This window comes from Vicia villosa, linkage group LG7 (assembly GCF_029867415.1).
Source record: "Vicia villosa cultivar HV-30 ecotype Madison, WI linkage group LG7, Vvil1.0, whole genome shotgun sequence".
Lineage (NCBI taxonomy): Eukaryota > Viridiplantae > Streptophyta > Magnoliopsida > Fabales > Fabaceae > Vicia > Vicia villosa.
The window spans coordinates 28,327,842-28,399,930 of NC_081186.1; the positions used below are offsets into that span (position 1 = coordinate 28,327,842).

At 36.1% G+C, this 72,089-nt stretch overlaps 3 protein-coding genes across 5 annotated transcripts; 1 reads left to right on the plus strand and 2 right to left on the minus strand.

Moving 5' to 3' along the window:
* Window positions 1–3,243: 3,243 nt before the first annotated feature.
* On the minus strand, window positions 3,244–3,684 carry LOC131618802 (uncharacterized). Its single transcript, XM_058889959.1, has one exon. It carries the CDS (start codon window positions 3,682–3,684, stop codon window positions 3,244–3,246), a length of 441 nt encoding a protein of 146 aa, XP_058745942.1.
* Window positions 3,685–5,032: 1,348 nt separating this feature from the next.
* On the plus strand, window positions 5,033–6,203 carry LOC131617068 (probable BOI-related E3 ubiquitin-protein ligase 2). Of its 2 annotated transcripts, none has more exons than XM_058888450.1 (3): window positions 5,033–5,187; window positions 5,276–5,555; window positions 5,640–6,203. In XM_058888450.1, exons 1-3 carry the CDS (start codon window positions 5,129–5,131, stop codon window positions 6,153–6,155), a joined length of 855 nt encoding a protein of 284 aa, XP_058744433.1. In that variant the 5' UTR covers window positions 5,033–5,128; the 3' UTR covers window positions 6,156–6,203. The 2 variants fall into 2 exon arrangements, with proteins under 2 accessions (XP_058744433.1, XP_058744432.1); XM_058888449.1 differs by having other exon boundaries at window positions 5,041–5,187; window positions 5,634–6,203.
* Window positions 6,204–36,196: 29,993 nt separating this feature from the next.
* Window positions 36,197–39,560, minus strand: LOC131617069 (uncharacterized). 2 transcript variants are annotated; one of them, XR_009288412.1, is made up of 10 exons: window positions 39,314–39,560; window positions 38,735–38,998; window positions 38,554–38,627; window positions 38,237–38,443; window positions 38,007–38,133; window positions 37,765–37,884; window positions 37,542–37,661; window positions 37,273–37,442; window positions 36,796–36,857; window positions 36,197–36,696 (listed from the first exon to the last, which is right to left on the minus strand). XR_009288412.1 is itself a non-coding variant. In XM_058888451.1 (2 exons), the coding sequence occupies exons 1-2, from the start codon at window positions 36,835–36,837 to the stop codon at window positions 36,436–36,438; spliced, it is 303 nt and encodes a 100-aa protein (XP_058744434.1). In that variant the 5' UTR covers window positions 36,838–37,262; the 3' UTR covers window positions 36,197–36,435. The 2 variants fall into 2 exon arrangements, 1 of the variants encoding a protein (XP_058744434.1); XM_058888451.1 differs by lacking the exons at window positions 37,273–37,442; window positions 37,542–37,661; window positions 37,765–37,884; ... (3 more) ...; window positions 38,735–38,998; window positions 39,314–39,560 and having other exon boundaries at window positions 36,796–37,262.
* Between the last annotated feature and the right edge of the window lie 32,529 nt (window positions 39,561–72,089).

Sequence of the window (72,089 nt, forward strand, 5' to 3'; positions counted from 1 at the left end):
CGGGTCCTGGGTTTGACCCTAGTCCATTACCCTGATCCGTACGTACCTGGCCCACTACCATTGGCACAGTTGGCCCAAACGCAACAAAAACAACAATAGACAAAAAACTTAATAACCCCAATTGTATTCACTTAATTAATTAATTAATCAATAAACTAATTAATTAATAAAATTCAAATAATTCTGATCATAATAATTAGTGATAAAATTCAAAACAATACTAATATTAACTAACATACTAATGATTAAGTTAAATAAATCATTATCAATACACTAATAATTCTAATATTAACAATAATGATAAAAAAAGAAAAAGATAATAAAAAAGGTTAAATGAAGTGAATGGGCCTAAGACCAATTGGATCTCAGATTTGCTATCCACACCTCATTTTTATTTTAAACCAATTTATACGGGAATTTTATAGGAGAGCGAGTTTAATAATAGGTATATTAAACCCTATGGCTCCTAATTTTTAACGCCCTTAATAAATTGACAGATGCAAATTAAATCGGGTAAATTTTGGGGTATGACACCTCCCACATGGGAACCGGTTCCCACGAACCCAATAGCTGAAAAACATGATTTTTAAGGCTTTTATGCATCCCAAACACATACCAACGCATACCATTACGAAATTGATCACCAATAACATCAAAATACTCCAAATACATGATTCTAATGCACAAACAACATACCATAACACCATGTAACAATACTACATCATCAATTGCAGTCAATTCATCAAATCATGCATGTCAGTGTTGGAATTTCACAAAACCTAACATCCTAAATAGAGATTCTAATTCCTTAATTCAATCCTATCATCGTCAAAATCATAATACCATATAATTAGAGTAATCACCCCTTACCTTAGCCAAAGATTTCTCGATTGGTCTTCTTCTTCTTTGTTCCTCTTCACGTATCAGCTTTCCAATCTCTCATCTCCCTGCTCTGCTTTTCACGTTCCTTTTTTCCTTTCTCCCAATTCCTCATTATTTTATAAAATAACCTTTAATTAGAATAGGGCCTTTACTAATATAACACCCCCCCTCATTCCTTAACACCACACGTGGCCCAACATCATAAACCATTCTTTTCCAATTAACTTCCACAAACCACCAACAATTCTAATTATTAATTGAATTCCCAATATTTCTCAATGTTCCTCATAAAATCAATTATTCCAATTAAATAATTTTCCTACTTAAATTAAATAATTAGAAATAATTTTCGGGGTGTTACAGTAACCGTTTCTATCACTGATCATGCCCATTCGTAAGGATCACTGAAGGAAAATTTTAATTTCCGCTGCATATTATATCGTGATTTTCTTTCAGTTTGTTATGGTACAATTGACTATAATACAATTATGTGATCTTATGAAAATGATACAATTGACTTTCTAATGTGATATGGTGAACAATAATACAAATTAAAAAAAATGGGATTAATTATAAAAGCAGGATAATATTTGTTGATTATGCAGAAAATTTAACAACGGTTATAGTCATAACCGTTATAATATCTCGCGCGCTGTTCAGAAAAAAAATAAATATCAAAATGGCGCATATGGGAATCGAACCCAGGACCATTAAATTTATCACAACGGTCTTTTGAAAAACCGTTGTGATAGAGAGCGCACTTTCTAGTTTATTACAACGGCTATTGAGCCATGATTGTAAGTGTCATATATTTAACGACACTCTACATAACAACGCCTGGGCCCGCATTGTTATATATCTTTCATAACCGTTGTTAATTGGGTTTTCCGTAGTAGTGACGGGTGTATGGGATATACAAATTTACGAGATCAACCATAAGAGAAAAAAACCCTCAATTAAATATTAAGTTAAGTTCTTTCCAAAATTTAGCACTCATCAAGACTAGTATCGAGTAATGTAGGTTTCGCCTAACGCAAGGTGCATGTTTCATATTAGTAAGGTGCGATGGGATAAATGTAATATCCAACTGCTAAAATTTTGGGTTTGACTTAACTAAACTAATTATAATAAGATTATATGTGTGTGTGTGTGTGTGTTTAGAAGTGAGAGTTGAGAACAATCCATATGATGGATTAGAATAAGGAGTTATTCACTCAACTAATGAAATTCGAGAGTTGTATTAGATACAATTGGAAAGAGTTCCTACCTAAATAACAGAGTTTTGTGTAATTCGCCTACGCGGACTTAAAACAAAGTGAAACATGGATTTCGACCTACTCAAAAATATTTCGACGGGATTTTCCAAATTAAATGTTGAGGGTCATTTGGTTTGAGTAAAAAATAGTGGAGCATTTTAATAAAATTCGTTATTAGAATGATTTAATTTGATACAATATTTTATCCGTCTTGTTAACCTCTCCAATACTCACTGGATTCTGCCAGATCTTCTTCACAAAGTCTCACACATTGTTGCCAGCAACTTCCCACAATCTTTGGTAAAACCCAGCCGGATAACCATCCGGACCATGTGCTTTCCAAGGTTTCATAGCAAAGAGAGCCCTTCTCACGTCCTCATCAGTATTATCATCATCAAGTTTTTGAACCTTAGCTTCATGCAGCTTAGGGAAGGATATCTCAGTATGTTTTTGCTCACGCCAGTCATAATTAAGAGCAAACAGATTTTTATAGAAGTTAGTCACAAGCAGCTTTAGTTGTTCCTTCTCCTCCACCCATTATCCATTATCATCTTTAAGCATAGTAATCTTGTTTCTTTTTCTTAACTCTTTTTTCTTTTTCTTCTTATTCTTATTCTTCTTCTTCTTTTTATAGCTTTGACGTGATAGTATTTGGTATTATGGTCGCTATCCGCAAGCCATTGAGTCATCGACCTCTCAAACCACATTAATTCCTCTTAAGGATATTTCTCACTTCTAACTGCAAGCTTCTCTCTAGATTTATCATCCCCGCAATATTGTAACGTCGTTGTAAACATCGCCGGATACCATTAAGTCTTGTCATGATCTTCCTTTTCATAAAAATGACCAGATAAAAGCTATGGATTTTCCACCGTTTAATCTCCTCTTTAACATTGCTCAGGTTCGTATTCATACTATAGCCATGTCTCAAAGTATTTTCTAACAACACTTTGTAGTTAGTATCATTCAGCCAGGCGCCCTCAAATCTAAATTCTCGAGGCACCTTGGCATGCACACATAATTTAGGGGTAATTAAGATGGGGTGATGATCAGAGAGTTCAACCCTAGTGAGCACTTTAGCTTGAGAATCCGGGAAATCCATTCTCTACTCCTCATTGCTTGGAACTCTATCTAGTTTCTCATAGATGCGTTGTCCCCCGTGGAACAAGGGGCCTCTCCATGTAAATTTCAGACCAACAGTCTCCATATGCAAAAGATTGCATTCGTTAATTCTATCTCGAAACAATTTGCATTTACTTGAAGAAGTGAGTGTTCCACCCTTTTTATCAATATTATAGGCTATATCATTAAAGTCCCTAGCAAGTAACCGAGGACCTTTCACATCCTCCGCTATTCTTCTAATATCCTCCAACATAATTTTCCTATTATCATTATTTGGGCTAGCATAGATGGCTGTAAAGAGCCACTCTTTGTCAGACTGATCCTTAATACGACTATGAATGAACTGATTCTCTTTACTAAGAAACTGAACATCCATCTCATCCTTCTTCCTTCCAGGCCACACCAATGCCTCCAAGGAAACCATTATTTTCCATCATAATGCTCCTATCAAACCCCAATCTCTCTCTGCATTGTTTTATGATGAATACAACTACCAATTTGCTAGTGTGGAACTGTCGGATAAGGTTTCAGTGACTTTGGAAAATGGTAACTTTGATAACTTTAGTTATCAATTTATTATCTCACATCAATATAATTTAAATTAATTATTTTTTCATTCATTTTTTAAACTAAAGTTACAAAGTTATGGTAATAGTAAAGTTACTGAAGCCATTCCCGGAACTGTCGTGGTGCAACTAGTAAAGCTTTCTTCTGATATATGGATCTCTACAAACCTGACATGTTTATTGTGCTAGAAACTAGAAGTGACCCTATCAACCTCTTAAATTTTAACTTTTAAAAAAAAAAAAAGTTAACATTTCCATATTTTTGAATTTAATTAGATAGAATGTCCTCAATCAATTTAACACAATAATTTAGTATCACGTCATTTTTTATATTATTTTATTTTATAATTAATAAAAAGTTTAATATAATTTATATTAAATGTACCAGTATCTAACTTATATTCACGAGTATTAAAAAATTTACCAAAAAAAACTTAATCAAGTTAGCTTCCATTTGTTTTTACGTTTCTTATATAAAATGTACAATCAATATGAAGCTCCAAATCCTCAAATATTAATATCAAGATAACCACTTAAAAAAACATTAAAACGTGATATTTATGTTCTATCGCGTATACAAACATTCTATCAGTAATTAATCTGATTTGATTTTCAAGTTATTGATTTGATTCTTAAACCTTTAACTATTTTAAACCGTTTGACATGGTTTTACAATATCAAATTTAATCATATAAAATACGAAAAAAAAAACAAATATTTAATTGTTAAATTAATCACCGACTTAAAAATAGACTTGATGAGAAAATCCACTAATAAAATATACCATTATTAATGTGTTTATAAATGAGAAATTGTTACAGTATCAAAATCTTCTTTGATAAAGTTATTGCATACCGTAACAACTAAGATGGTTACAAAAAGTACTGAACATAAATGCCATCAATCTTGCCACCATATTATTTTAACTTTTCAAACATGGTTGTATTACTATTAATTAAAGATTTCAATTTTCAAAAAAGTACTCCCCTACGTGTTACGGAAAATACGGCTGAAAACACACTACTAGTCTAGTATTATGACCGATAGTAGTACGAATTTGGAAGGAAGGATTGAAACTTATCAATCCATTAATAGATAAAATCTTACTACTACAATAAAAGTAGACAGTACGTACAAAAATCTCAGTCACTCCACCCACAGAATATTTAAAATAATTAATGCTAATTGGAAAAACAACCAAACTTTAAATAATAAACCCCACCATATAACCTCAACATAAGTTTGCCTCTTCTCTACCACTTTTTCTCTTCCAAAACCTTCCTCACTGCATAAAAACTAAACATGACTGTTGAAGCTCACCATCTCAACATTTTACCTTCTCAACAACGCCTTCTCAATCGGTACAAATTACGATCTTCATTTTTCTTTGATTTTTTAACTGTGTCTTTTCCATTTATATATTCATTGTTGTTCTTATATATGCCGCAGGAACATGAACACAAACTCCACCGACACAAATTTAATGAACATTTACAACCACTCGTCAGAGAATCTTATTCCAACTCCCACTCCGTCATACAACAACCTCTTCTTAGAAGATAACCGCCATCAAAATATCACCGACAGTGACAGTAACAGCAACAGTAACATTGTCTCGTTGTACCCAAGAGACTGGATCAATAACTATCATTTCGCATCTTACAAGAATAGTCTAAATGTACACCACCAAAACACCGACACCGACATCGACAACCTCATATCTCAACAGGTAACTTTATTCTCAACCTCAGAATAAGTATGGTTTTTATTTAATTTCAAATAAAGAAACTAATTTGTGTTTGTTTAGATGCAGAAGTTTAGAGTGGAACTGGAAGAAAAAAGAAAGAGAGAAATAAAGATGATAATTGAAGCTATAGAAATTGAAATGACGAAGAAAATGAAAGCTAAAGAACAAGAGATAGAAAAACTCGAAAGAATGAACATGATCCTGGAAGAAAGAGTGAAAACACTTGTCATGGAGAATCAAATATGGCGAGAATTAGCACAAAACAACGAAGCCACAGTTAATGCCCTCCGGAACAATCTGGAACAAATACTTAGGGAGATGAAGAACGAGGGAGCGGCGGAGCAGGATGGAGAGTCGTGTTGCGAAAATGGGTGGCGCACGCTAGTGTTATGTGCGCAGGATAAAGAAGATGGTGAAAGTGAAAAGAAGAGATGGTGCAGGAATTGTGGAGAAAGAGTATCGTGCGTGCTCATCTTGCCTTGCAGACACCTCTGTCTGTGTGATTTATGTGTGGCTACAGTTCATATTTGTCCTATCTGTCAATCTTTCAAAAACAGTACTCTAAATATTAATTTGAGTTAATTATCCACCCACAAGAAATAGAAGATGCTAGTTTGTGTTTTTTGGTTATATAGTGGTAGTTCAGTTCTTGCTTTTTTTGTAAAATTAGTATGAGACTTGATAGTTCGCACAGGACAAGCAAATTCGATAAAAATAATATTTAAAAATTATATAATTATAGTTAAAAAATGTATATAAAAATATGTACGAATTAATATAAAAAATATTTAAAATGATGATTTTAAATATAATAAATAATGTCTTTTTAAATAGTAAATAAATATAGTAAAGTAATAGCTAAGAAATATATATATAAAAGATATACAAATAAATATTATAATAGTAAAAAAAATAATAAAAAATAATTAAGTAATCATTTATCAGGGTCGCACATTATGAATAGTAAATAAATATATATAATATAGTAATTGTTAAATATATAATTAAGTAATCTTGGCTCTCTGTTAGTAGGGCATGTCTATTTTAAGTAGTCTTGGCCCGTAAAAAAATATAAAATAAATACTTATAACAATTTTTAATATAAATATATCTTTTTATGTGTAATTTCAATGTGTATATTTTTAATCGTAAATTTGAATATAACATAAATATTACTATGTATTTTGGTTATAAACTAAAACTCGTTTTAATATGAATCTAAGATTGATTATAAAACAAAATTAAATTGTTTATTTTTATAATAAGAATAACAATAATAATAATATGTAATAATATCTATTTTATGTAATAAAATTATATTATCTCATTCACTAAAACAAAAATAAAATTATATTATTGTCAAACTACATTAGCCTTTAAAATTATTTAAAACCACAATTAATAAATAACTCTTATGATATTTGAAAATTAAAAATTGAATGATATTGAAATATATCAAATTAATTGATTGATCTTTATTAAGTATGGTAAAAGAATAGAAATTGTCCAAATTTTACCATATCAAAATTTATAGTAACAAATATGTGTATTAATCAAATATTTTTAGAATTTTTTAGAATAAATATTAACTTGGAATTAACGTAAAGCTGGATAAATGCAAGAGATACTCAAGTCGTCAAGGAAACTTCTGATACTGCACCAAACCGCTGCGAATACACTTACAATAGAAGTTGAAATACAAAGCTGAATAGAAGATCACAAAAGAATACACTTACAACAAAAGTTGAAATACTAAGCTGAATAGAAGATCACGAAAGAATATATCTACAATAGAAGCTGAAATACACAGCTAATCAGAAGATCACGAAGACTGATTTAAAATAAAGCCGTTAAAAACATAATAATTAGTAAAACGGCTGCAACACTCCAAAAGTGCAAGTCCCAATGCTGATTGAAGAAGCTATCCACACGCAAATCCTTGGAAGAAAACAAAAGCTGAGACAAACACGCAAACTATTTAATGTTGCAAAAAGGAGTTGAAGTTAACGGGCAAAAATCCGGAGTCTATATATACTCATGATCTCTTGAATCAAAAACAACAACCACACACGAGAACATTACTATTCTGAAAATCATCAAGTGTGAAGAAAAACTCTCTGAAGCAAATTTTCATATTCATTCTCAGAGTTCATTACCTTGTGCTTAATCTTAGTGAAATATCACAGTTGTGATTACAGCTTTCTAGAAGCAATACTATACACTATTAATAGAAGTTACATGGTAACTGAGTCCTTGAGAGACCAGTTGGGTCAGGAGTCTCGAGAAGTCTAGGACTAGTTGAGTCTTAGAAGTTGGTTAGTCACAAACAATTGGTTTATGCAGGTTTGTTAGTCACCAGCAAGTTTGACTCGTGCATTGTATTGTAAGTCACGGCAGTTGGTTGTACAAGTGTAATCAGGTTCTGATTATAGTGGATTAAGACCTTTGTTGAGAGGCAAATCACCTTGTGAGGGTGGACTGGAGGTAGCCTTATTGAGAAGGTGAACCATGATAAAAATAATTGTGTTCTGTCTATCTTTCCTTCATCAAGTTCTTAAAAGAACCACTTATTCATCCCCCTTCCAAGTGTTTTGTAAACCTTCAATTGGCATCAGAGCACCTGGTTCTGGGTGCAAACACTTAACCGTGTCAGAAAAAAGATCCAAAAGGAAAACACTATGCGAATGAATTAAACAACAATGGCTACACAAAACCTCCTGTGTTCGATGGAGAGAATTTTGAATATTGGAAAGATAGGATAGAAAGTTTCTTTCTAGGACAAGATCCTGATCTATGGGATATTGTGGTATATGGTTACAATCATCCAGAAGACGCAGGTGCAAAGATAGCAAGGAAGAACATGACTGATAAACAAAAGAAGGAATTCAAGAGTCATCACAAAGGCATAACTATCTTGCTAAGTGCTATCTCGCAGGCAGAATATGAGAAAATCACCAACAGAGATACAACACATGATATATTTGAGTCATTCAAGATGACTCATGAAGGCAATGCTCAAGTCAAAGAAACGAAAGCTCTGGCCTTAATCCAGAAGTATGAAGCCTTCAAGATGGAAGAGGATGAGACTATTGAAGCCATGTTCTCAAGATTTCAAACCTTGACTGCGGTTCTAAGAGTTCTAAACAAAGGGTACACCAAATCTGATCATGTATAGAAAATAATCAGAAGTCTACCAAGAAGATGGGGCCAATGGTTACAGCGTTCAAAGTCGCAAAGAATCTTGACGAAGTATCCCTTGAATAACTCATCAGTGCGTTAAGAAGTCATGAGATTGAGCTCGATGCAAATGAGCCTCAAAAGAAAGGTAAGACTATAGCTCTTAAATCTGTTAAAAAATCTGAAACTAATGCTTTGCAGGCTAAGGAAGAATGCTCAACGGAGTCCAGATCAGAGGAAGAAGACGAGCTGTCTCTTCTATCTAGAAGAGTAAATCAACTCTGGAGAAGCAAGCAAAGGAAGTTCAGAAACTTCAGAAGACCAAAATATAAAGGAGAAACCTCTGAATACAGAAGGATAAGCAGAAGAAGCAATGTGTGCTATGAATGCAATGAACCAGGACACTTCAAAAGTGAATGTCCTAAACTGCAAAAAGAAAGGCCTAATAAAAGATTTTAAAGGAAGAAAAGTTTGATGGCTACTTGGGATGACTCTGAACCATCTGAAGATGAATTCAACTCAGAAGATGAACATGCCAACATAGCATACATGGCCACCACAGAAAATGACTCAGACTCAGAAGCTGAAACAAATGAGGTATTTTCTGAACTCACTAGAAAAGAGCTTAAAGAAAGTTTATCAGAACTCTTAGAAAGACACAATAGATTAAGAACAAGATTTAAAAGGCTAAAGATTGAACTGTTAACTGAAACAAAGAAACTTAACCAAGAAAATACTGAACTTAAAGATAACAATACACAACTCATAGAGGAAAGGGAAACAAAAACCCTTAATTCAGACAACAGTTTAAAATCTGATATTCTGAAATAATATGATGATAATTTTCAAAAATTTCTTGTTAAAAGCATGAACAGAAGCAAAATAGCCTCAATGATTTATGGTGTTAGTAGAAGCAATCGAACTGGAATTGGCTACAGAACACTTCAGGGTAAGGAACCATATCTACCTAAACGGTTGATGATATGGAGATAAAATACAAACCTCTGCACACACATTTTAACTATGGTCACACTCATGACATCAAATATGCATCCTACTCTGAAAATTTTTGTGCTAAACCTAAGCTAAAACAAAGCTTCAGGCACACTGACATGAAAAGACCCAAAAGGATATGGGTACCTAAGAAGAAAATGATCTATGTTGTATATGTCCTTAGCAGTGAAGTCAAAACACCAGTCATGGTACCTGGACTCTGGATGCTCGCGTCACATGACGGGAAGAAGGTCTATGTTCCAAAGCTTGGAACTTAAATCTGGCGGAGACGTTAGTTTTGGAGAGAACCAAAAGGGAAAGATCATTGGATCAAGAACTATTGGTAATGGTAGCTCTCCCTTTATAACTAATTTGTTGTCTATTAGTCAATTAAGTGATAATGGTTATGATACAGTCTTTAATCAAAAGTCTTGCAAGGCTGTAAGTCAGAAAGACGGATCAATCCTTTTTACTGGTAAGAGAAAGAATAACATTTATAAGATTGATCTTTCTGATCTAAAATCTCAGAAAGTAACTTGTCTTCTGTCTGTAAATGATGAGCAATGGGTTTGGCACAGAAGATTGGGACATGTTAGCTTGAGGAGGTTATCTCAACTAAACAAACTCAATTTGGTAAGAGGACTCCCCAATCTAAAGTTCAACTCAAATGCTCTTTGTGAAGCATGTCAGAAGGGAAAGTTCTCAAAATCTTCTTTCAAAGCTAAAAATGTTATTTCTTCTTCTAGACCTTTAGAACTTCTACATATTGATTTATTTGGTCCAGTAAAAACTGCATCAATAAAGAGGTAAGAAATATGGATTGGTCATCGTAGATGACTACAGCAGGTGGACATGAGTAAAATTTTTAAAACATAAAGATGAAACACATACTGGAATTTTTTATTTTTGTAATCAAGTACAAAATGAAAAGGAATCTAAAATCATTAAGGTTAGGAGTGATCATGGAGGAGAATTTGAGAATCATATCTTTGAGAATTTTTTCAAAGAAAATGGAATCTCTCACAATTTCTCCTGCCCTAGGACACCTCAACAGAATGGGGTTGTAGAACGTAAAAATAGAACATTACAAGAAATGGCTAGAACAATGATTAATGAAGCTAATATTTATTGCTAAGCATTTTTGGGCAGAAGCAGTGAACACCGCATGCTATATTCAAAAAAGAGTGTCCATAAGACCTATTCTTGAAAAGACTCCTTATGAATTATGGAAAAATAGGAAACCTAACATTTTATATTTTCATCCATTTGGTTGTACTTGCTTTATTCTTAAAACTAAAGAACATCTGAACAAGTTTGATTCTAAGGCTAAAAAATATTTGATGCTAGGATATTCTGAACGGGTTATTGATTGTGCCGAGAATCTGAAGGTGAGATATGGTACTCACATGTTGGCTGAGGAGGATAATGACAGGTGGGTTGCTACTAAAGCTGAACTAGATGCCGATGGTGGAGCAATTACTTGGGATGTATTCAAAAGGGAATTTATAAGGAGATACTTTCCTGAAGATGTTCGGGGAAGGAAGGAGATCAATTTTTTGGAGCTAAGGCAGGGTAATAGGACTGTTCCTGAGTATGCTTCTAAGTTTGTGGAATTGGCTAAGTACTACACCCACTACAACAATGATGAGGCAACTGAATTCTCGAAGTGTATCAAATTTGAAAATGGTCTACGGGATGAGATTAAGCAAGGTATTGGATATTAGAGGATTCGTAGATTTGCAGACATGGTGGATTGCAGTAGAATCTTCGAAGAGGATAACATTAAGGTGAAGTCAGCTCACTGTCGCGAGTTGGTTGACGAGAGAGGTAAAAAGCCTATGGATAGAGGTAAGCCATATGGTAAGGGAAATCCTAAAGCTGGTGATTGGAAAAGGCCTAGTGGGGGAGACTTGTGCTTCTGTTAGGTGCTATAACTGTGGTGAAACTGGACATCGTAGGAATGAGTGCAAGAGAGGAGAGAAGAAGTGCTTCAAGTGTGGTAAGGAGAGTCATATTGATGCCGAGTGTAGAATGAAGATTGTGACTTGCTACAATTACGGTGAAGAAGGTCATATCAGTCCACAGTGCACTAAGCCAAGGAAGAATCAAGCTGGTGGTAAAGTGTTTGCATTGTCTGTGTCAGAGACTACTCTTGAGGATCGATTGATTAAAGGTACGTGTATTATCCATGACACACCTTTAATTGCAATTATAGATACTGGAGCGAATCATTCGTTTATTTCATTGGATAGTGCTAAAAGATTGAATTTGGAAATATCTTATATAAATGGAAGAGTTGTTATTGATACTCCTGCGTCGGGTTCAGTAACTACCTTGTTTGCTTGTTTGAATTCTCTGATTGACATTTTTGGTAAGGAGTTCAGAATGGACTTAGTGTGCCTTCCGTTGGAACAACTTGATACTATCCTGGGAATCAACAGGTTGGAATTCAACCAGGTTCATATCAATTGTTTTACGATGACAGTTATTTTTCCTGAAGCCGTTGGTGTTGAGGACTTGGCGATAACTACTAGACAAGTGGACGAGGCGGTTAAAGACGGGGCTACTGTGTTTATGTTGTTTGCGTCAATGGAAGTGAAAAAAATGCGGTGAGTAGTGAATTCTGGTAGTACGTGACTTTCCGGAAGTTTTCCCAGAAGATGTTAGAGAGTTGCCACTTTAGAGAGAAGTAGAGTTTGCTATTGAGTTGATTCTTGGAACTGGTCCTGTGTCGATGGCGCCTTATCGTATGTCAGTATCTGAGTTGGCTGAATTAAGTAGTCAATTAGAAGAGTTGCTTAAAAAGGAATTTATTCGCCAGAGTGTTTCGCCATGGGGTGCGCCGGTGTTGTTAGTAAAGAATAAGGAGGGCTCCATGAGATTATGTATGGATTATAGACAGCTGAAAAATGTTACTATCAAGAATCGATATTCGTTTCCGAGGATTGATGATTTGATGGATCAACTAGTTAGAGCAAGTGTATTTAGTAAAATTGATTTAAGGTATCATCAGATTCGTGTGAAAGCGGACGATATTTAGAAGACTGCGTTTAGAACAAGGTATGGTCATTACGAGTATACAGTGATGCCATTTGGAGTGACTAATGCACCTAGTGTTTTCATGAAGTATATGAATAGGATCTTTCATCCTTATCTTAATAAATTCGTTGTGGTGTTTATCGACGACATTATGATATATTCCAAGAGTGAAGAAGATCATGCGAAACATCTAAGAGTTGTATTAGAATTGTTGAAAAAGAAGAAGCTTTATGCTAAGTTGTCGAAGTGTGAGTTTTGGTTAAGTGAGGTAAGCTTTCTTGGTCATTTAATTTCCAAGAACGGTATTTCCATTGATCCCACGAAGGTAGAAGCGGTATCTCAGTGGGAAACTCCGAAGTCAGTTTCAGATATTCGTAGTTTTCTTGGTCTTGCAGGTTACTACATAAAGTTTATAGAGGAATTTTCAAGGTTAGCCTTGCCGTTAACTAAGTTGACTAGGAAGGGTCAAGCATTCATTTGGGATTCGAATTGCGAAGAAGGATTCCAAGATTTAAATTGGGTATGCTGAAGCTGACAAGTGGTATTCTTGATGAGATTAGAGCAGGTGACAAAGTTGATGTTGAGTTGGTTGATAGATTGATTTTGATTAATCAAGGTAAAGGAGGTGATTTCTGAATTGAGGAAGAGTACTCTTGAAGAAGGATGCCGTAGTGGATTGAGTATTCATCCTGGTGCTACCAAGATGTGTCATGATTTGAAAAAGTTGTTTTGGTGGTCTGGAATGAGGAAAGAAATTGCTGAGTTTGTTTATTCTTGTTTGACTTTCCAGAAGTCAAAAGTTGAGCATCAGAAGCCGTATGGAGTTATGCAACCTTTGTTTATTCCGGAATGGAAGTGGGACAACATATCGATGGATTTTTTTTGTTTACCGAGGAAAATCAAGAATTGTGAAGCTATTTGGGTTATCGTGGATATATTGATGAAGTCTGCTCACTTTATACCGATGAGAATGGATTATCAGATGGAGAAGTTAGCTCAGTTGTATATTGAGAAGATCATTAGTCTACATGGTATTCCTTCGAGTATTGTGTCTAATAGAGATCCAAGATTCACATATAAGTTCTGGGAAGGTTTGCAGAACGCTTTGGGTACTAAGTTGAGATTGAGTCCTGCTTACCATCCGCAGACTGATGGTCAGACAGAGAGAACGATTCAATCGTTAGAAGATTTGTTGTGTGCTTGTGTGTTAGAGAGAGGTGGTGCTTGAGATATTTATCTACCTTTGATTGAGTTTACCTACAACAATAGTTTTCATTCGAGTATTGGTATGACCCCGTTTGAGGCTTTGTATGGTAGTAGGTGTAGGACGTCATTATGTTGGTATGAGTCTGGTGAAAGTGCTGTGATTGGACCAGAAATTGTTCAATAGACTACAGAAAAGATCAAGATGATTCAGGAGAAGATGAAAGCTTCTTAGAGTCGTCAGAAGAGCTATTATGATAAGAGGCGGAGAACTCTTGAATTCCAAGAGGGAGATCATGTATTTTTGAGAGTTACTCCTATGACTGGTGTTGGTTGAGCGCTGAAGTCAAGGAAATTGACGCCATATTTTATTGGTCTATTTTAGATTACGGAAAGCGTGGGAGAAGTGGCTTATTGTATTGCTTTACCGCCGATGCTTGCGAACTTGCACGATGTGTTTCATGTGTCGCAGTTGAGGAAATACATTGCGGATCCTTCTCATGTGATCCAAGTGGATGATGTACAGGTGAAAGACAATCTGACCCTTGAGGCATTGCCTATGAGAATTGAAGAACGAAATCGAAACAGTTACGTGGTAAAGAGATAGCTTTGGTCAGAGTAGCTTGGGGAGGACCAGCAGGTGCTAACGTTACCTGGGAGCTGGAGAGTCAGATGAATGAATCCTATCCTGAACTCTTTACTTGAGGTACGTTTTTGAGAAAGAAAACTCTTTTAGTGGGGAGAGTTGTAACACACCATATTTTCCATTATTTAATTTAATTAGATTTGAAATTAATTATTTGAATTATTTGGTATTTTATTGGATTAAGGGAGAAATTGTGAAAATAATGCTGCTGGGCCAGTGTCGTGATTAGTAGAGGGGAGGTGCTAAGTGTTAGGCCTTACTAAAGTTGGATTTTATTATATTTTAATAAAACAAGGAAATAAGGGGAAATAAGAAATTAGAAAGCAAAAGAGGAGAATAGTAAAAGAACGTGAAAGAACCAAAAGAAGAGGAGAAGAACATCCAAGGGCATTTGGCTAAGATAAGGGGTGACAATCCATTTAGCCTATATTATTAGTTTAGATATGATAGAACTTATTTATGTGTATTGTTCATGTGGATTGAATGTTTAGATTTTGGGATTTTTGGAGTTTTGAAAGTTTAGGTTGTTTGGAGTGATTTGATGAAATTAATGGAATGATGAATGTGTTTGGTATTAAATGAACCCTAAAAAGTGTTGGAATTGTGTTAGGATATGTTATTTGGTGATGTTTTTGTATGGGAATCGTTTTAGTGCGATTAGGTTGGAATTGGGAGAAGAGGGTTGCCAAAATCGCACAGCAGAAATTTTGGTTCTGGTGCGGAGCACCGGGCGGACGAAACGGAGCGACGGGCGAGCGTGCGTCCACACGTCTCAGTCGGGCGAGCATAGCGGGAAAAGGGATGTCACGCTACTGCCTCAGAGCGTCGGGCGAGCCAATTTAGGCGCTGGGCGAAAGAGCCCAGTTTTGCAACTTTTATTTTTCGTATCTTTTGAACCGTAGGTCCAATTCAAGTGCCATTTTGGGCATTGTTGTTGCACCCCATTTTTTACCACTAAGATCTCACCATATCCCTGGTAATAGGTTCACCACCATTATCATTATCATCATGCATATATCACCATTATCATTATCATTATGCACATATCATTTGCTAACCAAAAAATACAAAAATTGTTGTTTGTTGCTTGTGTTCTAGGACAGGAGACTGATCAAGAGAAGACTAAGCAAATTATGGTTCTGAGGCCCACAAGAAAGTTCAACATTCTCCTATGATTCAAGGGGTTCTCTCACCAATATCTAAGTCCAAGGATAGCCCAATGCAAGATCAATCACCTTCAAGATCACCTAAAACTCCAAATTAGGGTTTTGATCTAATTCCATTGGAAAGTTGACTTTTAATCAGGACATGCCTCCAAGGCTCAAACCATGATTAAAGGGCATCCAAATCAACATTATTTTCCATTCACATCATTCATTTGAAGAGGAGAGCTTGATTCATATGGAAATCATAAAACTGCAATTCATTTAGAAAAAGTCAATTGTGTGGGTCAACCATTGACTTTTGAGAAAAATGCTCAATTATGAAATTTTGAGGATTCAAATCATCATCATATGATTATTGAAGACATTTGGCCAAAGAAAATCAAGGAAATTCATCAAGATTAAAAAGTCAAAATTAGGGTTTTTAAGTGAATTTGACCTAATTTTGGGAACTCCAAATTTTGCCTACAAACTCAAAAATCTCCAAACATAAAAGTTGTAGATCTTGATCAAACAAACAACTTATCACAATGAACATTTCTTCAAAAAATGATTATTTTGAGAGATTTGGAATGTTGAAGATTATGTTCCAGAAAACTTAGAAATTTTTTAAGTGATTTCACTTAGATTTTTCTTAACTTTATGGCCATTTTTCTCCATGATCCCAAAGGAGTTTGAGGAAACTTTTAACAAGGGACTTGAAGTATGTACCAAGGGCTTTCCAAAGAGACCAATAGCATGAAAATCCATGGCTTAAGCTAGGAGATATGATTTTATGAAGAAGGCTCCATGAACACTTGAAAAATGAAGATGAACATGAAGAACAAGTTTGAATTTTGTTCAAATCTGCAAGAATCTTCAAAGTACAGACCCTATAACTTATTTAAGAGGACATAATCAGAATATTACACACTCTTTAGGGCTATGATCCAAGTGCTTAAGCCATTAACCATTGAATCATTCTATTTCAAGCATAAAGTTCACACTTCCATTTTGAAAGAAGCTTTAATCCAGCCACTCTTGCATTGAGCCTCTAGACATGTTTCTTCTGCACCAAAAGCACTACAAACACCACAAGCAAGCTCCCAATATTCAGAATAAATTCATGGAAGCATGCTTGATCCTTGTACTTCTCCATTGAAACCATAACTTTCTCATTTTTCACAAACAAGCAATGTGGTACAAGTATCACATGTGAACTCAAACTTCTGAGTTTTTTCCCTCCACAAACCCTAAATTATTCCTATAAATATAGGCCCTTGCCTCTTGGATCAAACACACCAGAATTCTCCAAGTCACCTATTGTTAGAACAAGATTGAGAATCTATGTTCAGAATCTGGTTTTGATGATAATGAACATATAATTTGTGAGTAACAATTTTATTACTAATGGTTTCATTTAGTGTGAAGATATTATGTTATAAATCCTATACAGGATTCATTAGGATAAGAGTACAATAAATACATCTGAAACATCCAGAAGACTGACAAAGCTAAACATCATTCATCAGATGTTCTAATTAAGAGCATATCAAGTAAAGCCAAAGACCACAGATCAGAATTAAGAGAAGCTGTAACACCCCTCTAATAACCCGCGGCAATTAAACAATTATTAATCAGAGTAAACATGTAGAGAGGCATCACAATTACATAAATTAATAAATAATACACACGTTCGGCACCTGTCATGCATTTACTGAAAAACACCTGAGATCATAACTCATTAATCAATTTCATGTTTTACACAGCGGAAATACTTCATCAAGTCAAACATCCATCATCAATGTATAAGACTTAAAATAACAAAACAAATAGAGTTATAATCAAACTCCAAAACAAACGTGTTCCCAGTGTTACATCTACCAGAGCATGACACCGACACTATAACTAAAAACCGACTTATGAGCTAATCCTCACCAAGTCGCGCCGCTATCCTCAATCTGAAAATGACAACAAGTAAGGGTGAGTCTCATCACAGTTAACCAATGTTATTGCATCATAAATAATAACATATCATAGTGATATCATTCACCAACTGTTTCATATTCAGACAAATCATCATTCACACATCCACAGATAAACAGGCAAGTCATCTTAAAACATACACCATCATGTTATAAACAAATCATGCACATGTATGAAACTGACACTATGCATGTGGTACCAAACATCACCAGTGGACATCATCCACCGACCGATCTATCATCATCCAGATACGGCCCTGCCAGCACAGATTCCACACAATGGGAATCTTGCCCTTCACTGCATCCTCTCATCTTTAGGATACAGCCCTCAACTATGATTATGAATGCATGCAACACATATATATATATAACATACCAACATCATCATCTCACTATGAGTAGCATCATCTTTACTCATACAACATCATACATCATCATCATCAAGTATGCCCAAATATATGTACAATTGCATCATTCAAATAAAATCATATATCAATCAATCATACGATTTATCTCATCTTAATCGTCATAAATTAGATCTCATTTCAACAGATCAGCATTTCAAGAGTTACTCATCACTGAATTCTTAAAAATCACAAAACAGCAAAACTCTGCATGTCACGCTGGCCATACGCGTACCATACGCGTACCAGCAGAGTCAGAATTTCACAAAACACACACACCATACGCGTATCATACGCGTACGGGCAGAAGCACAATTTCAGACAAAACATACACACCATACGCGTATCATACGCGTATGGACAGAACTCTATTTCCACACAAAACAACATCATACGCGTATCATACGCGTACCAACAGAAGGGCACATTCTGATGCACCATGGGGAGCGTACCATACGCGTACCACACCCCCCATACGCGTACCGTACGCGTATCATACGCAAATGGGCAGCAGTTCACAGAAACCTGCAACTTACCCATTCGTCTTCCTCGCGAATCCACCTGCACAGTCTGCGATTTGGGTCTAAAAACCAGAAAATTCATCTCATAACAGCATACGAATTCACCCAGAAACTACAGTATATGATCCAATAATCAATTTCGTTCATTATACTCTAGATCTACTCAGTTATTAGGGATTTATCAGTCCAAAATTTCAATCCAAAAGATGAACACAACACAGAACATGGAAACCATTGATCAAAACAATACTACCAATCTATACTATTACCTATAACACGATAATAGAGATTAAATGGAGAGTCTCCCCTTACCTTAGACAATTGTTCTTGATCCTTGGTCTCTCCCTCTACAGTTCTCCTTCTCGTTCTTCGTGTTCTCAACCCTCTGTTCTTTCACGTTCTTCCTTTCTTCTAAAAATCCAATTGTTTTATGAAAAATAATAATAATTTAGTAAAAGGATTATAAAATCACCCTCCCCCTTTTACTATTTACTCATATGGCCCAAATACCATAAACCATTATTTATTCATTATTTTCACAAAATCTTTATAATTCTAATTATTAATTTAATATTCCAATTAAATTAATATTAAAATTATACGGGTGTTACAACTCTCCCCCACTAAAAGAGTTTTCGTCCTCGAAAACATACCTCAGGTAAAAAGTTCTGGATAAGAGTCCTTCATCTGACTCTCTAACTCCCAGGTAACATTGCCTTCAGCTGGTCCTCCCCAAGCCACTCTGACCAAAGCTATTTCCTTGCCTCGCAATTGCTTCAGTCTTCTATCTTCAATCCTCACAGGTAAAGTCTCAACCGTCAAGTTATCTTTCACCTGTACATCATCTACTTGGATCACATGGGACGGATCCGAAATGTATTTCCTCAACTGAGACACATGAAATACATCATGTAAATTTGCAAGCATTGGCGGTAGAGCGATACGATAAGCCACTTCTCCCACTCTTTCAGAAATTTGGAATGGTCCAATAAAACGCGGAGTCAACTTCTTTGACATCAATGCTCGCCCAATTCCCGTCATAGGAGTAACTCTCATAAACACATGATCTCCCTCTTGAAACTCAAGTGTTTTCCTCCTTTTGTCGTGATAACTCTTCTGACGACTCTGAGAAGCCTTCATCTTCTCCTGAATCATTTTAATCTTCTCTGTAGTCTGTTGTACAATTTCTGGACCAATCACAGCACTCTCACCAGATTCGTACCAACACAACGGCGTCCTACACCTCCTACCATACAAAGCCTCAAACGGAGCCATACCGATACTCGAATGATAACTATTGTTGTAGGTAAACTCGATCAAAGGCAGATAACTATCCCAAGTACCTCCTTTTTCCAACACACAAGCCCGCAACAAATCTTCTAATGACTGAATTGTCCTCTCAGTCTGTCCATCAGTCTGCGGATGATAAGCAGAACTCAATCTTAGCTTAGTACCCAAAGCTTTCTGCAAACCTTCCCAGAACTTAGACGTAAACCGCGGATCTCTGTCTGACACGATACTTGAAGGAATACCATGCAGACTCACTATCTTCTCAATATACAATTGAGCCAGCTTCTCCATCGGATAATCCATTCTCACCGGTATAAAATGTGCAGACTTCGTCAACCTGTCTACCACGACCCAGATAGCTTCACAATTTCTGACAGTTCTTGGCAAACCCGACACAAAATCCATTGAGATGCTATCCCACTTCCACTCAGGAATAAACATCGGTTGCATCAACCCAGACGGTTTCTGATGCTCAATCTTTGACTTCTGGCAAGTCAAACAAGAATACACAAACTCAGCAATTTCCTTCTTCATTCCCGGCCACCAAAACAACTTCCTCAAATCATGGTACATCTTGGTAGCACCAGGATGAATGCTCAATCCACTACGGTGTCCTTCTTCCAAAATACGCTTTCGGAGTTCAATAATATCAGGAACACAAACTCGGTCACCAAACCTCAATATACCATTCCCGTCGACTCTAAATTCACTACTCTTGCCTTGATTAACCAAAGTCAATTTATCAATCAATTCCACATCAACTTTTTGACCTTCTCTAATTTCTTCAAGAATGCCACTAGTCAGCTTCAGCATACCCAATTTGACACTAATAGGAGTACCTTCACACACTAAACTCAAGTCTCTGAATTGCTCAATCAAATCCAATTCCTTCACCATTAGCATAGACATATGCAAGGTCTTCCTACTCAAAGCATCAGCAACCACGTTTGCCTTACCCGGATGGTAATTCAAACCAAAATCATAATCCTTCAGAAATTCTAACCACCTTCTCTGCCTCATGTTCAACTCTTTCTGATCAAAGAGATACTTCAGGCTCTTATGATCACTGAACACCTCAAATCTCGAACCATACAAATAGTGTCGCCACAACTTCAACACAAAAACCACAGCTGCTAACTCCAAATCATGAGTCGGATAATTCCTTTCATGCACTTTGAGTTGTCTTGACGCATAAGCGACCACCTGTTGATTCTGCATCAATACACCACCTAAACCCATTAGTGATGCGTCACAATAAACCACAAATGATTCTGTCGGATTCGGAAAAATCAAAATAGGAGCACTAGTCAACCTCCTCTTCAGCTCTTGGAATCCTTCCTCACACTTTGCATCCCAAATAAAAGCTTGTCCCTTCCTGGTTAGTTTAGTTAACGGTAATGCTAACTTTGAAAACCCTTCAATGAATTTTCTGTAGTAACCTGCAAGACCAAGAAAACTACGAATCTCTGACACTGACTTCGGAGCTTCCCATTGAGACACAGCTTCTATCTTTGTAGGATCAACAGCAATACCATTCCTAGAAATCACATGTCCAAGAAAACTGACTTCTTCCAACCAGAATTCACACTTCGACAGTTTGGCAAAAAGTTGCTTCTCTTTCAACAGCTCCAACACAGTTCTGAGATGTTCCGCATGTTCTTTCTCACTCTTAGAATATATCAGGATATCATCTATAAATACCACCACAAACTTATCGAGATACGGATGAAAAATCCTGTTCATGTATTCCATAAAAACACCAGGTGCATTAGTAACTCCAAACGGCATTACAGAATACTCATAATGTCCATACCTCGTTCTAAAGGCAGTCTTCTGAATATCGTCGTCTTTCACACGAATCTGATGATACCCAGACCTCAGATCAATTTTACTAAATACACATGCCCCAACCAACTGATCCATCAAATCATCAATCCTCGGCAATGGATACCGATTCTTGATAGTAACCTTGTTCAATTGTCTGTAATCTACACACAGCCTCATCGAACCCTCTTTCTTCTTTACCAACAACACAGGCGCACCCCACGGCGAAACACTAGGACGAATAAATTTCTTCTCAAGTAATTCCTCTAACTGCTTCTTCAGTTCAGCCAATTCAGACGGCGACATACGATACGGCGCCATCGACACTGGACTAGTTCCCGGAACCAAATCAATAGAAAACTCCACTTCTCTTTCCGGTGGCAATTCATTCACCTCTTCTGGAAAAACTTCTGGGAACTCGCACACAACAGGCAATTCGCTACTCGCCACTTTCTCCTTCACATTCATCAATGCAAACAACATAAACACTGTTGCACCATCTCCGATAGCCTCATTCACCTGTCTAGCTGTCATTTCCCGACCATCAGAACTAACCTCTTCAGGAAAAATCACCGTCTTCGCAAAACAGTTGATATAAACACGGTTGAATTCCAACCAGTTCATTCCCAGGATTACATCGAGTTGTTTCAACGGAAGGCACACTAAGTCCATCCCGAATTCTCTACCAAAAATATCAACCGGACAATTCAAGCATGCAGACGAAGTAGTTACTGAACCCGACACAGGAGTGTCAATAACCATACTTCCATTTATGTCAGATATCTCAAGATTTAACCTCATAGCACAATCCAAAGAAATAAAAGAGTGAGTTGCTCCAGTATCAATAATTGCAACCAAAGGTGTGCCATGAATGAAACACGTACCTTTAATCAACCTGTCCTCTGGAGTAGTCTCTGACCCGGTCAAAGCAAAAACCTTTCCTCCCGATTGGTTCTTCTTTGGCTTAGGACAATTAGGACTGATGTGACCCTCTTCACCACAGTTGTAACAAGTCACAACCCTCTTCTTGCAGTCAGCAGCAATATGACCCACTTGGTCGCACTTGTAACACTTCTTCTGATCAAGCTTGCACTCATTCCTACGATGTCCCATCTCACCACAATTGTAACATCTGATACGAGCACTAGAATCTCCCCCACTGGGTTTCTTCCAATCAGCAGGTTTACCTCTACCATATGGCTTACCTCTATCCATATGTTTCTTCCCTTTTCTGTCAACCAACTCGCGAGAGTGGGATGACCTCAGCTTGATGTTATCTTCCTCAAAAATCCTGCTACAATCTACCAGATCAACAAACCTCCGGATTCTCTGGTACCTGATACCCTGCTTGATCTCATCACGAAGACCATTCTCAAATTTGACACATTTCGAGAACTCACTTGCTTCATCATCATTGTAGTGCACATAGTACCTTGCCAGTTCCACAAACTTGGCCGCATACTCCGGTACTGACATATTGCCTTGCACCAGTGCCAGAAATTCAACTTCCTTTCTTCCCCTGACATCTTCAGGAAAGTACCTCCTCAAAAATTCCCTCCTGAATACAGTCCAGGTAATTGCTGTACCACCAGCATCTAGCTCAGCTCTGGTTGACATCCACCAGTCATCAGCCTCCTCAGATAACATATGAGTACCATACCTCACCTTGAGATCCTCAGCACAGTCAATGACTCTGAAAATCCTCTCGATCACCTTAAGCCATTTCTGAGCACCTTCAGGATTATGCGTGCCCTTGAACAATGGAGGATTGTTCCTCTGAAAACTGTTCAGTTGTCTGTCAGCACCAATCGCAGCTCCATTGGCATTCCCTCCCAACACACCAGCAATCATGCCCAGAGCCTCAGCGATAGCATCATCGTTTCTTCCTCCTCTTCCAGCCATTGTTCTGCTTAACACAAACAATCCAGTCAGGACAAAAGTATCGACAAATAATTCGTATTAGTCGCATACACGGAAAGACTGACACTGACACTAAGACTCTGGTCACAACGACCGACTATGCTCTGATACCACTATTGTAACACCCCTCTAATAACCCGCGGCAATTAAACAATTATTAATCAGAGTAAACATGTAGAGAGGCATCACAATTACATAAATTAATAAATAATACACACGTTCGGCACCTGTCATGCATTTACTGAAAAACACCTGAGATCATAACTCATTAATCAATTTCATGTTTTACACAGCGGAAATACTTCATCAAGTCAAACATCCATCATCAATGTATAAGACTTAAAATAACAAAACAAATAGAGTTATAATCAAACTCCAAAACAAACGTGTTCCCAGTGTTACATCTACCAGAGCATGACACCGACACTATAACTAAAAACCGACTTATGAGCTAATCCTCACCAAGTCGCGCCGCTATCCTCAATCTGAAAATGACAACAAGTAAGGGTGAGTCTCATCACAGTTAACCAATGTTATTGCATCATAAATAATAACATATCATAGTGATATCATTCACCAACTGTTTCATATTCAGACAAATCATCATTCACACATCCACAGATAAACAGGCAAGTCATCTTAAAACATACACCATCATGTTATAAACAAATCATGCACATGTATGAAACTGACACTATGCATGTGGTACCAAACATCACCAGTGGACATCATCCACCGACCGATCTATCATCATCCAGATACGGCCCTGCCAGCACAGATTCCACACAATGGGAATCTTGCCCTTCACTGCATCCTCTCATCTTTAGGATACAACCCTCAACTATGATTATGAATGCATGCAACACATATATATATAACATACCAACATCATCATCTCACTATGAGTAGCATCATCTTTACTCATACAACATCATACATCATCATCATCAAGTATGCCCAAATATACGTACAATTGCATCATTCAAATAAAATCATATATCAATCAATCATACGATTTATCTCATCTTAATCGTCATAAATTAGATCTCATTTCAACAGATCAGCATTTCAAGAGTTACTCATCACTGAATTCTTAAAAATCACAAAACAGCAAAACTCTGCAAGTCACGCTGGCCATACGCGTACCATACGCGTACCAGCAGAGTCAGAATTTCACAAAACACACACACCATACGCGTATCATACGCGTACGGGCAGAAGCACAATTTCAGACAAAACATACACACCATACGCGTATCATACGCGTATGGACAGAACTCTATTTCCACACAAAACAACATCATACGCGTATCATACGCGTACCAACAGAAGGGCACATTCTGATGCACCATGGGGAGCGTACCATACGCGTACCACACCCCCCCATACGCGTATCATACGCAAACGGGCAGCAGTTCACAGAAACCTGCAACTTACCCATTCGTCTTCCTCGCGAATCCACCTTCACAGTCTGCGATTTGGGTCTAAAAACCAGAAAATTCATCTCATAACAGCATACGAATTCACCCAGAAACTACAGTATATGATCCAATAATCAATTTCGTTCATTATACTCTAGATCTACTCAGTTATTAGGGATTTATCAGTCCAAAATTTCAATCCAAAAGATGAACACAACACAGAACATGGAAACCATTGATCAAAACAATACTACCAATCTATACTATTACTTATAACACGATAATAGAGATTAAATGGAGAGTCTCCCCTTACCTTAGACAATTGTTCTTGATCCTTGGTCTCTCCCTCTACAGTTCTCCTTCTCGTTCTTCGTGTTCTCAACCCTCTGTTCTTTCACGTTCTTCCTTTCTTCTAAAAATCCAATTGTTTTATGAAAAATAATAATAATTTAGTAAAAGGATTATAAAATCACCCTCCCCCTTTTACTATTTACTCATATGGCCCAAATACCATAAACCATTATTTATTCATTATTTTCACAAAATCTTTATAATTCTAATTATTAATTTAATATTCCAATTAAATTAATATTAAAATTATACGGGTGTTACAGAAGCAATAATGAGGAACAAGATCATTCAGAAGAACAAGCAATATCAAGGCCTACATACAATAGTTTCAATCAGAAAGTACATCAGAAGCTGCAAGAAGATGAGCAAGAAAGATCATTACAAGAAGCTGTGCAAACAATGAAGATCATGCAAGTATAGAGATCAGAAGTTCCGAAGCTACAAGTTCTGAAGACTACGATACAGTGACATATAACATACAAACATTAGTAGAAGTCACGACCAATGAAGAATCTACAGCTCATAATATAAATTAAGTAAAATATAAAGAGCTTAGAATATAAGGGAGAGCCGTTAGAAACATCATCATAAGTAAAACGGTTGTAACATTAAATGGATCAACTCCCAAGGACAAAAGAAGAAGCAAGCCACATGCAGTGCGTTAGAAAAATAAGCTTAACCAAAGAAGCACGCCATCAACTGAAATCATCATGTTGAGGATAAGATTCTGCCAAGAACAACACTTGTCATTAAAGGATCATACGAGACAGAGCTTTCAAAGCGACATTCAAACAAGTCTTAACGGCTAGATTCCAACTGTAACATACCAAGCTCTATAAATAGACCAAAGCTTCAGACTTGAATTTATGCGTTCTAATATGTATCTGAGTATGCATCTAGAATGAGCATCAGAGTATGTATCCAGGATACATCTACAGAGTGAAGATCAAGAAGTAATTCAGAAGATAATCCAATAGATGAGAATCTAATCATGAAGATATGAAAGAAGAAATCTTGAAGACATGTATCAGAAGTTACGCAAGAGGCAACATACATAAAATGTATGATGGAACAAAACATTATTAACACCAGCCTCCCAGAAGAAGAGCTCTAGAGAAGACAGACAGTTCCTGCTAAATGAGCAGTATGCGTCACAAGAGAACTGAGCAGTACACTTACTAAAGATGCATCAAAAGTTGATGATGAAGACAGAATCAAAGGATATAAGAGCTACTGCTCCTTATGTGATTCTGAGAAAAGAAGATGAAGATATTTCTGAAGAAGCCATTAATTCCTCGTGCAAATGCTCAACATATGCTTAATCAAAATTAAAGGAGATGGTCTTACAAGAAGGAGTGATTGCTCCAAAACTTCAACCTCCATATTTAAGGAAAGAATTAAAGAAGCATATTTACATAAGAGTTTTTGCTCTTAAACTGATTAAAGAAGAACGAAGATGAAGATCAGATTGAAGAAGCAATCATAAGAAAGGAGCAAATATTCTAATTCTGCTTATCAATCAGTAAAACGAATATCTCATCTAGAAGCTGAAGACAAGAAGACTGCAAAACATATGTTTCTGTAATCAAAATGTAACACATAGAGTTGTTGCTCGTAGTGTGTTATATCTTAAATTATGAACTTAGAATAGGAGACAATCTGCTTAACTAAGAAGCACAAATGTAATCTCCAGAAGATAAATGAACTTTATATCCTGCTAGGATCACTGAACGGGTCATTGTCCAGATGGTTAGTCACAACAGTTGGTTGTGCAGGTTGTGAGTCACGACGGAGGATCGTGCAGGTGTAATCATGATTTGGTTATAATGGATTAAGACCTCTATTGAGAGGCAAATCACCTGAAGAAGGTGGAATGGAGGTAGCCTTAGTTAGAAGGTGAACCACGATAAAAATGAATGTGTCTTTTACTTTCTGCACATATCATTTTAACTTAGAACATTCACTCAAAAGCTCCTCAGAACTGTATTGAGAAAGTCAGAAGTTCTGATGACAAACAGAAGTTGAAATGAACATCTAATTGGTTATGCAGTTCTACTTCTTCATGCTTCTGCAACACCATAGCATAATCCAATAGATGATTAAGTGAAAGAAAAGACGTTAAGGAAAAGAAAGGGAATTTTAATTGATAAAGAACACAATTCAATCCCCCCTTTCTTGTGTTTTTCTCCACCTTCACCTATCACTTGAAATTCTCATTTTTCCAATCTTTGCATTTTTCTAGTGATTTTGAGTTCCACAAGTTCTGGGTGTCAACCAAGGTTTCAAACAACTTCTAAGTACCATTTACAAGCTATCTACCATCTCAATATCCTCCCAAAACCCCTCTAATTAAAAATCACCATTTTCACTCCATTAAAGGTCCATTTTAGGTTTCAACTTGCCAAAATCCAAACCAAACACAAACCTACCAAATGAATCTTTCAAACAGCTTCTAGTTATGATATAGAAGCTATACAAAACCCCCAAAGACTTACCAAACTCCCCAAACAGAAAATCACTCTTCAACCTCCATTAAAGAGTGACCTTGAACCAAAAGTTTGAATTTTACATTTTGCTCGTGCATTTTGAGGCTTTTCATTTTAGATACATTCTATATCACATATAGAAGCTATCTAGACATTTAATCCATATCTGTAACACCTAGAACATTGAGTTTTAAGCATAAATTTTATTGTTTGTAGGTGAAATCGAGTTGGAGGAACCAGAGGTGGTCAATCCATTCTAAGTGCCCAAAAAGCTTCCTTGGAGGTCATTGAAGCTATTCAGATCAAGAGAGCCCTTCTGTAACACCTCCAGGCACGAATTGGAACCCCATTTTCATAGGTAAGAACTCAAACTCGAGCTTCTTTATTCAAGCATCAATTGTTGCAGTTCTTGTTATCATTCAATTCGGAATCATGTAAGGAATGATAACCCTAAGGTTTTAAGGATTAATTGCTTGATTACAGAGTTTAATTTTAAATTTAATTTTTAGGGTACATAATGATTTTCCAGAAATTCATAAGTTTGAGTCTAATTTAATCATTGTTAATTATGTGGTTGCATTCGTGTTGAAAAATGGATCAAGATGCACTTTCGTTTTGTTAAAAATGATTTAGATTTGATGATGTTTGAAAATCAGCCATGGTTGAGTTGTTGTTGTTCTTCACGAAGAAGATGAAGTGGGTTGGAGGGAAATTTGAATTTTTGGTGTTTGTTTAAAATATAATGAATTGAATTTGTTTTAGTAACGACTACATCGTTACAGCATAATAGGTTACCAGCGCGCCCTTAGTTCCCTCATGCCAATGGTCTGGGGTTCGAATCCCCGTCGCCCCAGACCTTTTGCCTTTTATTTTTTAACACATTTAACACTTGTTTTGTGTTATAGTGAAATGGAATCATGTTAAAGTCACACCGCGCGCGTTGGTTGAGTGGTGAGGTCAGTGGCGTGGGTTCAAGTCCTATGGCTAATAAAATCTTAATTTTTTTTATCACTTGTTTATTACTTTCCATTAAACTTCAAAAAATCCAAACAAATTGAAAAATTAATCTTTTTAGCTTGTTATTTTGTGTGTGTTTTATTTATGTTGCCTATTTTAATGTCATCAATTAAAAACCCAAAAATATTTATTATTTTGTCATTTAAAAATTAATGAAAAACATGTCTTTTTATATAAAAAAATCAACTAAAAAATCAACTTCTTTTGAATATTTTATTCAAAGAGACTTAGTATATTTTTGTATATATATGTTTAGGGTTAGGAATTAATTTCATTGACTTTCCCATGTAACCTTGGACCAATCCTCTTTTAGGATTTGGTATTTAATCATTAAAATTAATTAGGTTTAGGTGTTTCTTTCAAAACCCTAATTTCAACCCTAATTCAAAAAACCCTAGTTTTAAAACCCTAACCCAAAAACATGTTGATCTTTGTTATCCATGAACTTGTTATCTTGTACATACTTGTTGATTTTAATCCCTGCTTTTGTACTTATATGTTTATCTTAACCATTATATTTTATACATATACTTGTTGATTTTCTATCCATGTGTTTTGTACTTGTTATTATCATACATTGTTTATCTAACCATTGTGCATAAGTTAAACATTCATCATTCATCATTCATTCACATATGAATCAATCCAAAGGTATAAACTTCTTTGTTTATCATAACTGATTTTTACTTGTTTGTCTTTTGTGACACATGTTATCACACACACACTTAAGGTATCCATTGATTACTTAAAGTTGTTTTTGTTGAAAAATCTAAAGGAATGGGAATGGTATTGACTAAAATTGTCAAGGTACTGAAACTCCTTTCCAAAACTCTTTATCTTTGTGTCAAGTATTGTTAAAGCTTTTCCCTTATCTTTATGGTTTTGTATTGTTAAAGCTCAACCAAACCCTTTTGTTTTTTAAACCTTGGTGCTAAGAGGAGAATTATTCCCGGTGAAACTACTTTTAGTCCATTGACCTTTGTATTTTTAAAGCTAGGTCTCTTTGTTTTAAAACCTTGGTGTTAAGAGAAGAATTATTCCCGGTGAAACTTCTCCTAACCCATTGACCTTGTATTGTTAAAGTTTAGTCCCTTTTTATTTTAAAATTGTTAAGTATTGTTAAAGCTTAACCCTTTTAAAACTTGTTAAGTATTTTAAAGTTTAACACTCTTTTAAAAACCTGTAAGTATTTTAAAGCTCACACACAAAAAGATTTTGGCCACTTTTCCCCTTTTATATTTCTTTTAAGAGGAACTACAAAAGCTCTGACTTCCCTTTTCTTTAAAAGGGGTATGTAGGCCTAAGATGCGATGTCTTATCGAGCTCACTTTCAAAAACTTCTTTTCCCATCCCCTCCCTCGATTTTAAAACATTTTCACATATGCTTTTCAAAAATGTAAAAACCAAAAACAATAACATTTTCAAAGAGGTTCCCATGGAGTACCATGGATATGAGGGGTGCTTAAAACCTTCCCCTTGTATAACAAACCCCCTCACCCAAATCTCTGATAAGTTTATTAGTTTTGGTGAGTTATAAATTGTTTTAGTGAGTTATACATTGTGTGCATGTATTATTAAATGTTACAATGTAATAATATGGTGATGATATGTTGTGATATTGATGTGGAATTGATATGATGTTAAGTGTGATTACGTATATTTGATTGTTGAATAATGCTGAACATGAACATACTAAATTCAGTGATGTGGTGTTGAGATGATTTGTTCATCGTAATCGGTGATGATGGTAAGTATGTTAGATGTTTTTTCATGCATTCATAATCATTTGGTGACTGAATTCAGTGATGTTTTGGATCAGTGGATGGCATAATTCCCATTGTGCGGAATTAGTGCTGGCAGGGCCGTATCTCGGTGATATTTAGATCGGTCTGATGGGTTAATCCCATGACGAATTGATACCCAAATGCATAGTGTCAGTGCATTGCAATTATATTGTTATAACATGATTGGAAGATTTCCAATGTTATTTCATGGTGATGTAGTTGATTGTATTTTATGTCGATTGGTGATTTTTTTTTAATATCTAACTACATTGCAATTGGGTGAATAATGTGCTGATGATGTTTTGTAGTTATGAACTTATAATATAGTTTAGATGTGAAATGTCTCACCCTTATTGTTGACATTTATCAGATTGAGGAGTAGCGGTTTTTGGCTTTGGTGAGGATTGCTTATAGGCTAGTCCGTCTAGTTGTATCGTCGATGTCATGCTCTGATTTGTAACACTGGGGAACGCTTGTTTTTAGAGTTGATGGTTATACTTTCAGTTTAATTGGTTTTGTTGGATTATGTTTATTTGGTTTATGAACCGGTGATTGGTGTTTCTAATTGATAATCATGCTATTCAGTTTTTAAATTAATTCCGCTATGTTGAACATGGATTATTAAAAATGGCATTTCGTTCCTTGTGACGCATGACAATCGATACGATATGTGGTTTATTTTAATTGTGACATCCTTGTTCCATGTTTACTCTGAATTATTTAATATATTCCACGGGGTTTTAGAAGGGTGTTACATTTCACACTTACTTTAGTCAAAGGCTGACCTGCCTCAGATCTCTCCCCTACTTTTGGTTTCATGAACATCTGCAAACTGTTTTTATCAAATGATGCCCTAGGGTTACTTGTTTCATTAGTTTCCTTTTCCTTGAATCCCTGTTTTAAACACCGAGCAGTGATCAAACAGGGGAAGTACAACATTCCATATTTCCTTTTAGCACAACCTTGAATCTCTGGCACAATGATTTTGCCTACATTCACATCACAGCCAGCAGTGATGCAATGCAAAAGGGCGAACCTTTGCTTGTTCACAGTTTCATTATGCGTAGTTGGCTTGAGTGAATGTTTGATGAACTGATATCAAGCCTTGGCGTCTGGTATCAAATCCATCCTCTTGACAGACTTTTCTCCACCATTATCTACCCAAGTAGTGTCCTTGTTTCACAATGACTGCATGTAAACCTCATACTCCAAGTCATTAGCTTTCATCAAAATCTCTTCATATTGGTCATCACCCTTCTTCAATCCATACATCATGTTAACCGTCCCTTCAGAGTAAGACACACAAACTCCTCTCACCATGACTCCTGCTTTCTTACTGCTAGTGTAACACCTTTCTAAATCCCGCGGAAAATATAACATAAATAAGAGTAAGATCATGCTTATTAATTCAAGGGTGTCCCACATAATTCAGAAAACATAAACATATGCCGTGCTCAATAACACTTTAAATATAATTCATGTTTCCATAACTCCAACACATACACTTTCGCAGTGGATTCATATTCTATCAAACAAAACATATTATTGTCTCATAATAATTTCACTTAATTAAAAACTTAGGCATAATGGCCAAGCATCACATAATTTTATTAAAATAACAGAATAGAAATAAATACAAGGTATCCTTCAAAACATCAATCAATAACGTTCCCCAGTGTTACATAATTAGAGCACGACTCAAAACCCAAAAATACTAAACTAATAAATTAAGGAATAACTCTCCTACTAATCCTTGTGAGAAGCACTGCTACCTTCAGTACTTGAGCGATACCGTATAAAACATCATTCCAACAAAAGGGTGAGAATTCACATCATTATAGAAATATATAATAATAAGTAACGTGTTACAAACATTTACCAATCGAATTCATCACACTTCACATATTCGTGTGTTCAACATATTTCAATACACCTCATACATCCACATATACCACATTGCTCAAGGATTCAAAATACCAAAGATAATCAATCACAATTATCACAATGTAGCAATCAATTCAATTATCACATTTTGCACACCAAAGAAACTCACTTCCTTCAACCAAAACTCACACTTAGAAGGTTTCGCATACAACTCACGTCTCCGAACCATTCAAGAAGTCTCATTTCTTTCCTAGTCACTCCTCCATTAGGTTCATGAGAAATGGTGAGCGACTATCCTCAAGATATAATGTCGAACACTTTACACACCATCAAGCTGGCAAGACAAGTCTATCCCGTCCAATACGATCCTGTCTACTATCAACAAGGGATTAAGGGTGATCAGTTCCTCAATTTGTCAATAGGTAGTCAAAAATCGTGATGGGGTATAAACCATCATTATCAAGCTATCATAGCGTCCCTTTAGAACTTTTACTCAAATTCACCTAAAGCACCATAGTCTAACAATCTCATTTCAATCACAATCTCGGTAATACCATTTTTCCATCGGGTTGGTGATAGAAACTCTCCAAGTTCTCCCTGAAACATGTCAATACCTTGACATCACAAACATGATTCCAACAACATAATTTAAAGCAACTCATCACTCTATCTCTACTTAAGACGTTAACATCACACACAATGGTAACTCAACACTGGCAAATTCACGATTAGCATACATTGATGAAAACATCACCACCATCTGAGCTTCATCTTCTAAGAGTTATCCTACTTGCTTAGCAAATATCCTCAGAAAACATCAGGAATTGCACACCACTTGTATATCACTAGCAGTCACATTGCTCTTTATCCTCTAAAAAGCAACCTTTAACAATACTTGACCGCTATGCAAAATCTTGAATCCGTACTTTATTAGAAATCCTATAACAACGCATCCTTACTAACATTTACACTCATGTAAATCACGACAAATTGCACCAACTGTTCACACCTGAACCATCACAAAGAAGCACAAGCTTCTCCCCTACTTACTTTAATCTCACTCATGCCAACAAGTGATTAGAAAAGCAAGAAAGCACAAACATTGTTTCACACACAAGCCGTGTACTAAGGAACAACACATCGAGAGTATTCAACTATCATTCCACACTAAATCAATAAGTTGGCCGGACGGACCGACTTGCTCTGATACTACTAATGTAACACCCTTATAAACCCCTCTGAATGAAAATCCTTGGTTCTTATTATCATCATCCTACGCCTTCTAGCCATTGCTGCAGTATAATAAATAATTGCAATGAATCAATGTAAAAATAATTAAATCTTATATTCGAAAAAAATATTATTAGGAAATGTCAGCTGTTAAATTTTATATTGTAAACAGGGGCACGACTAACCTGCATCAGATATAATGTCAGTTGTTGGTGAAGTTGCGTGAGAAGGATTATTACGTTTATTGCACAAAATTCCAGAATAGTGATCAAAAGACTGTACGCCTACTGGTTCAGCAATGGATTATTAGGAAAACGATGAACAAAGAAAATGAAAAATCAAAATGAACAATGGAATGAATTTTCACCATTTGTTAACAAAGACAAAGGAGTTCTAGGAAATTGATTTTGTCTACTGGTTGAAGCTCCATGGTTATGTCTAACCAGTGTTAAATTTTCGCCTAACAAAAAATAAGTACGATTAACGTAATTGCGACGACATATAAAATTAAATATTTCAATGCTAAAGTAAACAACATAACACAATATCGAGTTCATGAGCAATCATAAAAAGTTTTGCTTTTAGTGCTTCATGGGAAAATATTGGTGAATGTACTCCTTTTCCGCGACGATTTGTCTTTCATTAACATTTCCCTCCTTGATCCAACATTAGATGAACCATTTTCATCCATAGTAATACACTTACAACCAATGCAGCACCGCTAAGCACCTATTAAAAATACAGCATATAAATTATGTGATGAAAAGGCATAAATGAAACCATTTATACGGTGATATATGAAGTAGATTTAAAATACAGTGGTTATGAAATTGTGTGTCATAGACAACCATGTTGTGCTTATAAAACATTAAGCGAGAGACAAACAGAAGAATACCTTACATGAGAATGGTTTTGTTGTGGATGTCTGTCATATAGAGATTGCAAGAATAATGTTAGTATAGTATAGTAATAATGCAAGAATAATGTGTGTCAACTCAATCATATGGTATAGAAAAAGGTTAGCATATATTTAATGGTTTTTTTATACAATGTATAAACTACAGACTATTTCGAAGAATAATGTATTGCCCAAGGTAATTAGTTAATCTAACATTGGAATTCGAAAAACAATATTTATTTATCATATCGTATGCTTTATGCTATTCATCAATAACATAATATAACATATTATTTATTATTTATATAATCATGAAACAAATAAGCTTTTTGTACTAAATGAAACAATTATATTAATGTATAGTCATTTTGATGTAATAATATAATAATAACAAATATAAAAATGACTATTTTAAATACATGACAGGTAAGTATATATAAAATACTATTATTAAAAAAATTATAATAAAAATATTTTTAATTGAAAAATACATTTCTTTGAATATAAAATTAGTTGTATACAATTGTAGTTGGTTTAGTGACAATTATCACTGTACAATAAGTTGTATATAAAATTAGTCATATATAATCACAGATGCAATCGGAAAAAGACTGAAACTACTTTATGACAACAAAAATATATTACTACAAATACGTTTAGAGTATTATTTAGAGTATTACATCAAATTTCAAATAGCATGCTATTGCAAATATTATATTTTATGGTTACTCTGACATCTCACAAACAAAAAGAGAGATATAATTCATATACCCGTTACTGTATATTTTTTTTTCAAAAAATTACTATCTATTTATTCAATATTAATGAATATATAACTGAGGGTTAAATAATTTATAACACATGATTAGAATTCTAACAATTGCAAATTTTTCATTTTTATTTCTTAAAAAAATATGACTTTCTTTCATTTAAGATTTTGGTAATTATTAAATATACCATTCAAATACTTGCGCAAAATTTAAATTTAAATGGTACATATTCATGAAGTATGGATTATATATATGGGAAGTGAGTAAGTCATATGAAGAAATAAACTAAATGTATAATAAAGATTACCTAAATGAGTTTGGTTCTTAAATGGCAAATCATTAAAAAATTCATAGTCATATCATATCTGATGTACATTCAAACTACACAACAACAGTTATACATAATCCTAACGACTTATTCTTCGTGTATGAATAATCTTGAAATTTATGAGGTATGGTCTTGTTATGGAAACTTCATACAATATACCTTTACTGCCGCATCACATTATAATCTGCCACAATATTTAAAAAATATTAGAAACATAAACTTAGTAATTCTTTAGTTAGAAAATACAAAAAAGAGGGTATGCATACCTTTAAGGCCATATAAAGAGGTAATCTTGCTCCTGACTATAAGGGACTGTTGCATAGCTTATAAGGTTTCAAATGAAAAAACATTTTACAATATGATGGCTGCATTCAAAAGAAATAATAGTAGAAATGTAAACATAATTCAAAGCGAAGTACCTAATTATGGGCTAAACAAATCCCACAAAAAGCCAAATCCAAGAAAAACTAAACAACTCAAAGTGCATCAAAGTTTAACAAAACAAAAAATAACAACAATTCAAAAACTATAGTGAATGAACCAAGTCGACTAATCCTTCTCAATCTTTATGCTTTTCCTAATCCTAGTGTCGCCTCCATCGATTACTCCAGCAACTTCTCCAATTCCTCTCTTAACAGTAGTGCAATCTGCAGGATCAACTTCATTATGTGCTGAAATAGAACCGTTGTCTTCACAAATCTCCTCAGCGCCATCATTTTCAAATTTTGAACTCAAATCCCGAGCTACCCTAGCAACCAACTCATTCTGAACATGAGAACCAATGGTAATTTCTTCAACACCAGTATTTTTCTAAACGATTTACAATATTAAAGTTAATGATATGAACACGCATCAAAGACTACTAACAAAAAAACAAAAAAAGCAGAACTGGTTGAAAAGTATAGCAACCTTCACAATGGAATTCAGATCCTGAATTGCACCAGCAAACATTTCACTTTGAACCACACCAACTGTCAAATCATCATCAATAGATTTCTAAAACAGATAATAATTGCACTTTTAATCAATTAGGGTTAATAGCCATCTACCCCCTACCATATATGCGAGTTTTGATTTACCCCCTTTAAAAAAAGTTTTGGATCACCCCCTTATAATTTTTGGGCACCCCCCTAAGCATGTAAAAACCTGGGGGGTAAATAAAAAAATATTTTACAGGGGGGTAATTTTTCCTCTTAGGAGGCAAAAGGCTTAGAATTTTAAAATTATAGGGGGGTAATCCAAAACTTTTTTTAAAAGGGGGGTATATAAAAACTCGCCTATATGGTAGGGGGTAAATGCCTATTAACCCAATCAGTTATATGAACAAACATGAAAGGGACATGTTACACAAAAAAATAAACTAACATGAAAGAGAGTATTATCGACCTTTGCAACAGATTTGAACTTTGAAATTATATCTTTGTCAGCACAAACTTTTTTCACGCGAAAAGACTTTTCATGTCTAGAGCTCACATCATTTTTACATCTATCTTAAACAAAAATGTTTGATCAACAAAACCACCAATCACTTTAGGCAAAATTGTTGGCTCTTCTTCCTAAAAAACATATTTTGAAGTATTGTTACTATCAAATAATATTTTGATTATAATGACAGTTGATAATATGTAAAAATTGTTTTCTTTATAAATACTCACCGGTCCATTTCAGCAATCAAATCATAACATGTCATTTTGGTCAGAAAATAACAATCGCGATCCAAAAGCACAAAAGTAGAAGAATCAGTTTCATCAATTACTCTGAGTTTGACACGGAACCTACATATTTACCAAAGTGGGAAAATTAAATATTAAATATTTGTTAAACAAAGAAATTAGCCATGAATATTTGAAACAATTGAAAAAATTTACAATTAAACACCTTGGGACAATTGGCCAAATATGCTTGTTACACTTTGGGCAGAACAACCTTTTGGAATCCACAACAACACCCTTGTTGCACACACATGTAGCATGCCACCAATACCATGTTTGATCGTGCCTAACACAACACAAACCATATTTTGTAGACATGATAAACCAAATAACAATGTCAAATAAACCTATAATATAATAAGCATGTAACGAAGCATATGAATGAAATAAAAGTAAAATGCAAATTACATCTTGACAGTCTTTTAGTTCTTCTATTGTTTTGCATTGAATCAGATTTAAAAAATCTTCTTCTAAACTCATCTCAGAAGCATCCTTCATATAACTAACTGGTTGAGTAGGCGATCCAATGTTATCGCTGATAATAAAGAAAAAAGTAGTAATCAATTATCAGCATTCAGAAAATTCAGAAGACTTAATTATACAAATTGAATAGATATGTGAATCTAAAAAGTATTTACTTCAGTTTTAAATAATCTGCCTCGGGTGTTTTTGGGTTGAACAATAGTTTGCTACAGTTCATTGCATTCTGCATCTGGATTTTTCCATTATACAATTTGACTTTCGGATACTGAGCAAGAACAACAATAGTGTCGGTGTTACCAAATTTGAGGTATGCATCAAGTTCATCAACATATGGTCCAAACAGTGTACAGTCAAGCTTCATCCTACACAAAACCAATTAATTCAAAAGTTATTGGACTGTAACTCTAACTGCATATAAAAGTATATAAGTTTTTTATCATATAACTTAACCATCGGATAGTAACTCAATAACCTTAAACTTAGTAGTTACACCATTCCTTTCATAGACCCTTTCACGTCCAACAGCAGACAAAATGGCCACAACATCTATTACATAAATTAGACATATTAGATTACGATATAATTGAATAAGAACGAAAATTTAAAATAATACAAAAAAATAGAATTTTTTTTGAAGTAAATAAAAGTTTTACCAATAAGTAGTCCATATCAATTTTCCCAACTATTTCTTGGAAGGACACAAATGAGTAAGGGGATACTATTATAAGATCATCACCAATTTCTGTAACCACAGTAGAACTGTGCAAATTCAACTTGAATTGGATTTTCGTGGTCCTATACCCTCCAGTATTAGCGGCAACCCCAAAATATTGAAAATTATAAACAATACCCTCATGAATCTTATTCTCAAATCGAGACAGCAGAGCCTTATGAACAGAAGCTTGTATCTTGAAACCCTATAATAATATGCAAAGAAAAAAATATAAATCAAACAACAACAACAACCTTCTCATCCATTAGAACCATCTCCATCGCATAATACTTTTGTTTCGAATTCATGTCTAGCACAAACCACATTGAATAACTCGAACAAAAACATCTCATGATTCTTTTGCTGGTGTGATTTCAGAAACAAAATCGCGTCTTGCGGTGGCCATCGTAAAATAACGGAAAATCGTAAGGGTTCAAAAGGGATGATGAATTGGAGATGAGATATGTCATATTTATACATGTAGAATAAGCAAGTAATACAAAAAGTTGAAAGAATAAACCTTCAAATTAACATTGATGATGCGCTGATTAGATTTTGGGAGATGAGAAACCAGCATTCAAGTAATTGCATCGTGAATGCAATTGAAGATCAACCGTCGCACAATTAGGATTGATTAAAATTTTTGAGAAAACTAATTTGAAATTGGTTAAGGATAGGGAAAGATTCTTGAAAGTGTAATAAATTTGGACTACTATTGTGTGTGAAAATTGAAAAAATTGGGAAAGGAGAAATGTATATGAAACGACATGTGCATTGAAACTGAACAAAATAGGGAAAGGGGTAATGTATCCTAATTTACGTTTACATTGAAGATTTATGGGATGTTACGTGGAAATAAAATAATAAATAAAAACCAAAATTAAGTAATTAATACAAAAATAGAAAAATTTCTTAAAATAGAAACTTTGAAAATAGCATGGCACCTAGAATAATGACACTTGGCAAAGTTATCAAAGTTCTCATCTTGCTATTTTCTATTGTATGATTCAAACACAAACAAAAACAAAAAATCTAAGCAGGGAAACAATGAGCATACCATGGTAATTCAAATCAAACAAAGAGGATGGTTATAACAACCATGAAGAAGAGATTCAGAAAAGAAAATGAACCGACTCCGAAAGTTCTCATAGGTGTCGAATGTAACACCCTTCTAAACCCCCGCGAAATATAAAATAATTTCATAGTAAAACATGTAAAAAGGATGATACAAATCCTTAAATAAAATAAAATATATATTTGTCATCCTTTTTCCGAGGAACATTATCACATATTTCAACCAAACATGTTTAACACAGCGGAATAAAATCTCATAATTGGATAATGTAAACATCTATCATCATCACTAAAAATCATCATCTCAATCAAATAAAATTATCCAAACCAATAAAATAAGAGTTTACAAAAATAACTCTAAAAAACGTTCCCCAGTGTTACGAGACCAGAGCATGATACCGACACGACTGAACTAAAATGGATTAACTCTACGAGCTATCCTCACCAAGTATAATTGCTGCTACTCCTCAATATGAAAAAATGGTCAATAGTAAGGGGGAGACATATCACAATTAAACTATATTATTAGTTCATAACGACAAAATATCATAAGCAGATTATTCACCCAACTGCAACATATTTAGATTTTTAGATTATTCATCAATAGTTACGAAAATATAACCAAATACATCACCACGAAATAACACTGGAAATCTTCCAATCATGTTATAACAACACATATGCAAATGCACTGACACTATGCACGTGGTACCAATCATGGGATTAACCCATCTCACCGATCCCCTACCAACAGGATACGGCTACTCTCACTCACTAATTCCACACAATGGGAATTAGCTACTGCTGATCCAACCCCACCAGGATACAACCACAAATATGATTATGAATGCATGCACCACCTTAACAATAATAATCATCAACACCAATTAATATGAATAATCATTATCATATTTCATCTCATCGAAGCAACACTAAATAATGCATTCATATTTCAACATCGTTCAACCAATCATATTATGCATAAATAGCAAATAACACAACATCAGCAGAGCAAATACATTGCTACAACACCACCGCATTATCACATTCATCAATAGCATTTATCAATTACCAATGACATATTGCATACAAGACAATCAATGTCATTCTCAACAACCACCAAAGACAACATATACATTTGATAAATTTAAGCAGCATGTATACACACAATTACCACAACATATGCAAATAAGAATTATCCATATAATCTTAACATTTAAGCATATCACCATAATTCAACATATCAAAATATCCACCACTTGTACAACATACATTCATCATATAAAAATCACAACAATACATAAAATTAGCATTCATCAATTCCATGCATCACAACTAGCACATAGTACACAATACCAATACATGTTATACTCAAATAACCTTAATACATGGCATACACATATACAATTACATGGCATTTCCACAAACACATAATTATTAAATAATATAATTTTAATCAATTTATTTTCATCATAAAGAGCATTTCGTTAGCTTTCCAACGCTTTGAATGGGGACCCAAATGGAGTTACGGTTCAAAAGTTATGAACATTTGAAGTTCAGCAAAAACTGTTAGGCCCAGCCGTAACTGGGTACGGCATGGCTGGTAACCGGTTACGCCGTGTTAAAAAGTCCAGAAACACCATTTTTCGAGTGGTAATCGCGTACATATATACCGTAATTGGTTACCACTGTAACAGAACCAAAAAAATCCCCTTTTTGACAGCATTTAATCTTCCCAACTCAACCCAAAACATACCCAAACATTTATATCATCAAAACACTGCCAAATTCGACATTCTAACACATTCCTAACATGCTTGGAGTTTATCTAACATCAAGTATGTTCCATAATCAACAATTTCATCACAATCCTCCAAATTACCCTATAGGTTTCAAAACCCCAAAATCTAACATACAATCAATTGAGATAAATAATATACTAAATCAATTTTATCATTCCCAAAATGATAATATAGGCTAAAAGGATTAGTCACCCCTTAACTTAGCCAAGAACCTTGAGAGCTTCCTCTTCCTCTTCCTCTGATTTCACGTACCTTGAGTTCTCCTCTTTTTCTCCTCTTTGGCTTTCTATTTCCTTTCTTTCCCAAATTCCTTATTTTATGAAAATAACAATTAACTTAGTAAAAAGGCCTACTCAATAACACCTCCCCTTTACTAATCACCATCTTGGCCCATTCACTCTTTTTTTCATAATATTTCCCAATAATTCACCAAAATGCCAAATAATCCAAATAAATAACTTAAATTCCAATTAAATTAAATAATGAAAATTATGGGGTGTTACATCGAATCCACAGTAATCCCGATCCCTTTTCTACTTCTGGAATTTGGTTCTTCTTCTTCTATCTGCATGGCTTTGTTGTGCGAGTGTCGGCGTCGCTGAGTTTTGATGTAGGCTGTTTAATATGCGTCGATTGCATATGGCGATTAAAATATGTCATCGTGCAATTTGCGTGACGTTGTTAGTGCGTTCTCTGGAGATGTACCGAAGGAACGACTTGTTGCAGATCCGCTTCCAGAGATTGTAGCTAGTTTCGATGCAGTTATTCTGCAGAGGTATGCATAATGTTTTTCGTGTGTGATGTGAAGATTGTTACGATGCTGAAATTTGTTGACACTTTGTTTGCAGGTTCGAAGGAAAATCAAGATCGGTGTTGCAATGTTTATTAACATTGAAATTATTTGGTGGTAATATTTTGTGAGGTTTTGATATGTAGATGTGAAGGTTTGATCAAGTTGCGGAGGAGAAATCTTCAGGTTTCAAATAGGCAACATAACAATATCATTTTCTCCCCCTTTTTCTTTTGTACTGAGGCACATTATTTATAGACATGAGGATGAAACTTTTGATGAAAAAGTAGGAGGGAAAATCAGTTAGGATGTGAAGAAGTTTTTTTTATTTTATGAAAATTTGAAAATTTTGGAGAATCAGATCTTGATCCGTGTGAAGCCATTTGAACAAATTAGGACCATTGATTATGTTAAATAGATGGTGAGATTGAAAACTTTGGATGAAGTTTGGAATTTTGAATTTTTATTGAAGCCGTATTGAAATGTGTACTGAAATCGTGTGAGTGAGCTGTAGAAATCGTGAACACCCTTCAAAGTGGGGTCCTTGCATACCCTTTTCCACCTTATATATTTGGTAACGAAAAAAAGGAAAAGAAAAAGTATAATAATAATAGGAGTGAAGATCCATTTTGGTCCCTCACAAATATTACACGAGTCAAATTAGTCATTCACAATAAAATTGACCCAATTTAATCCCTTACAAAATTTAACCGGATCATATAAGTCCTTCTGTTAATATTTTTTCAAACTAGTTTTTTCCTAGTTTTAAACCGTGACTGGATTGCCACGTTGGATTTTATTTTATTTTCATTTTTAAAATTTTTATTTTTAATTTCATTTTTAAACAATAGTCACTTTGTTTTATTTTCTAGTTGTAAATGATAGTCACTTTATTAACGATAGAAATTGATTTGTCTAGTGGTAAAGTGAAAATTATTTAACTTGAAGGGACTTGGATTTGAGACCTCATAGATAAAAATTTATGTATAAAATTTGTAGAAATCATGAAAATTACTTATTTAAAAATTACTTTATAAGAAATAATTTTGGTTTTTTTGATATTATTCATTGATAACTGTTTAAAAATGAAATTAAATATAAAAATTAATTTAGTATTTAAAAAATATAAAAAATCCAACGTGTCAGTCCAGTCAGGGTTTAAAAGTATGAAAAGAACCGGTTTAGAAGTAGGAAAAAACCGATTTGAGAAAAATATTAGCAGAAGGACTAATATGATCCGGTTAAATTTTGTAAGGGATTAAGTTGGGTCAATTTTTTTGTGAGGGACTAATTTGACTCGTGTAATATTTGTGAGGGACCAAAATGGGTCTTCACTCTAATAATAGAAGAACAAAGAAAAAGGGTTAGTAATAAACTAAAAATGTAAAAAAAGAATAATAAAAGAATAAAAAAGGAAAGATTTTATATTAAAAATTAATTAAAATTTAATAATAATTCAAATTAAAAAGATATCTCAAATTTGAATTAAAATTAAGTTAAAACTAAAAATTAATATAAAATCATGGTATATATATTTTTTAGATTTTTTGAATAAGGAATAAGAGTACGAAATTAAAACAAATATAATGTAACCTTAATCCTCAAATCGGAATGGACTTGAAATGTTGACTTTTGGATCAAATTGCTTCGAATGATCTCGCACATCTTGATATTCTCGATCCAGTCCTGTCTTACAAAAAAACAAAAGAGAAACAAGACATATTTTTGCACTTTTGATTTAGGGGTTGGTAAACATAAAGCATAACCTCATGAAATACAATAATGCGAATAAAATGTTAGGGAAAAAATCAGGGTGCAATAGTTTCCCCTATTTAAGTTTCTTCTATCAGGAGATAAGAAAGTTGAAAACTTCATCTCAACAAGATAGGAGGTAATTAAATACAAACAAACCTGATTTTTTTCTCTAAGATGCCTTGACATAATATGATATGCATGAACTCTTTTTTTTTATATGATATGATATGAGATAGACTCGAATCTCTGTAGGGGATATAGCGCCACGAGAGATAAATTGTTGTTGGAGAAGGTTAGAAAAGGGAGAAGAACTTTGGAGGGGAATAATAACAAGAACGAGTGATAGACTCGAATGAAAGAGACAGTTGGGGAAAAATCCAGATAGGGCTCACTAAGGAGAAAACTTCTAGAGATTGATTAAGGAATGTACTGCCGAGATTCAACCGAGGAGATACCTTCTGCCAAGGTCTACTTGAAATGTTCTCCCGAGATTAACTAGGAAATGTATTCAAAATGAATTTTTTACAGTATACTGGCGAGACTTGTTGAGAAATACCTACTGCTGAGGTCTTATGAATAATCTTTTACCGAGATCAAACAGGAAAACTATTCAAAAAGAACTTGTTGTGGAGTCTACTATCGAGATTTGCTAGAAAATACCTGCTGCCGAGGTCTTCTGAATAATCTTCTACCAAGATCAATCAGGGAAAGTTTTCATAAGGAACTGTAGTACATTCTACTGCCGAGACTTGTTTGAGAAATACCTCCTGCCGAGATCTTTTGAATAATCTTCCGCCGAGATCAAACATGAAATATAATCAAAAGGAACTTATTGCGGAGTCTACTACTGAGACTTGCTGGGAAATACCTAATGCCGAGGTCTTCTAAATAATCTTCTGCCGAGATCAAACAGGGGAATCTACTGCTGAGATTCAAAGATATAATATCTACTGCCGAGGTCTGCTGGAAAAATCTTCTTCCGAGATCAACTAGGGGAATCTACTGCCAAGGTTCAAAAAAATAATACCTACTGATGAGGTCTTCTGAATGATCTACTGTCGTGATCAATTAGGAAATATCTGTTATCAAGTAATCTTCTGCCGAGATTTACTGAAGAAATAAGGTAAACGACTGATAGTAACAATGATGTTCTTCAGATGCATATGAAACAGGGTTCGTGCTATGCATTAAGATTAAAGATGCATGAAATGTTAGACGTCAATGATAGATGGACGCGTGATGAATACTATGGTTTGAGGATTATGATTTAAATGATTCAACAAATGCCCAGTGGTAGGACTCAGACGATTGAAATGAGAAGAGTTCCCTTGGCAAGCTTTGTGAAGCATGATTCCTAACACCAATTATGAACTTGATGTATGACATGAGCTTGTCTGAGATGCTTGAATATATGGAGAGATCCTGGCTCTGTTTTGCCCTAGATTGCTGAATTTGTACCAACAGAAGCTTTAGAACCGACTGATCTTGAGATGACATGCCCCATTGATTCGAATTTTGAAGAGAATTTCCCCTGAATGAAGGGCTCTTAAAGTGAAGTAACCATGGTAATACCACTTGCAAATAATCAACTACTAGTTTCATATGGCTGAAATTTCCTTGGTGTCAAGTGTTGACTTATAAATAAAAGTTGTTTATTCGAAATGGTATTTTTAATGCAATGTTAACGCAAATTTTGAAAACAATTCATTTATTTAAATGAAATTGTGGAATACAAACGGATGAATCCTGATGAAAATGTAATTTTTGAAATTCAAGATGTAAAGAAAAAAGTGACAACAGGGTCTAAACACAAATTATTGGAAAACAATTAGGAGTCAGGTTAAAGCAAACTTGTTGTAGTATGCTTTCAAAAGAAACCTTACTTCAGTTAGGTCTTTTAAGGGTTGTAACATGGCCTGGTTCACGGTTTATAAAACAAAGAATATAAGGCTCAAAATTTGCTTTGTACCCACCCCATTCTTGGTGATGTTCTCCAGTCCTATGTTCAGTTACTTGACAAACACATTCAACTTCCAAGAGGATTTGTATATGACATGATAGCTTGAAAACTAATGGATTCTTTGAGGTGGTAGTCACTTATTCTTCTTTAGAAGTCACACAAGCTTGTTCTTGATTTTCTTTCTTTTGTCAAAGATCTTTTGTGATCTTTCTCTTTTTATTGCTTTGATTTTTTTGCATCCCTAATTTTTTCCTGGAAAGTTTATTTTGATATTTCAATCCAGCGGGTGCGGTGTCGTTTTTATTACCTCCCCATTTCACTTGGGAGGACGGCACGCCGGACCCTTCACGCAAAATTTGGAAGGAGAGAGGCGCCCTTGTGGGATGAATTTTATTTTAGTTCTTCCTACGATAACACAAGAACTTTTTAATTATCCTACGAGGAGGAAGGGAAAAAGATCTCAAATAAACCCTAAGAGTTTTCTAGGTGTGGGGATTTCACCTAATCAGAAGTTCTGGAGTCCGGGAGGTCGGTTATACATAGGGAAGGTTTTAAGCACCCTACATATCCGTAGTACTCTACGGGAACCTTCTCCGTGTCTATGTGTTTGTGTTTCCTAATTGATTGGGAAAGTTTCTCCTTTGTGTTAGGAGAGAGAACTTAATTGAATTGAATTGAAATGAAAGACAGATGGACTGACTGTTTTTTGGTTTTTGATTAGCTCGCTGAGATTCCTTGTGAATCTCATGCCTACATATCCCTAATGGAAGTCAGAGCTTTTTGTAGTTCGGGGAACTAATTAGGGAAATTAATTGATTTTTGGGTGCCTTGCTTGAAGCTCAAGGTTGATGTTTGGAATTAAATCTCTATTTACAGGAAAGAGACATGAAGTCATCTTTACAGAGAGGTATTTCTACTATTCCACCCCACACATTTGAAGTGATAGAAGAGCTGGGTTTGTTTCACAAGAGAGGAACCTTACTTGTGTGTGCACAAGTATGCTAGTCACGTGTCTCTTGAATGAAAGAAAGATTCTCAACCCGTTTAGGGAAAGGGAACAAGTCGTCTGGGTGTGTGTGCCTCAGAGCATGCCTTTCAGAGTCCTAAATGGGAGAATGTTTGAAATTGAAATGAAAATGTTTGTAATTTTGAATGTGGTGAAATAGGAGAAATATCTCTCTATAGAGATAAATCATGTCTATCTACTGTATGAAAGTGTAACACCCCACACATAATTGACTAGTATATTATGCATGAAACGTTGAAAATCGGTATTTGAGTACATACAAAAGCTAAAGATACAAGATGATCCATATAAATACAACATGAAATAATATTAATAATTACAAAACATGTGTCTTCATGGATTTGCACAGCGGAAAATAAGATCTGACGAGGTCTCCGAGCCATCACCACTTTAAGTCATCAATCCGAACCTGCTATCTGTCAAACGCTACTAAACTGCACCTGAAAAATATAATTTGATTGGGGTGAGATTACTAAATCTCAGTGAGTCCTCCTATCCTATGGGTCCACTCGGTTCTACAGGGTACATGCATCAACAAACCGAATCCACCATTGATTCGGGGTTATGCTCACATCCGGTACAAGTACGGAGAAAACAAGGAATCGTCCACCATAGGACTCATCATATACAAACACACAAGTATATCACAAACAAGTATGCAAAACCCGTATCCATATACGGGGAATCAAGAAGTGTAATAAACCTCGGCTAGATTATGGAACGAACGCACCCTCGATGAGTCCACCCATGCCTAGTGTCAAGGGACTTGTACAAGCTCACTGCAAGATGGTTAAACGGGTTCGCACAAGCCTAAGTAGCCGCGAGATGACATTAGCCTAAATGGCGTCATTGTCCCATTAACCTTCTTCACGCAAGTGGGTTACACCGAGTACAAACCGCCACCTTGACGCATGGTCCCACCGGGCGAAAGCCTAGTATTAGTCTACATGACTTTACTAGAGGTGAGTTACAATCATTATGTAATAGCCTACATGGCCACATAACCCCACCATACCGTGCACACAAGTGTGTCAACGTCAATGAGTATAGGCCCCTCACGGCACTCACGAGCACACTGCAACGGTAGCTCAGGTGCGCGACCTCTGATCATAACATCGGACTATTCCACGGACCACATGATCCAGGATAATACCTTACATCATAGTAAGAGGTATATCCCAACCTAACCCCCGGCCACTTCGATTCAAGCATACGTACACGCATAAAGTGTAATATCATAACACAAGCCAATCCGAATGTTCAACCAAAACATTGGACATCACCACATTTTCATGTTCCATCACATTGCATTTATAAAGCATTAAGGAACAAGCATGAGTAGTTACACCATCACATTCAATTATGCATAATTCACAATTTCCAAATAATCAAATGGAAATACAAAACTTTAATGATTAACGGTGTCACATACCATCAACAGGTACACCTAATCGAATAGGGAGGAGTCCGGTTACGAATAAAACCAGAACTGCACTCAAGGGGTACGAAAAATATAACTCTGCCCAGCACTGGCCGCTTAGCGGCCTGTAAGCGGGCTTTCCAGGGGCGAACCTCAACTGTTTCCTCGCTTAGCGGTCTCACGTTCGCTTAGCGGGCTCGCGATTTATTATTTCTTCACAAACAGCATCCTCCGCTCAGCGGGCAAACAGGGTTCGCTCAGCGGAACCGCGAATTTCTGGAAAAATGCTCAGCATCCGCTTAGCGGCCTTAGCCCGCTTAGCGGACCATAGCAGACACAGAAAAATGCAGAACTCATCAGTTCTATCCTGGGGTATTTTAACCCCGTGGATCCACCTGCATGCACGATTTAAAGATATATCCAGCCAACAAATAACAATAACAACCAACAAATAGCACAATTATCATGTTAGTGTCATGGATTTATAATTATTTCTCACAATCCCTAAGCCCCAAACATGCAATTCCCATGATTTTCCCCAAAGTCTCTAACTAAGGACTCACCATGGAGTAATAGAGGTTGAGATCATGTTCTTGCTGCCATTGGACTATCTTCTTGACACAAACTACACCTTCAAGTTCACCAAACCCGTAACCACTCTTGTACTCACTTTCAGCATCAATCATCAATCTTCAAATGCGTTTATCTCCACCAATAAGCAAGCTATGAACGCGAACCATAGGTGCAAATCGAAGAGAAATTCGTTAGCTTTCCAACGGGACCAGAATCGTTACGATCGGAGTTACGAGTTGGGAGATATACCTGATTTAGTGGAGCTGTATCAATAGTTGCGAAAATGGATATATGCACTTCTTTCTCTTCTTGTTCTTAAGTTGTTCCTCCTTTCTTTCTCCACAAATTCTGATTTGGAGAGTCCAACACCAAACAATGCCTTAAGCTCTCATGCAAGTGATGTTTATTGCCCAAATTGCCCCTTCAACTAATCTTTATTCACAAAGATGCCATTATGTTCATATCCAACTAAATCCCTTAACTTCTAACTAGTCCACTTGTTCTCATAATAATTCTAAATAATTAACATAAGCCAATATCAATATGCCTTCTAATCATCACTTAACCAATTAAATGATAATTAACTTATGTCGGAGGATCGGGGTATTACATTCTCCCCCCCTTAAATAGAATTCGTCCTCGAATTCCTTCCGCTCACCAAGAAAACCAACTCTTCATATCTATCCAACCAAGAGAAAGAATGTTACTCACATTCCTCTTTAGATAATCCCACTACTCTGTCTGATGGTCATCCCATACGAAGAAACATAATCCGCCAAAATTCTTGCGTCCCACTATGCATGGTTAGAACCTTGACTCTCAAGCAACACGTCTATCCAGATGCTTCGTCCTGACATATTTGGGGAAAGATCCTTCCAGGGTCCTTGACCTTCACTACTCTGCACTGAATCTCCAGAACTTCAAAAATCTTAGTGATCCACTTATGTCGGATATCCTTCGTTTCATTCTCTGGTGTGTTCACCCTTGTTCAACAAACATTACTGATCCACAAGGTGAAACACTCTGCACAAGATTCCACTGATGAAAGGTGAAATTCAGCAGTTAACCTGCAACACTGCCCACGCCTTCCTGCACACTTGTCCTGCATAAGGCATAGCCACAAGGAACTTACGCCAATTGCAATTCTTCGCTTGCTTTCAGCATTTCAACGGTCACGATGCTCTATCCAACCCTTGATGCTTACAAGCTCAACTGATGATCTACGAACATCGGATCACATGTCATCCACAAGGTCTCTTCCCAGTCCGGCCCATTGACGACACCTCATGAGCTTATGGTGGATCTTCGAGAGATTGGAATGAACAAAATGCTGCTACGGCAATTTCCCTCAGGAAAATATTTTCATCCCAACATAAGATCCTACAAATAATCCGCTCATTTCCCCCTCAGACTTATCTGATTCTTCCTTGATCCGTTGCGCTACTCTGATTCCAACAAGTCACACACCTTTAAATCCTCAGAGTCACGTTATATCCATAATTCACTTAGTTTCCATAAATACACAATAATTCCTTATCTACAGTTGTCCAATTACAACACGTGCCAGAACTCCATATGCGTTCATTGTTGACTACTACTCCTTGTAATTGCGTAATCCCCAGAACCAAGTCTCCACCTACTCTATCATTTCAGGTTAGATCCATCCATCACAACTTAGGCACAAGCTTCGGTTTCAGGACATTGAAAACCAAACACCCCTTGACTTAAAAATCGTCCTTCGTTACTGATTTCCGCAACGTATAAGCGTATAACTGCTATGTCCATTATTCCAACAAGCCTTGTTGCTTAGATGGTATAACTAATCCTTCATAACGTACTGCAGCTTACCACAACTCTGCCAGTTCCACATCGCTTCTCCCCAATCATACGGCTTCATTCTCTTAGCGTAGTATCGCCTCTGATAACTCGTGTGACTTACTGATATAACAATTCTCCCATAGCCACACTCCATTCACACAGTCATCTAATGTCTGTTCCACCGCTGAATCAGACACTAAACTGACTTCCTCGACGGCTGCATCCTTCATTGTAGTGCTTCCAACGGTCTGAGTGTAGCCACAATACAAGAAATTGCACTTTGCACTTTGCATTTCGAACATCTCTCTTATAAACTCCTCAGAAGTTCTCAGACCAAAATGTCCCTGCTTTACAAAGATTAACACTTCTCCACTCAGAGTATCTAGCAATACCTTACCAGACACATCACACATCAAGCCAATCCAAGATACAACTTGCATATTCCATCACCGGTCGCCAATGGTACATGATAGCCATTCACCATGCTGACTAGGATATCATGACCGCACACGAGTCCCACTCTAGACACTCACGTAAAATTGTCAACCTAACACTTCATGAAACGAGAACGTCTGCAAGGTATAATCTGACTCTAACTCACGCGAGTACGATCACTCAGAGTCTCCATAGGTATAGTATCGGATCTTGATCCATCACACCATCGCCTGTCTAGTTATTCCTCTACTATCGAGCGCGACGTATGGATCCTTATCCCACATACCTTATGAGAGTCTGGATTCGCGTCTCACGAGTTCCAAAATCAGAATTCTACCTTGAGCTTCAGATCACCTTTGTCCCACACATGTCGGCAAAAGGATGACTCACGCATCTCGTGCACGATAGCGATACGGTGGCATTATACTCATCTGGTAGTACCAACATGGTGGTCCCACTCCGAGGCCATGTATCCAGGTAGCCTACCTTAATGGCGTATGATGATCCCCACGCGTATCCTATAGTCACGACCGACAAGTGTCTGAACAGGCTTCCAATAGGCTCATCGTTCCTCAAGTCCTTCGAATCACACTCCTCAGGATGCTAAAATCTGAGAGTGCTACACACCAAGGTTTACTTACTCGGGAAGCCAAAATGCCAAGCACGAAGATTTGAAGCCCAACTTTGGATTACCATGCAGTGCGCGTACCCACTCGTCCCACGCAAGCATGAGATTCCAAGGATAATTCAGTCCAGATAGGAATACTATGGTTCCTAACATCCGAATCAACTGTGATCATCCTACTGACGTTCCAAATAGATCTTAGTTCTTACTCGCCTGAACGCCCAACGCCAAACGTAGTTCCATGGCTTCACTCGGGGTCAGACGAACAACAACTAACAAGAACTTAGGTCACTGCATTTCACGCTTCTACATCATTTCATATTCCATCTAGCATAGTTCTAGAACTTAAATACAAAATGATAAGAACGGAAATGCATGCCCTCTTCCACCGACAAGGTATTCAAGCTTCGCCAATCTTAAGTTACCACACTCATACATTCCACCAACATCTACTAGGTAACTACTCTCGCTTAGGGTACTTCAAGTTGGATCAGGATCTAATACTTCATCCATCCAATTATTGTCCGTACCAGCGCAATCATAAAGGTCTGACTCTTCTATCCACATTTCCAAAGGTCATTCTATCCTATTAGCTCATCAGTCGCACTTAACACCGGCAGCATCATCGGTACTGAATTCTACTAATTCCCAGCTCAACACCTTCGGAGAATCTCACCTACAAGGCTCCTACTCAATCCTGTTTGCCATTACCAAGACTTGGATAAAAATTCACTTCGTCCAATCTAATTCCTGGGGGTTCTAGTTGTCTCGATCCATACTTGGTAGTTCGAGTATCACTATTTCGCGTCAAACGCTCTCCTTAAGTCTGACAACTCCAATATCCCTCCTACTTACGTCGTGCAATAAATCCAGCTTCCACATACAATTCACCACCCAACTAATCCTTGCTACTTGGGTTCACGACACTTACAGGTTTACGAGTCCTCGTGGCGGCTCTGCCGTAATTCTACTGTCTCACACTTAGTCGATGAGTTGATCAAGTTCAACGACTCAATGAGATATCAGTAAAATCAGGCTAGCAACGCACACATGTGAGGAGGAAAGGAATTGCTAGTGATGTCTCATGGCTCGGCCGAGAATCGACCTGCTCTGATACCAACTGTAACACCCCACACATAATTGACTAGTATATTATGCATGAAACGTTGAAAATCGGTATTTGAGTACATACAAAAGCTAAAGATACAAGATGATCCATATAAATACAACATGAAATAATATTAATAATTACAAAACATGTGTCTTCATGGATTTGCACAGCGGAAAATAAGATCTGACGAGGTCTCCGAGCCATCACCACTTTAAGTCATCAATCCGAACCTGCTATCTGTCAAACGCTACTAAACTGCACCTGAAAAATATAATTTGATTGGGGTGAGATTACTAAATCTCAGTGAGTCCTCCTATCCTATGGGTCCACTCGGTTCTACAGGGTACATGCATCAACAAACCGAATCCACCATTGATTCGGGGTTATGCTCACATCCGGTACAAGTACGGAGAAAACAAGGAATCGTCCACCATAGGACTCATCATATACAAACACACAAGTATATCACAAACAAGTATGCAAAACCCGTATCCATATACGGGGAATCAAGAAGTGTAATAAACCTCGGCTAGATTATGGAACGAACGCACCCTCGATGAGTCCACCCATGCCTAGTGTCAAGGGACTTGTACAAGCTCACTGCAAGATGGTTAAACGGGTTCGCACAAGCCTAAGTAGCCGCGAGATGACATTAGCCTAAATGGCGTCATTGTCCCATTAACCTTCTTCACGCAAGTGGGTTACACCGAGTACAAACCGCCACCTTGACGCATGGTCCCACCGGGCGAAAGCCTAGTATTAGTCTACATGACTTTACTAGAGGTGAGTTACAATCATTATGTAATAGCCTACATGGCCACATAACCCCACCATACCGTGCACACAAGTGTGTCAACGTCAATGAGTATAGGCCCCTCACGGCACTCACGAGCACACTGCAACGGTAGCTCAGGTGCGCGACCTCTGATCATAACATCGGACTATTCCACGGACCACATGATCCAGGATAATACCTTACATCATAGTAAGAGGTATATCCCAACCTAACCCCCGGCCACTTCGATTCAAGCATACGTACACGCATAAAGTGTAATATCATAACACAAGCCAATCCGAATGTTCAACCAAAACATTGGACATCACCACATTTTCATGTTCCATCACATTGCATTTATAAAGCATTAAGGAACAAGCATGAGTAGTTACACCATCACATTCAATTATGCATAATTCACAATTTCCGAATAATCAAATGGAAATACAAAACTTTAATGATTAACGGTGTCACATACCATCAACAGGTACACCTAATCGAATAGGGAGGAGTCTGGTTACAAATAAAACCAGAACTGCACTCAAGGGGTACGAAAAATATAACTCTGCCCAGCACTGGCCGCTTAGCGGCCTGTAAGCGGGCTTTCCAGGGGCGAACCTCAACTGTTTCCTCGCTTAGCGGTCTCACGTCCGCTTAGCGGGCTCGCGATTTATTATTTCTTCACAAACAGCATCCTCCGCTCAGCGGGCAAACAGGGTTCGCTCAGCGGAACCGCGAATTTCTGGAAAAATGCTCAGCATCCGCTTAGCGGCATTAGCCCGCTTAGCGGACCATAGCAGACACAGAAAAATGCAGAACTCATCATTTCTGTCCTGGGGTATTTTAACCCCGTGGATCCACCTGCATGCACGATTTAAAGATATATCCAGCCAACAAATAACAATAACAACCAACAAATAGCACAATTATCATGTTAGTGTCATGGATTTATAATTATTTCTCACAATCCCTAAGCCCCAAACATGCAATTCCCATGATTTTCCCCAAAGTCTCTAACTAAGGACTCACCATGGAGTAATAGAGGTTGAGATCATGTTCTTGCTGCCATTGGACTATCTTCTTGACACAAACTACACCTTCAAGTTCACCAAACCCGTAACCACTCTTGTACTCACTTTCAGCATCAATCATCAATCTTCAAATGCGTTTATCTCCACCAATAAGCAAGCTATGAACGCGAACCATAGGTGCAAATCGAAGAGAAATTCGTTAGCTTTCCAACGGGACCAGAATCGTTACGATCGGAGTTACGAGTTGGGAGATATACCTGATTTAGTGGAGCTGTATCAATAGTTGCGAAAATGGATATATGCACTTCTTTCTCTTCTTGTTCTTAAGTTGTTCCTCCTTTCTTTCTCCACAAATTCTGATTTGGAGAGTCCAACACCAAACAATGCCTTAAGCTCTCATGCAAGTGATGTTTATTGCCCAAATTTCCCCTTCAACTAATCTTTATTCACAAAGATGCCATTATGTTCATATCCAACTAAATCCCTTAACTTCTAACTAGTCCACTTGTTCTCATAATAATTCTAAATAATTAACATAAGCCAATATCAATATGCCTTCTAATCATCACTTAACCAATTAAATGATAATTAACTTATGTCGGAGGATCGGGGTATTACAGAAAGATTTGAATTTGACTGGCTTGTATGAGGCCCAAGCTTGAGGCTTAAAAGAGTTTTTATTGACTCTGGGAGATGACTCCACTGGGAATTGACTTTGACTAAAGGAATTTGTGTTTTGTATGAAGCCTAGACTTGTGGTTGACTCTAACTGGAGAATGTTTATTTTATTTGATTGAAAGATTTATTTTGTGTTCTGTACTAAGCCAAGAATTGTGGCTAACTCTACCTAGGGAGACTCTATTTTTCTGCCTTGTACAAAGCCCAAGGTTGTGGCTGACTGCTGAGGAAACACAGTTTGGAGATTATGGATGACTCTATTTTATGCCTTGAACAAAACCCAAGGTTGTGGCTGACTTAGTGAGGAAGTCTCAATGTAAAGACTCTATTATCTGCCTTTTACAAAGCCCAAGGTGTTGGTTAACTCTTGATGGGGAAGATCTACCAGTGTGGGATCTTTTGACTCAAAGGGGAATATCTGTCTTGTACAAAGCCCAAGGTTGAGACTAACTCTACTGAGGGTTACTCTATTGTTCGGAGATTGAAGGTTGACTTTTCTAGGGACTGTGCTTTTATTAAGCAGGGATTGATGAATGAAAGCCCAGAGTTGAGGGTTTACCTTACTGGGAATTTGTTTGAGTGATTGAGACTGACTCAAGGTTAACTTTACCAGGGAGTTTTGAAGGTTTGAATGAAAGATGATTTGGAAGCTAACCCTTTCCAGGGAATTTGGATTTGAAGGATTGATTTTGAAGGCTGACCCTTTCTAGGGAATATTAATTTGAAGGAATTGATTTAAACTTCTTGTTTAAAGCCCAAGATTAAAGCTGACTGTGCTGAGGACATTCCAGATGTGGAATCTAGACTCTACTATGGAAAAGACTTATTGAAGATTGAAGATAAAGGTGACAGAGACTGGTCATGTCTCTCATTCCAAAAGGTGAACTCAATACTGAGATTGAGACATACTTGGCTTATTTGAAGTCTGGTCTGAAGAATAGAAGAATCTCACCTGGATAGGCTAAAAGGTGACTAAAGACTTGTTCCTATGTTTAAAAGAAACCTGATGGGTCCTTGTATACAAGCTCAAGAGAAAGCTGTGAATATGCTTTTAAGAAGCCTGAGGGTCCTTGTATTGTAAGCCCAAGAGGAGGCTAATCGAGGGTCATCGAGGGTCCTTGTTATAGCACAAGAGAAAGCTATGTTGGTTTTGATATTATTTTGGCTCTAAGCAAATGGGTAAGAGGTTTCACCGGGAATAATTCCTCTTGGGTGGATGTGTCCTATTTTTGTTCTAAGGCTTTTTTCAAGATGTTTCACCGGGAATAATTCATCTTGAGGTTTGAACTAAGGAATTCTAATTAGGAAAGAGCCTTCACTGGGAAGACATTCTCAATCCTAGGCCATAGTGTTATAATATATATATAGTTTATTTGTCCTAAGGTTGTTCTCAGACGGAGTTCTAAACAATATATATATATATATATATATATATATATATATATATATATATATATACAATTAATATTTGACAATAATTTAAATGAAAGCTTGTAAATTGAAAGCTATAAAGCCTAACCTGGATGAAGAGGAGGCCTTTGAAAGATGTATGTACAAAAGGGGTTGGGTCTTAGACTCAAGGAGAGGCCCAAGGTCAATTGATTTGAAGTTGAAGTTGTTTTGAAAACAGATTGAAAGTTTGAATTGAAAACAGTTGAATGTTTATTGAAAACAGTTTTGAAATGTTTTTGTTTTGAAAACAGAAGAAGTGAAGATGGACACTAGGTCACATAGGTATATGAAGAGTTTCACCGGGAATAATTCCCTTCAATACCGAGAAGAAAGTTTTTTGAAAACAGATGAGAAGTTTTCTGTTAAAGATGAGTTTGAAAACAAACTATGAAAAGAAAAGATGTTGGGTCTTACACTCTATTAGAGGCCCATTGAAATTGATTTACTGTTTATGAAAAACAGTTGAATTATTTTGAAATATGTAAGGTTTTGTTGAATGAAAACCTTAATCGTCTGTTTGATCGAGGTTTGAAAATAGTTTGAAAATTGACAAAAGTCAACTTAATTAGGGTAGTGGCAAAGTCTACACCTAATTAAGACCTAAATGATATTTACATAGTGATTAGGTTTTGAAAATTCAATAAAAACATCAAATAAATAATATTTTTTGTGATTTTTTGGTTTGTTCATAAAATAGATATATTGAATGAAAAGTGTGTGAAAAATCAAGCAAAAATGATTTACTTTGATAGGTGAATTAATAGGTTAAAGTTGTGAAGAAAATGAAATAAACAAGTGGTAAAAAATTGGTTTTGGCCTCACCATGGTTTGAACCCACGCCCTTATGACCAACACACAAAACATGGGCAACTGAGCTACGTGCTCAGTTTGTATAACATACGCGCGCCTTTGATCATATATGAAACAAGTGTGAAAAACTGGAAAAAAATAAAAAAATGTCTGAGGGGGGGATCGAACCCCAGACCTTATGGCAAGAGAGGCAAGAAGCGCATGTGACCAAGTGAGCTAAACGATGTATTCGTTTAATACACGGTTTCTGAGAATTCAAAAATGGCGCCACTCACCATCTTCTTCTTCAACCTCAAGCTACACCATTTTTGAATTTTTGAACTTACTCATTTCTCAACCAAATTGGATGATGTAAACATGAATTTCGTTCTAAATTTCCTCACGAATCCAGATATGTAACTAATATTAATTTATATTAACTACAACTATCTAATTCTTCAGAAAACATGAAGAACACATAAACCCTAATTTTAAAATTAAATGATGATAGAGGGTTTTTAATCCTCTGATGATGCTAAGCAAACTGGTATCTAGATATATTGCAAAGAGTATTTGAATAAGAGTGTTAGAGTTTCAAAAAATACCTCTGAAAATGGAGGTCGTGGTGATGGTGGAGAGCTTCTAGCTATGGCTGGATGATTGCAAAAGCTTCCTGGTAGCTCAGTGATGCTAACCGAATGCTTATTTCAACTCGAATACTTCAGGTTTGCTCTACTCGATACCTTCTATTTGAGCTTCAAGTGAACATGGAGAGTGTTGATTCTGCACTTACAGATGTGTTGCATGCATCTGAATAACTTCACTACACCCTTAAGAACATGTTGATGTGCTTAGATTTGTTTCACACCCACTGAATTATTCTACACACCTCCAACTGATTAAGCTCCAAATTGAAAGTGGCTATGGTGTTTCTCCACTTGCAGAAGTGTTTCAGGTGCTTGGATCACTTCTAAGGAACCTCCTAGAGATGTTAGAAGGCTCACTTTCAAAAGAAGAGCTCTGGTTTAAAGAATTCGGTTCTTCTTGCCAAAGAACTTTTGAAAACCATAAGCATGAGGGAGAGAAGGAGAAAGCAAGATTTTCTGTTGCTTTGGTGTGTTGGATATTGAGGAAGGCTCTTCTATTTATAGGCAAAAGGTTTAGAGCATTTGGATAGAGTGAGCTTTCTTAGTGGAGTTAACTTGGTTTCTTAGCTATGAAGAAATTTTGAAAATATCACATATGCAATGATGGAATTTCGAGCTAGCTCCCCAAACATTGATCTCTTGTGATCTTAGGGGATATTTCTGATGCAGAGAAGAGTTCCAATTGGCTTAGAAAAGATTCCAATTGATGAATCATCATTTGCCATAAATTCATAAATGTAATCATTACATAATCACATGTTTTGGTTTTTTGGAATATTCTCTCAAATATTTATGCAATGATGAAAATGATTCCATCCTATCCCTTGTGGTAATTCTGAAGTTTATAGGTACCATTTGGTTAAGGCATTTGCATAAAACTTGCAAAATCAAAGTGTGTCATTTCTTGGATTTTCACTTCATGCACCTTACTTTGATCAATCATAACTCCTAGCTCATGATGAATTTGGAGAAGGTTAAATACAATTTGGAAAGCCCTTGATATGTAATTTGACTCATTAGTTTGGTGCTTGTCCAAAATCCTTAGGGAAATTAGTGAAAAAGTCCCATAAAGTTTGAAGAAAACTAGGGTTTCTTTACTAGTTTCATGAATGCAGCAACTTTGAAGCTCCATATCTCTTGAATGGTTGATTTTTTGCCAAGAAATTATATTTGACAAAGTTGTTTATTGGACCAAAATTTACAACTTTGATGTTGGGAGTTTTTTGAGTTGTGTAGGTGAAATTTTGAGATATTCCCCTCCAAATTTTGAGAAAAAAGCCTTAAAACACTTAGAAAAAAAGTATTAAAAGTCAAACTTTGACTTTTTGATTCTTGATTGATTTTCTTGATTTTTCTTGGTCACAGGACCTCAATAACCATATATTGATGATTTTGATCTTCAAAGGTCCATGGTTGACCAAAAATCCAAAAAGTCAAAGGTGATATTGTACAGTTGACTTTTCCAAGTAAACTGTGATTTTTTGAGATTTCAGGTGAATCAAGCTACCCTCTTAAAATGGATGATATGAGTGGATCATATTGATATAGTAGAGGTTCTTGAGCCATGGTTTGAGTTGTGGAGCCATGCCCTGATTAAAAGTCAATTGTCCAGGTGATTTAGATCAAAAACCCTAATTTATAGGCCAGATGAAATTGATGACTGTGGATCTTGAATTGAAGTACAATTCCCATTGGATATTGACATAGGGATCATTTGATGATGATTAAACACTTTGAGTGATGCCCTGGAGCTTTTTAGGGTTTCCCATATGTGGGCCCTAATTTTAGTCCTCGATAGGCTCAAAACCCTAGTTTGTTGACCTGAGCAAACCTGAGTCTTGATGACTGATGTTTGATCATCATAGGTGGATGAATGAATCATTTTGAGTTCTATGATTGTATTAGAGGTCATTTTCTTATTGATTGATCCTTTGCTTGAGCTTCTTTGTTCTTGAACACCCTCGACTGAGTACTAGGTAAACAAGTGACTGCTCTGGGTATTTGTCTTGAGTTGATGAAATTTCTGGAGATGTGACATCTCAGGGGGGGTCAAAATTAGGGTATGACAGCGGGATTCCCTAATTTTTTCCCAAGTCGTTTGATGTTCAACTTAGGAGGCTTTTCTTTTTTTCTCTTTTTTTTGGAACAACTTGTTTGGCATTTGTTTGTCTGATCTTGTGAGGAATCGAGAATTTTGATTGCCATATTGATGGTCCAAGAGATACAACCATTGTAAACTTTGGGTTTTCACTTTCTTCTTCGACATAGTGTACGAAGACAGGATGTAGTTGAATCTCTTGTTGGAAAATTTATGGGATGATCCCTTAGCAATTGACTGATTTTCTTGGAAATCGGATGCATTAGTCAGTATAAATGAACAACTACCTTATCCCAGGTTAAAATTAAGGGTTTAAATTTCTTGCAGAAACAAACACCAACTTCTAGGCTCAAAGGAGTTAACGAGGGATTATCTTCCTTATATCTCCAATGTTTGGGGATTTGAAGCAATGTTTGTACATCATCAACAAAGTTTTCTTTGAAAGCATACTGTTGCAAATTGGGTATTCGTTCATCATCGCCCTCCCTCCAATCTTTGCTTAAATAGAAAACTAATATAGAAAGTGACATGGAAAATGAAAGCTATATATATATATATATATATATATATATATATATATATATATATATATATATATTGAATTTTTTAAAATTTTGTAAGTTGCAGGGAAATATAACATGTTATGATTGATTCAAAACAAAGGAAATGCCCATTTCATTAAAATTACAATTAAAAATAACATAATTCTAATGCAATGCAACATAATACAAATAAGGATATGTTGTCATGTCTGATTTACTGGCTTTAGGGAGACATTTGTCTTGGACCTGTCTTCAGCTACTGTGAATTGGAAAAGGACTGATAACAACATTGGGACCAACATCCTTGAAAGAGAGAATCTTTGAGCTAACCAGCTTTTGAACTCTTGCCTTCAGGGGGAAAAACTTTTCTAAATCATGGCCTGCAGCACCTTGATGGAAAGGGTAATGAAGATCAAATCTGAAACCTTCTGGAAGAGGATTTAGAGGAGTTAAAGCTCTTGTTGTAATTATCCCTATTTGAACCAACGCATGATACAATTCAGTGTAAGTCGTAGGAATAGGATAAAAAGTAGTCATATCATGATTCTGACTTTGTCCAACAGCTTGTCATTGAGCAGCCTGAGCTTTTTGAGGAAATAAATCAGCATACGTCCTTGGAGTCGGGTCAAAGCGGCGATACCTCTTATGTTGTTTCCTTAGAGGTTTGTTCACATTCTTTTCTTGCAGCTGATTTCCTTGGTTTTATCGAGGAATAGACAGAGGTTATTGATCAGGATGCTTTGAGAATGATGGTTAAGGAAGATCCTTGGGAGAAGGGTCGTAGGAAGGTACTAGAGTACTCACTGGATGATATTGCTTTTGGGCTGTGGTAGGATTAGGAAGAACCATAAGAGTGTCCACTTGCTTTGTAACAATCAGAGGAAGGTTGCTTTCTTTTTTCAATAAGACTTGCATGATTTACAAGATCTTATTCATCTGGCTTTTCAACTGGATAACATCCATTTTTAGCAACTCTTGGTCTTGTTGAAGTTCTTCCATTGTCTAAGATTCATCCTTCTAGTTTAATGTGTCGAGAAATCAGCTTTACGGCAAACAGACAACTCAACGAAGCACAAAAGAACCAAGCACCATGACGGTCATCAACATGTACCTGTTAAAATTTATTCCCTCCCCACTCATGGGTGTAGTCTAGGTCAAGGTAAGGTCCAAGGTCAAAATCAGAGTCAAAGGGCTCGCCTAAAGGAGCTATCATAAGATATTACCCCATTCGAACCTCCTTTGAAACGTGGATACATGATCAGACTAGTAAGACATCTGCCTCATAGCTGTCATGGCCACTATATTCCTAATGTTCCTATGGCATTCACTCATAGCTTGGTGTTGCACCCCAAAATTTTCCCATCATTTTTAACCTAGAAAAGGTTTTGCATCATATTCATATACACATTCCATTTAGGTCATAACTCAATACATGCATCCATAGCATAGTTACTTCTCTAGGAGGTGGAAAAGGAAGGAGCTTCTCTCAAAAAATGCCTGATAAAAGGAGAGGGTTGAGGTCTCACTTGTCACCATACCTTCACTAAGCTCCCTCAAAATCCAGGGAATCACAAACACCATATTCCCGATCCTTGATTTGAAGTTACAAGCTTGGAAGTGATTTGGTCTTTAAAATAGGGTTTCTTGATCAAAGTCAACTGAAAATTGAATTTTTGATCAAGAATTACGCTCAAGAACTTGGAGATGTTATTAAGTGTCAGGAGGTCCATCATAGGCTATTCATTTGGTTTCATTGGTGAAAGTTAAAATTGAGAATTATTTATTAAGAAATTCACCTGAGACAATAAACTCAACAATTGACTTTTTCAAGGATATGGTCAAAATCAAGGCTGATATTGGTATTTGAAGAGAATTGATCAACATTTTTCATTGTGAATCAAGAAAGTCAAAAATTAGTGGAATTGGAATGTGATCGCGACAATGGGGTATGTCTATGATTATGACTGCAAGTGCACAGTCTATCGCGTAGTTTTAAAAGATATCGAACCCACAGGGACTAAGAATCGACCTAATATAGTTAATCGCTACTGTCATACCCCAATTTTTGACCTAAGATACCACCTCATATCAAATCATGTGCATCATTTGCATCTCTAACAAATTGCATAGCTTGTGTTTGCTACTTGTGACTTAGCAGGTTTAATCAAGAAATCACTCATCAGTACAAGTAACAATCAATCAGGGTTTTGTTCTCCCTTCATCTCAAATGAACCATCTTCATCAACAATCAACATTTGGTCCTCAAACACTGCATACTCATGACTTTTTGCTCAGGATTAGGGTTTTGACTGAAGACAGCATACTCCTGACTTTTTCTCAGGATTTGACCTAATGACTTGGGACATGACCTCAAGAACCCAAATGCATAATCTTGACCTAATCTATTGGCTCAAGACATCTCCCACACAAAGATTGATCAACAGTGAAATATCAAGTCATCAGACTAGGGGTTTGAACCTATCAGGGACTGAAATCAGGGATCACATTTGGGAAACCCTAAAAAGCTCCAAGGCATCACTCAAAGGGTTAAATCATCTTCAAATAATCCGTATGTCAATATCCAATGGAAATTGTACTTCAATTCCAGAGCCACAATCATTAATTTCATTTGGCCCACAATTAGGGTTTTTAACCTAATTCACCTGAACAACTGACTTTTTAATCAGGACAGGGTGCCACAACTCAAAACATGGCTCAAGATCCTCTAATAACTCAATATGATCCATTCATATCATTCATTTGGTGAGGATATCTTGATTCACTTGAAATCTCCAAAAACGCGATCCGCTTGAAAAAGTCAACTGTACAAGATCACCATTGACTTTTTGGAAAATTTGGTCAACCATGACTTTTAAAGTTTTAAATCATCAATATATGATATTTGAAGTCATTTGATCAAGGAAAATCAAGAAAATCAAGAAAATCAATCAAGAATCAAAAAGTCAAAAGTTTGACTTTCCATACTTAGAAAATTTTCTAAGTGTTTTCAAGTGGTTTTTTTCCAAACTTTGGAAGGGAATATCTCAAAATTTCACCTACAAACTGAAAAAAACTTCCGACATGAAAGTTGTAGATTTTGATCCAATGAACAACTTTGTCACATGTATTTTTTTTGCAAGAGATTAACCATTTAAGAGATATGGAGCTTCAAAGTTGGTATCTTTTGAAAAATTCACTAAAAAACTTCATTTTCTTCAAACTTCATGGATCTTTTTCACCCATTTCCTTAAAGATCTTGATGAAACTTTCAACTAAGGACTTGACGTACATAACAAGAGATTTCCAAAATGTCCATGAGCATGAAAAAATATGGAGTGGAGCTATGGTTTTGGAATTTGTCATTAGAGGTCCTTAAGCTTGAATTATAAGTCATTTTCACAAAGTTTCAAAACACTTTTTGGAGTATGATGCAAGCAATGACTAAATCAAGTGATGCAAGCAAGATTCTTATCTTAAAATATTAGATTGGAAGAAGATAAGAAACACTTGATTTTTTTAACCATGGTTTAGGTTTTTAACCTTATGCACTAAATGTAAATATTCCATTTTTATCTCTTAAGCCAAAAACCATCATTGCAATCTCAACTTGCTAAGCCTTGTCATCACATTTCTTGGCCTATAAATAGAGGTCCAAACCTCATTCATTCTCACACCAAAACCTTTCAAAGCATGGGTTTTCTCTTCCTTTCTTAGAATGCAAGTTTCTTAAGTTTCAAAGAGGAAGAAATCCCAACTTCCAAACCTTTGAAGTTCTAAGAAAAGTGATGCTTCTAACACTTCCTAAACATCATATGGAAGTTGATTGAACCATTCACACCTCTCAAAGACACCAAAACCTTTTATAGCATTGGTTTTCTCTTCTTTCTTGAATTGCAAGTTTCTTAAGTTTCAAAGAGGTGGAAATTCCAACCTTCAAATCCTTGAAGTTATGGCCAAAGTGATGGTTCTAACATCTCATAAACACCATATGGGATGTGTTTGATCCACTCACACACCCCAAAACACCCTAAATCTCAGAATCACTCTTCAACCACCATATGAACACATATTGAACCTCATCATGCCAATTCTCATTCTAGTTCATATCTGTCCAAAGTAACACTTCAAACACCATCCATATATCACATATGAACTATCCAAACACTCATCCATGACCTGTAACACCAGAATTATCAAATTAGACCCTCACTCTAAGCAACTGCAGATCGGGTACCACAGTTTGATCCAGATGAATTCAGATCATTCCAAGCATTTAGACATGTTCCCTAAGGTCCATTGAAGCTGTCCAGATCAAGAAACAACATCTGGAACCTCTCTTTTGCAGAATTTGATTTCCAATTTTGCAAGCTTTTAAGGTAAGTGCTTTGAACTTCAAACTCTATCATCCATGCATCATAAATGAAAAACTGGTTTTCCATCTTGTTTCTGCACTATCATGGATCAATAACCCTCAATCAATTGCATCATAACTTGCACATACACGATTTTAGATTGAATCATAGAATTAGGGTTCTTCGTGTTCATCCGAAAATTGATAGCTTTAGAGTGAAAATAAATGGAATTAAATGGTACCATCGTGTTCCTTGTGAAAAAACGAGTGAGATAGACTATCTACTCGATCAAAATAATTCAGTTTCAAGGATTTTCAAATTCAAATGGGGATGGTGTTCTTGGAGCCATTTTCTGTTCAGAAATTTCAAATATTAGTTTTCAAATATAATTAAATGGCGGTAATATAATAACAAGCTGCGCGCGCAGCTTAGTTGGCAAGTGTTTTAGCTGGTAACCTCAAGGTCGTGGGTTCAAACCCTTCTGAGACCAAACCTCTTTTTTATCATTTATTTTCTTCATTTTTCTTCACAAATTCATCAATCATTTTAACTAATCAAAATTCATCATTTTTACTTCATTATTTTTACACTTCTCATTTAACATATATATTTTATGAATGTCCAAAAAAATCACAAAAATAATATTTATTTGGTACATTTTTATTACATTTAAAATGACTTATTTTTAAGTGTTTTTAATACTTTAAAAAATAGTTTTTTTCATTTGATTTTCAAAAAAAAACCTAATCACTTGTAAATATTTTGTGATCAAACCCTAATCACTTAGGTCTTAATTAGGTATAAGCTTTGTCTTTATCTTAATTAAGTTGACTTTTGTCAAAATTCAAACTGTTTTCAACAAACGATCCAAGTTTTCAAATGACAAACCTCGCATCTTTTAACAAATCAATCAACCATGTTTTATAAAATAAAACATGGGCATCCCTTAAGGTATAAGTTCCATTCCCTTGTATAAAATTAGGTATTTCTTTGTATATACGCCTATATTTTTTATACCTCGATCAATTTGATTTAAACCCTCGAATAACAAATCAAAAATTAGGGTTTTCTTCTAAACTCATTGGGCTTCCCTCAAGGTATAAGTCCCAACCCCCTTTGTAACTATTTGTTTACATAGCTTTGAATAAACTCAATGGGCCTCCCTCAAGGTATAAGTCCCAACCCCTCTATAAATATTTGTTTACATAGCTTTGAATAAACTCATTCGGCCTCTCCCCGAGTATAAGTCCCTATTCCTGTGTACATAACCTTGTTTGATAAACTGGTCATCCTTAAAGGTATATTTCCTTCATAAACTCCAATGTACACATACACTTTGTCATATATATACTTGTTCATATACTTGTTAATGTTTGTTCATATACTTGTTCATATTTGTTCATATACTTGTTCATGTTACATGCTTGTTCAACTTAGTACAACACTAGGTTCCCCATAGCCTCCTATTGGGCTTCGTGCAAAGAATCTCCCTTAGCTAGGTTAGGACATAAAGTATGGTTTCCCGGTGAAATCGCTCTAAGAGCTCAAACCAACTATACCATGCCTCCTCTTGGGCTTCGTATAAACGACTGTGCCTCCTATAGCCTCCTCTTGGGCTTACAGTGCAAGGACCCTCGATTGTCCTTCCCATAGCCTCCTCTTGGGCTTACAATGCAAGGACTCTCGGATAGCCTCCTCTTGGGCTTCGTACAAGGACCCACAGGCTTCTTAAAAGCATCCCCATATCCAAATCAAATACCGTAGGAAATTAGACATTTATCATCTCTATGATAGAAGTATCTCTTCTATATCATCACAATCAAACTTTCTTTTTGCCACAAGGGTGGCTAATTAATCAAAAGTTTTTGCCACAGTGTAGCAGTTAGAGTGAAAATTCAACAGTCAAAGTTAATTTTTTTCTTTTTGTTTTTTGTTGTTTTAATGGTGAAAATTTATTTACATGAGTTGTTAGAAAAACACAGACATAATAAATAAATAATATATACTGTATGCGAGCAAAATTACCGATAATAACCCTGAAAAACATTTAATGCACAGAAAAATAAATATTTAACTGGCAGAAAACACACAAAATATTATCTTAATAATTAAACAACAGAACGACAGATAGTACGACATTTAAATATTACATACTACAATGAACAGTACGACGAGTGAACGGTACGTTATTAAAAAAAAATAAAAGATACGACAAACTTTAAGAATGACGATTAATAACCCATGCTACGAATAATAACATATAGATGATTGGGAGTGTAAACAACCCAGGTCCACATTTTTCAGGACTATGCAGTCAGAAGAAGGACATGATTACCACCACGACGGTGATGACCATAAGAAAACACGTTTCCATCCGCTTCGCCATTTTTGCCGGGGAAGAAGAGAGAATGAATATGAAGTAGAAATTTGAGAGATGAGTTAGAATTTGATGTGAGATTTTATGGAAAGAATGAGCGGTATTTATAGAATGAAAAGAAGGATAGAGACGTTGGGGAATGAAGTGATTCCGTACAAAAAGGAAAATTTGAGTGGAAGTAGGATTTGAAAGAAAGTGTTATGGTAGGGTTTGAAAAAGAGATGTATAGAATAAAGTTGCAATTTGATTTTGAAAGAAAGAGAAAGAAAGAGATTTTGAAAATAATAGAATAAAATACAAAAATTAGTGGGAAACAAAAGTTAATAATAATTTACTTGTTACCAGTACAGTCTGAATCCCCAGACTTTGCGCCTGCAAAAGATTTAATTCTGTACCAATTGCGTCAGTACTATTTATCTGTAAATAAATCCCAAATAAATAGCGTGTGTGAAGTAATAAACAGTACTTGGCGTTTGTGTAAGAATAAATTCAACAGCGAGCCAAAATACCGTACAAGAAAAATTCTAAAAACCAAGTATTTCATAAATCAGGATATTTATGGAATAAAAATCCAAGATTATGAAACTCCCAACTTTTAGACAGAAGTCTGTTGCCTTCTTTTTTTTGAAAAAAGATGCGGGCAAATTTTGGGGTATAACAGTTGCCCCTATTCAATCTTCTTAAACCTGAAGAGATTGTTTGAAATCTGAAGGTAGGAGATGATTGAATATTTTAGATGCCCTGAAAATTTGCACTTACCTTGACCGGTTGTGATGTTGGAAATTGCTTTTGAATGTCGTCTGAGAAATGTTGTCTGCAGATCGAAACATTGCCTGAGATGGGCCTTCAGATGCCATTTGGAAAATGTGTTGATGGTTTGTTCATCAGAATGAATCCATTGATTATATCTTGATGAAGTATTTGAAAACCTCTGCATTGACTGTTTCGGAATCGTCCGAGGTTACCGCTTTAAGTCTAGGAGGATGATCGTTACGGGACTGTCCAAAGTTTTTCCGCTTTAGATTTTGAAAGTTGATCGTTGTGGAACCGTCTGAGGTATCAGCTTTAGATCTTTGATGGTAGATCGTTCTGGAATCGTCTGAGGTATCAGCTTTAGATCTTTGATGGTAGATCGTTCTGGAACCGTCTGAGGTATCAGCTTTAGATCTTTGATGGTTGTTTTTTGAGTTGGAAAGAGAGATCTCTTCAGAATGAATCTTTGTCCTGATTATATCTGAGAGGACTGTTCATTTGAATAGAATTCAGGGGAACACTGTATGTGATCTGAAGCTATTAGTCCACCTAAAAAAAATCAAGTTAGTGACATGCAATGTCATGATGCATGTAATGTATGCGTCTGTCATGAAACATTATATGCTGTGTATGAATATGCGTATGATGTATTATGTATGATGTATGATGTATGATGTATGATGTATGATGTATGATGTATGATGTATGATGTATGACTTATGCAGTCTTGAGCGTATCAAGCTTCTGGTTGGGAAAATAAATCCCCGCTAGCCATTTGGAAATGAAGGCATTGTGATCGTTGATGATTTTTGTCGTCTTGCTCGAGTATACTCGGCTGGGGACCTTCTTTGAGAACCAGGGTGCTCTGTTGAAGGATCTTTGACTACTGCTCGGGGATGAAAGGTAATTTGAAAGTTCTGACTTTGATGCCCTTTAAAGTGGGAATGAGGAAGATGCATAATCCTCCGATGCACTATTTGACCAAGTCCTGGTGTAGAGATCACACCTTCTGGGGATAGCAATCTGGAACAGCCTTGCTGGGGAATAAGATTTCTCGAATCACTTTTATGGAGAGAAAAATCTCTTTGAGGAATTTGCTGAGAAATGCATTTCTGTTGGGGATTTTTCTTCTGATGCTGGTTTCGGGATGATGTCCAAATGATCGGGACATTACCTGAATGCTATTCCTGTTTTTCCTGGTAAACATCAATCATATCCAAAGGCACATGTTCATTCAAAATTATCATTCGGGACGTTTACGTATTCAAAACAGAAAAAGTGAAAACGTTGATTTTGAGCATGATCTGTATTGATTTTTTGAAAAAGAGCCATGATAGGCGGATTAGTACAAGGAGACAAAAATCCTAGTAGTAGGAAATTGTCATAAAGCTTTGGAAAAGTAGAGAAATAGCTATGTGAAAACAATCCAGTCAAGTTTCAATTCTGCTATTGCCAATCTGTCTTCGAGCATCTCATCCCTCACTTGTTGGAAGAAAGTAGTTGGACTGATCGGTGTCTTTGATGTGTTGAACCTTGAAGGTGAGTAGGTAGCCGAACGGAACATAGTTGTACGCTTTATTCCCTAACTTTTGCCTAGGCTGCCTTTTCAGGTTTTCAGCCTACCGGGATAATATTTATTTAGTCTCTAATTTTTTCCTGGATCGCCTTTTCAGGTTTTCAATCAACCGAGACGCTCATTTTTTGCCTAAATTGCCCTTTCAGGTTTTCAACTTAGCGAGCTGTTTTAAGCGAAGTACTTTTTGACTATGTCCACATTCACAGGGTGTGGGAAATCCTCGCCATCCATAGTGGTAAGCAACATGGCTCCGCCGGAGAATATTTTCTTGATTACAAACGGTCCCTCATAAGTGGGAGTCCACTTGCCCCTGGGGTCACCTTGTGGTAAGATGATGCGTTTGACAACCAAACCACCGGTTTGGTATGCCTGACTCTTGACTTTCTTATTCAAGGCTTTGATCATACGCTTTTGGTACAACTGACCATGATAAATAGCTGCGAGCCTCTTCTCATCAATCAAGTTTATCTGGTCCGACCGCGTTTGAATCCAATCGTCTTCGTCTAGATCAGCTTCTTTCATAATCCTTAGGGAAGGAATTTGAATTTCAATTGGAAGAACTGCCTCCATACCATAGACTAAGGAGAATGGAGTTGCTCCTGTTGAAGTACGCGCAGATGTGCGATAACCATGAAGAGCAAAAGGTAACATCTCATGCCAGTCTTTGTAGGTTACTGTCATCTTTTGTATGATCTTCTTAATGTTCTTGTTGGCAGCTTCCACCGCGCCATTCATCTTTGGTCGATATGGAGAGGAATTATGATGTTTGATCTTGAACTGTATGCAAAGTTCAGTAATCATTCTGTTGTTTAGATTTGTGCCATTGTATGTGATGATCCTTTTAGGGATGCCATACCGACAAATGAGATTGTGCTTGATAAACCGGGCCACAACATTCTTAGTGACAGAAGCAAATGACGCTGCTTCTACCCATTTTGTGAAGTAGTCAATAGCGACTAGGATAAAACGATGTCCGTTGGAGGCAGTAGGCTTGATTTCTCCAATCATATCAATACCCCACATTGCAAAAGGCCAAGGAGCCGTCAGGACGTATAGCGGGACTAGAGGTACATGTACTTTGTCGGCATATATCTGGCATTTGTGACAGGTTCTGGAGTGATGATGGAAATCTGTCTCCATGGTAGACCAGTAATAACCTGCTCTTAAGATCTTTTTAGCCATTGTATGTCCACTTGAATGAGTACCAAAAGCACCATCGTGTATGTCTTCCATAATTTGTTTTGCTTCTTTCTTGTTTACACAACGAAGAAAAGTCAAGTCATGGTTGCGTTTGTATAGGGTTCCATTACTTAGAAAGAATTTGGCAGCAAATCTTCTTAGAAACTTTCTGTCGTTAATGGATGCCCCTTCAGGGTACTCCTGAGCTTCGAGATATCTTTTTACTTCATGGAATCATGGTTTTTCTTTCGTTCCTTCGGCATCGATCTCATTGCAATAGGGTGGTTCATCTTGTCTGTAAATGGTGATCATCGGCGCCTCATTGTCCCACCTGACTTTGAACATAGATGACATGGTAGCTAGAGCATCCGCTAGTTGATTTTCTTCTCGCGGGATATGTTCAAAAGTGATTTCTTCAAAGTAAGGAATCAAGCTTAGCATGTATTCTTTGTAAGGAATTAGATTCGGGTGCTTCGTGTCCCATTCCTCTTTGACTTGATAAATCACAAGCGCCGAGTCTCCGTAGACCTCCAGGATTTTGATTATTAGATTGATTGCAGCTTTGAGACCCAGAATACATGCTTCGTAGTCGGCTATGTTGTTAGTGCAGTTGAAACATAATCTGGCAGTGAAAGGTGTATAACCTCCTGCAGGGGA

Bases quoted from the DNA above. Each gene is read 5' to 3' on its own strand.
- LOC131618802 (XM_058889959.1), bottom strand. From the start codon at position 3,684: ATGGTTTCCTTGGAGGCATTGGTGTGGCCTGGAAGGAAGAAGGATGAG.
- LOC131617068 (XM_058888449.1), top strand. From the start codon at position 5,129: ATGACTGTTGAAGCTCACCATCTCAACATTTTACCTTCTCAACAACGC. The intron at 5,188-5,275 runs GTACAAATTACG...TATATGCCGCAG, and splicing joins CAACAACGCCTTCTCAATCG to GAACATGAACACAAACTCCA. The intron at 5,556-5,633 runs GTAACTTTATTC...GTGTTTGTTTAG, and splicing joins ACAACCTCATATCTCAACAG to ATGCAGAAGTTTAGAGTGGA.
- LOC131617069 (XM_058888451.1), bottom strand. From the start codon at position 36,837: ATGTTTGCTGGTGCAATTCAGGATCTGAATTCCATTGTGAAG. The intron at 36,697-36,795 runs GTTGCTATACTT...TAAATCGTTTAG, and splicing joins ATCTGAATTCCATTGTGAAG to AAAAATACTGGTGTTGAAGA.